The 72,089-nt window shown below is 37.2% G+C and overlaps 2 protein-coding genes across 2 annotated transcripts; one reads left to right on the top strand and one right to left on the bottom strand.

The window, feature by feature from the left end:
* Positions 1-21,468: 21,468 nt before the first annotated feature.
* On the top strand, positions 21,469-24,836 carry LOC110908804 (glucan endo-1,3-beta-glucosidase 14). Its single transcript, XM_022153794.2, has 4 exons — positions 21,469-21,613; positions 22,643-23,673; positions 23,771-23,877; positions 24,803-24,836. Exons 1-3 carry the CDS (start codon positions 21,568-21,570, stop codon positions 23,825-23,827), a joined length of 1,134 nt encoding a protein of 377 aa, XP_022009486.1. The 5' UTR covers positions 21,469-21,567; the 3' UTR covers positions 23,828-23,877; positions 24,803-24,836.
* A 41,802-nt stretch (positions 24,837-66,638) lies between these two features.
* LOC110908805 (IQ domain-containing protein IQM6) lies at positions 66,639-71,831 on the bottom strand. The gene is made up of 9 exons (XM_022153795.2): positions 71,513-71,831; positions 69,797-70,263; positions 69,588-69,702; positions 69,324-69,389; positions 69,137-69,225; positions 68,952-69,039; positions 67,947-68,186; positions 67,765-67,866; positions 66,639-67,664 (listed from the first exon to the last, which is right to left on the bottom strand). Exons 2-9 carry the CDS (start codon positions 70,228-70,230, stop codon positions 66,963-66,965), a joined length of 1,836 nt encoding a protein of 611 aa, XP_022009487.1. The 5' UTR covers positions 70,231-70,263; positions 71,513-71,831; the 3' UTR covers positions 66,639-66,962.
* Positions 71,832-72,089: the final 258 nt, after the last annotated feature.

The raw sequence follows: 72,089 nt of genomic DNA, 5'->3' as shown, positions 1-72,089 counted from the left end.
ACATTGAAGAACAAAAAGCCGCGTCGTATGACTGTAATAAAACGAAAGCTATCAACGCAGGGATGGGTATGGAAAAATGGTTGCTGATGTTTTTCGGTATTCGGATTTTGTTGGTTTGTTTCCAGCTAGGGTTTAGAATGGTTGAAGGAATGTCGGTTTTTCAGTATTCGGATTTTGTTGGTTCAATACCAACTCATCTTTAGTAGGAAGGGTACGTATGGTTACAGGCATGGTGTTATTCTTTATTTAATATTTACAGAATAAAAGGAAGGGTACGTAGTGTTTGTTTGAGAACCTGATTCAGACACACAACGGTTCTCCAATTCCAGATCAGTAAGCAAATACACAACGGTTTTCCAATTCCAGACCAGTAATGTAAGGAGAAGCGTTGAGATAACGGACATCCATCAAGCTCAAAAAGAAATCTTGTGTTTCCCATAGTCACAAACGATTTCGTTTCAAATCAAGGGTCCCGTCATTACAACCACTTGTTTTCAACGGGGATGTAATGCAATGATTCCTCTCAATTGAATAGATAGACATTTGCTTCATAGGACTCACTTGAATCGTCTCGGAAGTATTGAACAACCGAAATAACAACTTCAGTTTCATCAGCTACATCGTTTACCGTGAAATGCATCCTTACAGAAACCACTAAAGATGAGTTGGAAAATTGCATCAACTCTCCTATATCAACATACTCTTCTCCGGGCGGTTGATCAGCCTGTACCGAAGAAACCAAATTCACAACAATAAGTCTGAGTCCATTGTTATTCGTGAATGTTTCGAATCATCATAGAAGACGTGTCGGGTTCTTCTGCTAGTGGTCGGGCTTCCAATGCTCACACAGGGTGATAAACAACGCTGATATGAACACAAACCAACTGCTTTATCTTGAATCGTCGGGAAAACTTTTCCTCAGGAGGGGAGGGTGAGTAGTATGAGTCTAAGTCCATTGTGGTTCGTGAATGTTTCGAATCATCATAGAAGACGTGTTGGGTTCTTCTGCTAGTTATTCGGAATGTTTCGAATCATCATTAAAATTAATAATGCGGTCTTGCTTGAAGACGTAATTTCAAGACTGTTTGTCGGGTTACTCTGTTATATATATCAACAAATGATTGGTTCAATACCAATTCATCTTTATTGATCTTCATATTCTTGGTGCAATTTTCCAATTGGTTATAAAAACCACTAGCAGAAGAACCCGACACGTCTTCTACCAACTGTTCGAAATCCCTTTCGTTTCTTGGATTTCCCGTCGGTTGAGATCGAGAAGGATGATGTGAATGATAAAAGCTGTGCCAGCAGACTTTTGTCAGTTTATTCAATCCTTCCTACATTATTGAAAATTACCATATCACCCCCACCAGATACATCTTCTAACTTTCAAAATTCAAATCAAACTAACACGAAGTATCTCGAAGGTATCTTATTCATATATTACAAATTAATCATTGAAGGAAAAGGAGAACTAGAATATCGATATGGTTGGTGTAAAAGCTCACATTTTACTACATTGACTATGTGTTATACCTGCAAGAAGTAGATGCATTCGGGAATTAAACGTGGAATCTGTAATGATGTTTGGGAATTAAATGCATGTACGTGACAAAACAAGGATCGTTCTAATAGATTAAAGAATTAAATGCATGCACCTGTCAGTCTGCCATGTGTTTTGACAAATCATCTGCTTCCTGAATCTGAATCTGAAAGTTAACCAGATCCCTTAAGTTGTCATTCATAACAACTAAGCGTCTGGAGAAGAGTATATTGATATAGGAGAATTGATGCAATTTTCCAAGCATTCATAGCCACCGTTTCCATAGTCAAAGACTGTTGCGGTTTGCATATTCAATCTTCATTGCTTCATTAAAATTAACAAGGCGGTCTCGGTTGCATATTTTAGAGAGACCTTTAAGTACGGATCCTATAGCTGCATTTGGAACAAGAAGTCCAACAATCCGTTCATTATCTGTTGTTGTCTAAACAATATGAATGCATGTAACAAATTTGACAACTGGTCAAATCACACACTATAAAGTGTAAACTTATCGTGTGTTGTAGTTTGGAAAGATGACCGAATAGATGATCCGAATCAGGTTGTTAATTTTAATGAAGCAATGAAGATTGAATGTGCAAACCGCATCCGTTTTTTACTATGGAAACGTTGGCTATGGGAAATACAAACCCGACACGTCTTCTGTGATGATTCGAAACATTCCGAATAACTAGCAGAAGAACCCGACACGTCTTCTGCTAGTTACTCTTTTCTTCGATTTCAACGAATCTTTCAAGACCATTCACCTCTTTCAACCTACCAAAACACCGTAAACCCCTTATTTTCTTCCCAAAACCAACCAACAACGAATTTGACAACTGTTTAATATCTTTAATCTATTAGAACGATCCTTGTTTTGTCACGTACATGCATTTAATTCTCAAACATCAGCAACCATTTTTCTTTTTCCTTAAATTTCGAGAACATTCTCCCTAATATGAGAAACGAAAGAGATTTCGAGCAGTTGGTCGATGACATGATAGATAAAGATCTTGACACGATCATATCCATTTTCAAGTTTTAGACTAGATAGACGTGTCGGGTTCTTCTGCTAGTGGTTTCTGTAACCAATTGGGAACCACATATTTGCTTCAAGATTTACGTCTGATTTCGAAGTTTGATCACATTTGACTTCATCTACATGTGTTTTGAAATAGGCTTTGTTCTTGGTTTAATGAAGCTACACCTTCATCTTATAGGCCTATACGATGCAAAAAAAAAAAAAAAAAAAAGATGCCTTGTGCCCTTTATATCTTTTCATGGTGCTTTTTTAAAGGCTGACACACGTAACATCTAGTTATATCCCTACATCTATATCTTTTGTCATGACAAACTATGTGACATGTGTCTGGTCCAGTGGTCCCGGTACTACAGCTGCATTTTGAACAAGAACTCCAACAATCCGTTCATTATCTGTTGTTGTCTCAACAAATCTGACTACATGGATTGTTGAACTTCTTATTCCAATGCTCACACAGGGTGATAAACAACGCTGATACGAACACATACCAACTGATTCAGATTTAAACAATGCACGCCTCAACTGAGATAACGGACATCCATCAAGCTCAAAAAGAAAACTTGTGTTTCCCATAGTCACAAACGATTGCGGTTTGTATTTCGCATAACCACCGTTTTCGTAGTAAAAAACGGTTGCGGTTTGCACATTCAATCTTCAATAATTCATTAAAATACCACTAGTAGAAGAACCCGACACGTCTTCATGTTATGGAGAATGTTCTCGAAATTGAAGGAAAATGAAAAGATTTGTTGAAATCGAAGAAAAGAGTAAAAAAGATGAATTGAGGCGTGCATTTGGAACAAGAAGTCCAACAATCCTTTTATTATCTGTTGTTGTCTAAACAATATGAATGCATGCAACGAATTTGACAACTGTGACAGCTTATTAAAAGTAGAAATCGCTTCCAATCATTTCCTGGTCAAATCACACAATATAAAGTTTAAAGTTATCGTGTGTTGTAGTTTGGAAAGATGACCGAATAGAGATCTGAATAACAAACTGTGGAGAACTTGTTTGTGTCGGGTTCTTCTGCTAGTTATTCGGAATGTTTCGGATCATCATAGAAGACGTGTCGGGTTCTTCTGCTAGTGGTTTCTGTAACCAATCCATTATCACCCTTGGTGGTTTCTGTAGCAGAATCGATAAATAACAAACACGAAGATCTCTGGGATCGCTAAGGTTTCCATAAACGGACTGATCGGTAACGTTACTCAAATTGTGTTCCGATTTAAGCGGCGTGTTCCGATCAACGTTTATCGACATTGTTAAAGGTGATGAAGAGTTTAGAAACCGTAGAATGATTGTGTTTTTACTGGAAAAAACGTGATACTTGAAAAAACATCCTTATATACGGGCCGTATACAGTTATACGGCCCGTATACATATGGTAACATCAAAAAACTCACAAAATATATCCATTGAGCCGTACACATTTTACAAATCGTATACACATGTACACGGCTCGTATACATATATACGGGCCGTATATAGTAAAATAAAGAAACATTCTTTGCGCATTTTCATATTCAAAAACATTTTATACGAGCCGTATAATGTTATACGGTCTGTATACAATAGGGGGTGTGAAAATAAGATATAGGGTATGTGAGAATAAGGGGCATTTAGAAAACACAACCGTATGGTTCCTAGAACACGTGGGACATTGCTATTTATCACAGATCACATCAACTTAAATCTGAAACAAAAAACCTGTATGAAGTCACATGCATAATATTATTTGCATAAAATAAACATTAAATGGTTTTATTTGGAAGAGAACGACAACCATGTGTAGTTGGAAGTCCAAGAAGGGACACAGTGTACCGCCAAAATGGGTTATGTTATGTGCCGACATTTATGTACTCTTAATTTTCTAATAACGGGTCGCTGGACACACGTCGATTAACACATTTCTTACCAAGATACGCGTCAGCAGCTTTTTCTCTATTTCTTTTTCATTCTTTTTTTCTTCTAGAGTGAGCCCCCACTCGCCATATCAAATTGAATACCCCCCACCACCAAACATTGTTCATTTGACTAAATATTATTATCACGTGCTTAATTTAGCAATCTTTTACCCATGGCTTTATAACCTAGTAGCATATTAGGACTGAGATAAGATTTTAGGACCAACAGATCCTATGTTCGATTCCCACAAAAGATTTTTTCCCATATATGTTAGGTTTCTCCCTAAATTGATGTATAGGCATTATATCCTAGTGGAAATGGATATGATCAGATGGTTCTGCTGGTGACACGATAATACTTCGATGGTCAGTCAGTGATCCGAATTTACCGTTAAAAAAAAATAGCATTTTTTTATACCAGGAATAGTAGGGTGTGTCACATTTTTTTACCATTATTTAACTTTGAGTTAAAATGACTACATTTATGCAAAAGAATGATTTAGTTAAAGGCCTAGTACGTATGTGGTATTATGTGACATTTTAACAATGATAAATAGTTAAAACTACTATACATGTTCTTATCAATATTGAAATTAGTGTGTTAAATACGATATTAATTTATGCTTTTTTATTATTAGTAAAGAGATAATAAGATGATAGTATAAAAGTGAAATTACTACTGTTCTACTTGAAGATAATTGATAAAAGATAAAGTTTGAAGCTTTTGGTTTATACGCGCATCTATGAAAATGAGTGCACAACAACTACTGGTATCTTTTGTGCATTTGTATGTATATCTTAATATTGCTTTTTTAAAACATTTTCACATTGAAAAAGGAATAAAACAAAATTGCTGATAAAATCTTGTATATTGTTTTCTTTACAATAACATACATAAATTATGTGTAACAGTGTAAGCTTTAATCTGAATTTGAATTACAACTATATAGGGTGTTAGTTAATTTAAATAGTGGGGGGTTCGAAAACACATACCCAAAAATTTCTATAGAACCGGGGGGTCGAAAACGTATATACCCAAAAATTTCTATACGAAAGCTACATACATAACACTATTGAGCGAAAAGTTCGGGGGTCACCCCCCCTCCCGCGGCCCCTTCTAACCTTCGCCCCTGATTTCAAGCGTATAACATTGTTGAAGTACACGCTCGTCACGTTGTGTAGAAGATTAGGTTTGGACTATTATTAGTACAACGAGTTAAGATAATGTTTAATCGTGAAGAAAACCATATAAAGTCGACCAAGGAATGAAGCCAGGCCCCATGACCCACTTCCAATGGTTTGGTGAGCCCATTGAAAATCTAAGGAGATCATTTGTATATGTATGTTGAAAGAGATATTGAAGTAAAGAAAGAAGAGAGATACTATAATCGAATCCTTTTACATGCATGAGGGATGTGTCCCTTTTCATAAGGCACCCTGTACATAATTTGGTGAGCCCATTGAAAATCTAAGGAAATCCATCAAATATTCCATCTATTTTATCTTCATTTCAATGATCTTTGTAAAACAGTTAGGTGTTAACTGTTAAGGTGTTCATTATATTGCTAACTCTAGCTAGAATGGTACTTTGTTGTTCTAAGATGGATAATCTCACTCTTAAATGTAAGTCATTGGATAAAATGTATAATGCACAACATTAGATTTATATGTGATTTCACTACTAGAAAAAAATATCTTTAATGACGCGCAATACGTGTCATAAGAAAGTATATATGACACGCAAAAGCATGCCAAGGAAGCACCTGTCATAAAAAATCTTTAAACAAAACCTAACCATTAGAATACATATCACTGCTAAAATATACTTGGTTAGAAAATTAGAATCAAAGGTAAGGGTATCACTAATAAAGACAAATACAACTATTTACCATGCACCCATGTAACTTATTTAAAAATGCAGGTTGTTAGAAAATAATAAGTAATTGAAATATAAATTTTGAGTAAGTAACACATCAAGCAAATCTATTTTTAAATCTACACCAATAGCTACTATGAGACTTGAACTATCGCCCATTTGAACATAAACACCTTTATATACACCCTTCGACAAGCTAGACTACAACTCTTTTGGTAATGGTAATATCATGTCTGTAAAAAAGGGTAATAAATTTTACAAATTACAATTATAGTAAAGACAAACTAATTAAGTGATTTTTTGGAAGGCAACTAATTAAGTAATTAAAAGCATACTTTGATGCACTGAACCAAATCTTTTAGTGATTTGATATGTCATATGACTATTGTGGATAGATGAGAAAAGGTAAAGCAAGAAAAGGCACTTGTCCTTAAAGGATAAGCGTGTTACTTAATCAGTAGCCATTAATTCTACAAAGTACTGTATATAAAATGTTTATTAATTATCATTCGAAATCAAATCAACAAACACCTTCAGTAAAATTTAGAGGAAATTTTTATGGTTTTAGTGAATCTTGACACTTCATCTTAATCCCATAAGTAGATATTAAGTTAGGAACCCGCTTCTCATTCCCCATATTTCAGGACTCACTATTCATTTCTTATATCTATTTCTCAGATCACCTCCACTAAACCATTTTCATGTTTTTAATTATATGCCTATGTGGCATGTTTTCATGTTTTTTCCTATTGTGTGACTTGTTTTTATACCCATATTTTGGGTGGTGTTTTTCTCCGGGAATGTTAGGATCTGGGGCCGTCATGATAGTGTTTGTTTGCATAAAACGATTAATCAGAACATATGAAATGATATAAGTGCAGCGGAAATGAGTAGCAAACTTTGTAAACACAATCAAAGGAAAGTATAGATTGATAAACAATTGCTTTTCATTGAGTCGAAAGATTTACATAAAAGCAAAAGATTACAATGCAAGCTTACAATCTAAACTCCCCCTCAGCCTGATACACCAGAGTTGGTTGCACAAGATGAAAGGATAAATTGAGGAGAAGAACTTACTCAAAACGATCAAATATAGCAGTACAGAATACTGTCATATTTATAGGCAAACCAAACTACTGATGAACTTCAGCTGACGTCACCATGATAGTGATATCTAACGACCTAACAAACTATAAACACTGTTCTATACAAACTACTGACATGTAACACCTGATAAGTAATAAAATGTAAAGCTAAGGAAAACTACTGCTTCACGTTCCACTGTTGTAGCCTGAGCACAGATGTTGAATCTTCAGTGCATTCTTCAAAGGTGATCAGTCTTTGAGAGAGCAGTGCTTGAGTCTTCAGCAGTACTTAGGAAACAGCAGTAGATAGAGCATCAGTGTTTGTCTTCAGCAGTCGTTGGATAATCATCAGAGTTTGGTTTATCAGTTGTTGTAGTTGAGCAACACTTAAGATCCATCAGCTGTTAGATAACCACTGTCAAGGGGAGAGTTTAGAGTAAACTTCTGCTTATTGGAATCCATTGTTGTGATCAGGTTTTGGCTTTACATTATCTGTTCCTCTGATAGGGTTCAATCCCAACAATCTCCCCCTGGAACAGATAATGCCAAAACCTGTCTTTATTCAGGATCTTTATTCTTCATCAGAAGTTCCTTTGCTTTTCTTTTAAATTCTTCTTCAAATTCTTTGGAACTTGTATCATCCTCATCCCTGCACAGTGAGAGCTCAAGGAGATCTTGTAGATCTTCAACACTTAGGCCTAGTGCTTGATTCCTTGATATATGTCTCACTTCTCCATTGGTTCTGATCAGAATCAATACATGGGTCTTTTGATCAGAGAGCCACTTTAGTATTTTAAAACCAAATGGGTTTCTTGGGAGAGGTTTATTTACTGATGAACTTGAAATGGTTGGCCTGGAAAAGAAGTGCAGAGCAGTATCATGAGCTTCAGACACTCGTATGAATGCTTGTTCAATAATCTTATTGGCTGCAGTTATGTCTGCTTCAACTTCTTTGTCAATCAGCTCACTGTTTGTGACACCTGCTGATGACTTTTGGCTTACTACTTTGACCTTTTTGGCAAGGGCTTGTAGTTTTGCCAATCTTTCTTTATCCGAAGCTATTTTCTTCATAGCTCATTTTATCTGTTCAGCTTCTTTGTTCTTTTCTACTCCAGCAGATAGCATTTCTTTCTTTTCTTTTCTCAATTTTGTGACAAAATCTTCTGCTGTGCTGATCTGTGTTTCAAAAATTTTGACTTGCTCCTGCAGCTTTTTGTAGTCAGACTTTTTGGGAGGGTTAGAGGCTTTCAACCTCTGCTTCTCAAGCCTTTCATAAGCTTCATCAATTTGCTGCTTTGACCATTTTGCTATGGCCTCCGCAGTATCCACCTTTCCGTCCACCAACTCCTGCTTCTTCCTTTTATGCTCGGAAATAAGATCAGCTATGAATTTGTTGTATTTATTCCAATTTGGAGCTGTCTTTTTCTTCCATGGATCAAGTGTAATCTTTTCAATTCTGTCAGCTTCAAGCTTCAATGCAATGAATGGCCAGTCTTTGAACTTTGTTTCTTCAGCAGAATAGAACTTTTCTTTCATTTTGTATGCAAGATATTCCTTTCTTAATTCATTTCGTTGTTCTGCTTCAGGAAATAAGCTTGACACCTCTTTGTTCAATTCACTTGCATATTCTGCTATTTGTTTGACCTTGTTGAGCAGGAATTCCCTTCTTTCTAGAATGGCTTCATCGCCTTGATCCTTGCATTCAACTTTGGCTCTTATCCTTGCTTGTCTTGCTTTTGTTTCAAGATATTCATTCATGTTTTCTGGAATTATGAAACCTATGAGAGAAGGAAATTTCCTTTTTGTAGGATCATCTATGGTGTAAAACTGCTTCATCTCATTTTTCACAGCTTCTAATTCCAATGGATACTTAGCCGCAACAGGATCATACTTTTCATCAGTAGCCTGTGTTGTTTCTCTTTTTCTTTTGAGAAGCTTTGTAGGTTGTGGTGTTGGAGTGATGATATTAGTGGTGGATTTTTGACCAACAGTGGTTGAAACAACTGGTGTTTCATCCACTGTTGTCATTACAACTGCTGATATGTCAGCAGATGTCTTCTGCTTTTGAGCAGAGGATGATGGTGATGGTGGTGGTGAATCATCATCAGGAATGAGAACCCTTCTCCTTTTTAATGTAGGAGAGGCTGATGATGTTTTGGGTGGATCAGTGGTTTGAGATTTGATTGGCAGTGGTTTGTGATTGTGATTGACTAACAGTGGTTGAAACAACTGGTGTTTCAATCACTGTTGTCATTACAGCAGATGTTGTAACATCTGCTGTCTTCTGCTTTATGGCAGGAGGCAATGGTGGTATGATTTTAGATGATGATGGTTTGGTGGTTTTTGGTTTTGATGAAGGTTTTTGTGCTGTGGAAACTGGTGGTGGTGGTGGAACAGTAGTTGTGGTGGTGTGTGTTGGTGGTGTGTGTGTTGATGAGATGGCAGCTATTTGGCTACTGACAGCAGTTTTTGTAACTGCTGTTGTATCAGTTGTTTGAGTTGAAGGTTTTGAGGTTTTTGGTTTCTCTGGTTCAATGTACAACCCATCTTCTATACCTTTCTTTTTCAGCTTGATTTTCTCCCCCTTTTTGGCATTATCTGCCAGGGGTGTATCCATGAAGAAGATGGTAGATGGGCCTTTCTCACTTTGAGCATTCTGTTGTATGCTAGCCTTTATAGCTTTGATATCTGCTTGCGTGTCTTTGAACCGAGATTCTACCATGTTGGTCAGCATTTGTACTTGATTAGCATGCTTTTTAGCAGCCATTTGTTGCTGTTGTTCAAGCATGGGCTGGAAGATATTCCAAAGCTCATTTGCAGCAAATGCTTGTGGAGCAGGTGCTTGAGCAGGAGGGGCAGATGATTGGGCTTTTTGAGCTTCTAACAGCTGCTGCACCATATCTTTTATCTCTGTAACTGAAGATTCCAGATTTTCAACTCTGGCCGTCAATTCGTTGTATTTTGAATCATCATCTGAATTAACATGATCATCTGAATCCCCACCAGCAGTGGTTGTATCAATGTGTGACTTAGGAACTGTGGCCCAAAAGTTATTCATTAATGCCCCTTTTTCTTGGTACTGGGGACTTCTTTCTTCAGCACTCGATAATCCTTTGATGTTACCAGTAGTTAAAGATAACTCACTGGTGGTTACCGATGTTGCCATGGAAGAAATTGCCTTCAAGGGAGTCTTAGTAATGTAACAACTGTCCAACTGAAGATCTGTTGATCCATCAGTTGTAGTTGCTGCTCCACTTGAACTACCACCGAGAGTTACTTGTAACTCAGGGGGTGTAACCTCCTCAGCTGTTGCTGGGTTAGCAGAGGCATGAGCATCAGACCCAGTCACTTGTGGAGGTATACTCTCAGTAATAGGTGATAGAGAGGAACTGGTTTGTGTCTGTGCCATATCAACTGCATGCAACAGAGGTATTATTGATTGTGGAAATATGATTGGTGAGGGTATGGGTGTTGAAAGAGACATGTCCTTAGAATCAGGACTGTGGAAGATGGATCCGAGTGGATACAGAGCTTCATAATTTGGTGTCCCTGTGCTTACAACCTGATCCTTTTGTGAGGATGCAGGAGGAGTTTTAGGTTGGGGTTGAGATCTTTCTTCCAACTGCTATGAGGAAGTAGCAGCAGTGGTTTCTTGTGACTTTTGTGTTGTCACTGGCATTGACTCTGGGATCTCATCTTCCAGAGTTGCCTTTGGTATGGGTTTGGTGGGTTTTCTGGATGTTTTTCTTTTGGGCTTTTTGGTGGCAGGTGTTGGTTTCAAAGCAGTGGGTGTGCTACTTTGATCACCTGGAGCAGTGGGCTCAGCAGTGGTTGCTTGAGGATCAGTAGCAGTTTCTAAAACCTGCTCAGCCTCCTTTGTTTTTAATTTTATTGGTGCCATCATTCTTGAAAATGTTTCAATTGTTAAATAGTTTATTTTGAATGAGACACCTTGTTTGGGCAATTCTGCATCTTTCTCAACAAATTTTTGTTCAAAATAGTAGCTTAGAAATCTTGGAAAGAGCAGAAATGCTTTATTATCAACGTTCTTTACCAAATCATCAAATATTTCCTGGGAGTAGTTATAGTTTTTATCGTTTAAAATTGCATACCCCAGGCATTGGATTTTTGTTGGTATCTCATTAAAAGACGTTGTTTTATTAGAAACACACATGAGCAGTGTGTGGAATAAAAATCTGGGTGCAGAAGGGAAGTAACCCTTTTGTAGGGTATCCCTATTTGGTTGTTCTGCATAGCTCCTGTTCATGAAATCCTTTACCAACTCGTCTTTAGTAAATGAGGTTTTTCCTTTCAAATCATCGAGTTTAAAGGTTTCAAAGATGGATTTTGGTGATATTTGTACCTTCTTACCCTGTATCGAGGAGTTGATGGCGGCGATGATATCTCCTTGTTTTTCAAGGGTGGCATTTTTCCAGAACTCTCTCTGGGTATCAAGGTAAATAGGAGCGTCTGCTGTTATCAAAGTTTTGTACTTTGATGCAGAAAGGATGTCAAGGATGGAGTCGAAAGTGTGGTTATCGGTAGGTTTTGTGAGTATACCTACATAGTTGTGTGGAGCTTTGTAGCGAATCTCCGGTGTTTCAGCGGCCATTTGAGTGGCATCTGCTGTTGTGGAGGAAGATGATGGTTTTGATTTTGTTTTCGATTTTGGTTTCGTCATTTTTGATGAAGAAGATCGAAGAAGATTTTTGGAGTTATGAGAGGGAAACTGCTTTGTGAAGAGAATGTTTGGAATTTAATTCGACAGTGTAATCCTCTGTTTGGATATAATCAGGGTTTTATTTAGGGAAAAAGTGATTGCTGATGTGGCAGCGGTTATTTTGATCTGAAGGCTAAAAATTGACCACGTGTCAAACATCTGATGGAATGGTAAATAATGGAGGACAGTTGTTTTGACAACTACTGATGGATCCAGTATCAGTAGTTACAACGGTAATAAAAAGAAGCAGTGGACGTATCAGTGGATGAAACAATGATTTTAAACATCAGTGTTTTTGAAGAACAGAGGTTGACACTTAGCAGTGGACAGATTTTAGTGAGCAGATGTTAAGGCACAACAGCATTTTAAGAACAACAGAGGATAAGGACAATTTGTATAACAACTGGTTGTGCAGCAGTGTTTTGACTACTGACAGATAATTTTAGCATCTGTTTGTTCAGATGTAGGAATCTATCATCTGTTGAGTACCAGAAATGCTATTCTTAACAAAATACATTTTAGATGTAAAATATTAAGATTAAATTGTCATCAGTAAACTTCAGAAATTTTGTTCAAGGTTTTGCCAACTGTCTAGTTTTTCAGACAGTGGTTTAGCATCTCAGATGATGAAGACTTTTCTACTAAAACTACTCATTTTGTGTCTAATTACTTGAACTAGAACATGAGTGTCTAGTGGTTCAAAATCAATTTGCAATCAATTTTTGATCAATGATAACCAAACTTGAGCTTAACATGACCTTGATATGAGTGTCATTTCCTTTTGATCAGTTTTAAGGATAGTAATTTCACACAAAAAAATAGAAAATTACATCCTGACCAGAGATGAACTTTCACTATCAAAAATGAGTAAAAGTACAAAATATATTTTATAAAAAGTAAAACATATCTGGTTTTATTTAGAGAAAAACACCTTAAGAAAAATTAAAGGGATTTTAAAAAAAAAAATAAAAGGATCTGACAACTTTTCAATTAGGTTCATGATCATATCATTCTCAAGTTATTTTGACCATAGTTTGGGGTCATTTTCTTGACAATTGATTGTAAATCCTACTTTTAAGAGCTATCACTGGTGATGCCATTGTTACCTGAACAATTCCTGTATTGATGAATGCACACAGTTGCATGACTTCATTGTTTTACCCAACTGTAACCTCAAGAGTGTTTTATGCTTATACTCTTTTCCTTTTGGATACAAAAGTTTTGAGATACCCACACTTTGAGATTTGTTCATTTTCCTTTTTTTTTTATTCATATGTTCAGAAATACTCACTAGGAGATTATATTTTGAACATATTTTGTCCATAATCACTTGAAGCAATGTTTTGAGAGATCTGACCATATTCGATCATGTTTTATTACAGATCTCACATTACCTATGATTAGGACTGTTTTGACGCCTTATTTTCTCAATGTGTTTTGGACAAAGTTGATTTGGTCCTTTTAAAGGTACTCAACTTGCCTTTAAGCACATGAGAGATTTTGACTAAAGTTTTATTTCCCTCTTTTCTATGTCTGCAGTATACTAGTGTTTTAAATGAACACAAGTTCTGCTGAACTGAGGTACATACTTTAGTGTTTATTGAAAACATCACAAATATCAAAACAACAATTGAAATCAATTTTGAAAGCATCAAACGATCCCATAATTTATCAGATATTTTACAGATCTGAAAACTATGAATGACATATGCATGAAAACACTTGTTGTGTGAGATTTGTGTGTCATATGACATCTTGGTTGATTTACAGAGTTTTTGAATAACCATTTTGACCATGATTCACTCGTTACTCTGTTTTTCAACTGAATACAATCAATCCTTTAGTATCAATAACTTTTGAGCTGAACAGTTATGTCAAATTGATTGTTAGATCGAATTTGACTGTCCAGGCTCTGATACCAATTGTTAGGATCTGGGGCGGTCATGATAGTATTTGTTTGCATAAAACGATTAATCAGAACATATGAAATGATATAAGTGCAGCGGAAATGAGTAGCAAACTTTGTAAACACAATCAAAGGAAAGTATAGATTGATAAACAATTGTTTTTCATTGAGTCGAAAGATTTACATAAAAGCAAAAGATTACAATGCAAGCTTACAATCTAAACTCCCCCTCAGCCTGATACACCAGAGTTGGTTGCACAAGATGAAAGGATGAATTGAGGAGAAGAACTCACTCAAAACGATCAAATATAACAGTACAGAATACTGTCATATTTATAGGCAAACCAAACTACTGATGAACTTCAGCTGACGTCACCATGATAGTGACATCTAACGACCTAACAAACTATAAACACTATTCTATACAAACTATTGACATGTAACATTTGATAAGTAATAAAATGTAAAGCTAAGGAAAACTACTGCTTCACGTTCCACTGTTGTAGCCTGAGCACAGATGTTGAATCTTCAGTGCATTCTTCAAAGGTGATCAGTCTTTGAGAGAGCAGTGCTTGAGTCTTCAGCAGTACTTAGGAAACAGCAGTAGATAGAGCATCAGTGTTTGTCTTCAGCAGTCGTTGGATAATCATCAGAGTTTGGTTTATCAGTTGTTGTAGTTGAGCAGCACTTAAGATCCATCAGTTGTTAGATAACCACTGTCAAGGGGAGAGTTTAGAGTAAACTTCTGCTTATTGGAATCCATTGTTGTGATCAGGTTTTGGCTTTACATTATCTGTTCCTCTGATAGGGTTCAATCCCAACAGGGAAAAAGAAAAAAGATAAAAATGATGGGAGCCATCTATACTTAACATTTATATTTTCTATAAAAGGAGAAAACACGCTGACATAAGAAAAGTTAAGGTAGCAACCATAGAGGTTGTCCAACAATGTCTTTCTTATGTCATTATTGTATCATAAATCTTAATATAAAATCACTTTAAATTTCAAAGTTCTGCCAACATACAAAAGGGCAAAGCTCTGCCCATATACAAATTTCAAAGCTCTGCCCCACATTCAAAATTCAAAACCTCTATCACATTCAAAATTCGAAATTCTGGCTCCACATATATAAGATACATCGTTCAGTCTCCACATTCAAAATTCAAACCACACCTCTCCCTTAAATCCCCTCTTCTCAATACTCGACATTTGTATGAACGGATTCTTTCGATTGTGGTTGAATCACAACAATCACAACAATTCTCATCCATAGAGAAACCCTAGAGGCGGATGATCTTCAGACGATTCTCAAATCCAGAGCTCCCTCAAATCCCCTCTTCAGACGAATGATCTTCAGACGATTCATCGAATTTGCTAATTCATGTATCGATTCAGCTCACAGTTCAATGTTCTTCATTACAGGTTCGTTTAATATATGTTTCTACAGCTTAATTTCTCGAATTTAATCTGATTATCCATAACCTCTCTTCAATCAATTTCTCTCTCCCCCCCTCTCTCTTACACACACATACAATTCGAGATTTCAGGGTTTCAGTAAGCTCAAATTCTCTAAATTCAAGTGTGTAATATATGTTTCTACAGCTTAATTTCTCGAATTTGATTTGTTTATGTGTATATATATCTGTAATTTGTTCAATTTTCCGGTTTCTGAAACCCTTATTTCGGTTTGAAGGTTTTGTGGTTGGAGATGTGCTTCGGATTCGTAATAGAGGATTTGGTTGGAGGAAATGGAAGAGTGAAGAAGGATGAGGATTTAGTGTGTTTGTATCCATTTACTTCGGCTTCGAGTGTGACACAGAGGAGGATTAAGCAACAGTATAATCAGCTTGTGAAGTCTCATGAGTCCAAGGGATTAGCTCTGCTTCAGGTTTATGTTCTTTTATTGTGATGTTTATTTTGGAATATATAATTCATGAGTAATGATATGTTAGTGTGTGCAAACCGTTTTTTTTAGCTAACCGGATAGAGGTTGCTAGAATGCCTTATGTTAAGATGATGTCGGTTTTAATTGTTCGATATGATGGTGAAAGATAAATAAGAAATCAGAGATAATATATTAGTTAGGGACGTAGTTAAGAGATTTGGTTCGATTAGGTTTTCTTTTTTAATTTTGCTCATTGTATACCTAAATAATTGATCAATAATAAGAAACTGTGTGTTTAACCTAAATCCATGTGGATGATTGTTTGTGTGTATAAGAATGACCTATAATTTGGGCTAATTATGGGTATTGAAGTTTTTGTTGTGTGAATATCACTTTCAGCTGGACTTTTTCACAAGCAGCTATTGTGGCATTTTTCAGCACGCTTCGTGAGCTTGTCCCGATGTCTGCATTATTGGTAATTTGTACACTCTTTCACTTGTGTAATGAATTTAAGATAATAATAAACTGTGGATTTAGATGAACACAATTAGATGATGATTTTTATCACTAAGTTTATTCTCACAATCTCACTTAGATTTTATTGAGATCAAGATTTATTAGTTTTTTGAATTTGTTTGCATTTTGTAGTACTATTTGAAAGCTGAATTCCATTTTGACAAAGACTAGTTTGCTGACCTGATTATCATACATGGGATTGCTGGAATCATATCTCAAGTATGCCTTCTACACCCTTCTAGGTTTCTAATTATTATTTTATCAAATCTTCTTATAGTTATAATTTGTAAAACATACATTGTATTCAAAACATGCAGATGATTCTCATGCCTGTTTGACTCGGGTTATCAATGAAGAACACCTTCTTGCAGTCGGGCTTGCTTTCAACTGTATATACGTAAGCAATTATTGGCATATTGAATATGCATAAGCCTTCAAGAAGCTACACCCTTGGTATTCAGTTCTTACATGATATTTAAATGAAATGCAGATTTTTCTTTATTCTGTAGCTTGGAGCTCATGGGTCCACACTTACACTTATGCTAAAAGAGTAAGCAATAACACCTTTAATAATCATTGCCGATATATGTTCTATGTGCACATAAAATCCTCTCTAATATCCCCCGGTTTTGCTAATCAGTTTGTGTGAAAATAGGTTGTCTATCTTGAAATGCAGATTTTTATAAACTTACTATTCAGTTTCTTCAACATTGAAATATACACTTTTTGTGGTTCAGATTTGGTCAATAGTTCTTAACCTTCTTTGCCGTACATCAAATGACTTCTTCTCTATTTCGATTCATTGCTGCTGTTTAGGGCTGTCCAAAAAGCTCGCGGCTCGGAGCTCGCTCGAAGCTCGCTCAGATTTAGCTCGGAAAAAGTTCGCTCGATATGGCTCGGTTAGAAAGTGAGTCTAGCTCGGCTCGGCTCGTGACGAGCCAAATTGGCTCGGTTTGGCTCGCTTGGTAGCTCGACTCGGCTTAGCTCGAATTATTTTACTTATAATATATTTTATTAAGTTTTACATAAATGATTTCCCGCAGCCTTGTACATCCTTATTGGAGGTAAACAATGGCGTTTTCGGTACATGGCGTTTAACATATTCTATTATAACATTTAATTTGTTTTTTTATCCAGTTTTTGGTTTTTTTTTAATTTTTTTATACAATCATTCTCTGCATGGCGTTATAGAGATAGTGTTTTTTGGCGTTTTTCAGGTAATGTACCGTAAGTCTGATTGCACATGCAGTTGCTCATGCAGGCGTTTTGAGTAGTTTGGTTTGCTATGTAAACATATATTCTATGTTTTGAGAAGTTTGGACATTAGGGAATTTCCAAAACAATACATTTTGAATAGATGGCGTAAAGAGGCTTCCCCAAACTTCTCTTCCGAATACTCAATTAGTCGTGAATATGTGACCGAGCTTGATCCCGACGTGCAAAGTATGACGCGAGAGATTATTTTTTCAACGGAGTATACTTTAAACCGTTTATCTGGTAATAAAAGGGAGCTATCCTTATACAAGGATCATGTTCAATCTTATATGAAGAAGGTTCAAGATATGCAGATTGTTGCTCCTCCTGCAAGCACTAGGGATAGATTTGCGGAGATAACCGGTCAATATAAAAACGACAAGAATCCGATAAGAGTTCTTGTTGGGTATAAATCCAAAGGTTCTGGATCTCGGAAGCGCCTGAAATCTAAACAGGAGATAGCAATCGAGAAAAAGAAATCAAATTCGAAACCCGGGGCCAAAGAAAGACAGTGTCAGAACTGCAAAGGCTATGGACACTACGCATCGACATGGAAACATGCCGTAATTAAAAGAAGATCGACAAGGTCTTCGAGAACAAGTGAAGAGTAGTTTGGCGTTTTACATCTCTTATACATCCTTTTTTCCATCTTTTTTTCTACTTATTTGTTCATAACATGTTACTTCGAAGTTATATAACAAACAATATAAGATCTGCAAGCAAACCAAACGCCAAAAAAAAAAAAAACAACGCCACTAAATAAAAGTAATTTAAACCTCTAATTTTGGTCATGCTAAACCAATAATGTTTTGCTGAACGAGATGGACAACATTGTTAATCCTCAGTTAAGAAAAGATGTCTAACAATGTTGTCCACTTCCGTTCAGCTAAACTTTATTGAGAACAAAACTGAAGATGACAAAGCATAGAAAATGACATAAGTCTGACACCAGCCTCTTTTTCTTGAAGATTTGTCCATCTCATGCGGCAAAATGTTATTGAGTTACACCCCTCAACTAACAATCCATTCGGCGAAACTTCGTGTTGAACAATATTGAATATCCAAGGAACGATGTTTTGCCATTTTTTATTTTTTAACTTTTTGGCGTTTTACCGAGAAAAATTTGGTCATGCTAAACTCAATAATGTTTTGCTGTATGAGATGGACAACATTGTTAATCCTCAGTTAAGAAAGATGTCTAACAATGTTGTCCACCCCATTCAGCTAAACTTTGTTGAGAAAAAAACTGAATCTCCAAGAAATGACGTTTTTGCAATTTTGTGGTTTTTGTATCTTTTGGCGTTTATAAATTGGATGGAAGTTGAGGATAAAGTAAATAAGATTTTACTCAATGAGATGGACAATATCCTCACTTAAGGATTTTGTCCATCACATTGAGCGAAACCTTACCGACAACCAAACTGAATTTCAAAGAAACGTCTGTTTTAGGAATCTTTGATGTTTGGGTTTTTTGGCGTTTCTAAGATGAATGGTATATATTAAATATGGCGTTTTGGGTTTGGTGTGTTTAATGGAAGGTCTGAGATGTTGTATATATAGGATGTTTTTGGCAGTTGTTCAGTAATTAAGTCCCGTCGTTTCAGTTACTGTTTGTTCAGCTTTATCGTTTAAAAACAAAGTTTGGCGTTTTATATCTAATGGCATTTAGATTAGGAATGATGTTTGCTTTGTATTTTAAGGCGGGAGTTAATGGCGTTTTATTCATGATTTGGCGTTTTCGGTAGAGAAGTCAAATGACCCTTTTACCCTTAATGAAGCGCGTCCCACAAAATAAAATTGATGTTATCTACGAAAACGCCACCGCGCAATCTAGTCCATGGATTGTTTTGATCTAACGATCCATAACCGTTCTCACTGTTCTCACACTTTTCACCGTTTTCTCTAAATCCTGGCCCTATATATATATATATATATATATATATATATATATATATATATATATATATAGGGGAAGGTTCAAATGAAAACCACTAGTTAACGCGAAAACTCGAAAACTAATTAAAAAAAGCCAAAAAAACATGCAAAAAAATTTTTTTTTTTAAAATTTTTTTTTTCAATCAAATTTTCGCAGGTTTTTTTATTAAAAAAAAAAAAATTCAAAAAAAAAAAAAAAAAATTTTTTTTGTGTAGTGCACATGTGTAATACTGCACATGTGTCTGTGTACTACACATGTGTATTATTACACATGTGCACTACACAAATTTTTTTTTTTTTTTTTTTTTTGAAAAAAAGTTTTTTTTTATATATAAAAACTAGCGATTTTTATTAAAAAAATTGAAAAAAAAAAAAAAAAAATTTTTGTGTGTTTTTTAGGCTTTTTTTAGTTAGTTTTCGAGTTTTCGCGTTAAAAGTGGTTTTCATTTGAACCATCCCCTATATATATATATATATATATATATATATATATATATATATATATATATATATATATATATATATATATATATATTATTTGATTGGGGACGGTGTTGGATTGGTGACGTAAAACTCTAGCTTTAAAAAAATTATGCTAGAGTCAGCCCTAGATTTTGTTAAGAAAAGGTGTTTGTACTTTTAATTAAACATCAAGTAAACTTGATGTTATCCGTTGAAATTTTCTTTTCAACTTCACCTACGTGCCATATCACAAACTTTTTCTCATTTCACTTCATTTTATCCTAAGAAAATGGTTTAATTTCGTTAACTTCACTTAACCTTATTCTTATTTTTAGTGATTTTTGGTTTAAGTAAGAAAAAAAAATTAATGCAGTCTCTTAACATCCGGTTAACATATAACCTCTTTAATGACCCTTAACACAAGGACAGAGTGGTGTGCAACGCCGGTTAACATGATGTGTCACCCTTAACGCCTCAGGTGTCAGGCCATGGGGTGTGGTATCGGCGGGGAGCCGACATGGCCTCCTTCCCCGACAAGGAACACCGCCCCTCCCCCTACCCCACACCTCGAAAGCATTGTTGTGTGTTGTTAATGGAGTTGGAAGTATGTGATTGGTAGAAGGGGAAGGGGAGGTGGTGTGAGATGGAGGTGATGTGACGGAGGGGGTGGTTAGGGAGCCTAAAACAACACCCTACAACCTTAGGATACACCTCAAGACCTTAATTTTTTTTTCTAACGACAAGTGTTATTTTTCTCTACTTTACACCAATAATTTTCATTATACAACTCTTACGCTTACGCTCATTAATTATTATTATTCTTCTAACGACGGCTCATAAATGGACACTGACGGATCACTAGAGTATGATCGTGCCACCAGCGGAACCACCTGATTATATCCATCGCTACTAAGGATAATACATATACACCATTTCAGTAGGAAATCCAATAAATATGAAAAAAAGAAAAAAACCCATTATGAGAATTGAACCAATATCTATTATTCTCTATTAGTTATTAAGCGCGATAAATGGATACTATTATAAACTGATTCACCAACTCGTGTGTTTGGCGGCAGCCAGGTAAGACACGGTGTCGGGCGTGTAAGAATTCAACATTTCAACTTGAAGTCGGTCAAAAGTCAAAACCCAAAACCTTTGAGTTGGATATTTAATTTAAGTCGGTCTACAACTTGCTTTCTTGAAGAAGAAATGACGGAGCAAGCACGTGGTGTCCACTCATTTGCTGGCCCATAGGCATAGAGTGTTCGAGCGCGTTCGATACACGTGATCACAGTACACTACTGTATACTTTGTATATACTCTATAAATAAGGCCCCTCATTATCCACTTAAACCCACAACACTCTCCAAAACCCACAGCCGCCTATTTTTGAGCCCACAATTCAACACAAGAAGAAACTGTAATCTAACCGTCAATGGCCGTTATCGTTCCGACACTTATTTTGTTACTCACTTTGACCGGTATGTCATCTTCTTTGTCTCTAAGTATACTACGTAGTATATTTTTCCTAAATATTAAGAAATCTTCAAATTTTGACTCTGGGTTTGTAGTAAAATGCCGGATTTCTTGTTTAGGTTCTTTGCTTTTGATACTCTTTAGTTTCATCGGGTCAGGTTTTATAGGTGCTTGGAGTCGGATGTCTCTTAACTAGACGTTCAACTCCGGTTACATAAATGATGAATGATGATAACTTGTTGTTGTCACCGGTAAAACTAAGAACCAAAATAAAGTTTTTGAGATACAAATAACCATAAAAAGGGTCATTAAAAACAATAACCGAAGTACTGAATCGAATTCTATAATTGTTTTTCACTTGTTTTATAAAAGCAACACGCTATAATTAAGGAGCTATAAAAGAATAACAGAAATTTATTTTGCTTTATTTTTCAAATATAACACGCTTCATTTTTCTTCAAATATAACACGTACAGATTATTTTGTTAATTTAAAATTTGAAAAACTTAATAAAAATAGTAATATACGTTATGTAAAAAAAATTCATAAGGTAAGACTATATATATCGGGAGTTAATAATCCCACATGGTAAAATCTTATTCTCACATGGTGTATACTGTCCGTATAACCTTATACGGGTCATATAACCTTATACAGTCTCTGGATACACTATGTGAAATTAATTTTGGTCGTATACAATGTATGCGATATATTTATACGGGTCGTATAATGTTATATTGACCGTATACATCAGGTTCCACCAATATCTCTTGCCCATATATATTTGGTCGTATAACATTGTATTGTTCGTATACAATTATATACGGCTCGTATAAGGTTATACTGCCCGTATACATGTAAAACAAAAAAAAAAAGATTCCAGTGCATTTATTTCTGTGCAAAAGCATTCTACTCGTATACACTAGCGATGTGAAAATAAGATTACAGAGGAGAGGTGTGTGTATAGAATCACCCTATATATCTGGTCTGACCACGAGTGTCATCTGAGTTGCTTGAATTTGATGTTTCTGCAGGATTATTTATTGGCACAAATACCCTTGGAGTAGGGATAAATTACGGACAAATAGCCAACAATCTCCCACCACCATCACACGTATCAACCATGCTAAAATCTCTAAACATCATTCGTGTCAAACTCTACGACGCCGACCCCAAAGTCCTAGGTTCTTTCGCGAACTCCGACGTCGAATTCATCATAGGATTGGGCAACGAATACCTTCCAAGAATGCAAGACCCTCAAGAAGCCCAAATATGGATCCAACAAAAGGTACAACCTTATCTTTCACAAACAAAGATCACATGTATCACTGTCGGGAACGAAATATTAGGAGGGCAAGATAGTCAATTACCACAATATTTATATCCAGCCATGAAAACCATGTATCAAGCTTTAGTTAACCTCGGATTACACAAACAAGTTTATATAACCACAGCTCATTCCCTTCAAATATTAGCAACATCTTTCCCGCCATCTCAAGGGGCATTTCGGGAAGATTTGGTTCAGTATTTACAACCTATTCTTGCATTTCATGCTCAAACCGGTTCACCGTTTTTGATCAATGTGTATCCTTACTTTGCATACAAGAATGACCCGAATAATGTACCGTTGGAGTACGTGTTGTTTGAGCCAAATGCGGGGGCTATTGATCCCAACACGAATTTGAATTACGATAACATGTTGTATGCTCAAATTGATGCGGTTTATTCTGCGATAAGAGCGTTGAATTATGGTAGTATACAAGTGCAAATATCGGAGACAGGATGGCCTTCGAAGGGGGATGAGAATGAGTTTGGGGCTACGGTTGAAAACGCGGGGATTTATCATAAGAATTTGATTCAAAGAATGCAGAAGCGGGAAGGGACGCCTGCTAACCCGTCGCAGCCCATTGATATCTATGTTTTTGCACTTTTTAATGAGAATTTGAAGCCCGGCCCGACTTCTGAGAGGAACTATGGATTGTATTATCCGAATGGTACTCCGGTTTATAGTCTTGGTGTGCAAAGTGATCTTCCTCGTATGCAGTTTTCGGCTTCTGGGAAAAATGTAAGAAAAATGTGTTCTTCCCCTTGTGTTACTTCAGTTTCGATATAGATTATCGAGTTTTAAATGTGTGTTTTTTTCTTAACTTGTGTTTTTATAGGGATTCTCTGTGCTCAATCTTCTAGTGTTGCTTGTTGGATTCTTGATCATTGTTTAAAGATGGCAAATTTGAGAATTATTAAAGAATGCTCAGGATAGTCTTTAGAGGTAATAACTTGAACTCTACTTCCTTCAACTATCTGTTTCAAGGGTATATTTGTCATTTCCATGTTTATTAATCATCATAGCCTGTTCAATTACATAAACCTCAAAAATTCTCTAAAAACAACTTAAGCACAATGTGCATAGACAAAACCACAGGGTTCAGTGTTTGGGGTTTAGGGTTAAGAGTCTGTTGAGGATATCCAATGACGGATAAATAACACTTATTATGTATCATGTTGCTACTATTTTACAAGTAGAAAGTCAGTTTCATCAAATATCTGAATAAGCACCCTTTCATGATCTTTTTTCGACATCCACGTTTTGTATCGGCTTTTTGGCTCAGCATGGGGTGTAACGATGTTGATACCTCAGTGTCCCTTTCTCCTTTACTTGTAAAGATTATATATTACTTGTTCACAACTCTTCAGTCCAATTTGGGTTTCTTTCAATTTAAAATTTACAAGACTGTTTCCTTTTCTCAAACTTTTGAACATAAAAGCCTTTTGACTTCACTTGTAGGATAAGTGTTCCTGTCATGGTCCACTTGGAAAAACCAGACAGGGTTTGGTTTGGTAGTTTGGTTGTTCACATATTATTCACATATTATTTTATATTAATAATAAATAATAATTAATGGAAAGGGTTGGCTAAACGTATCTCTTATAAAAATCTTATCATATATTATGTTATATACTCGAAAGGGTTGGCTAAACGTAACCCTTTTATGCTAAACATACCCCGTATAGTATATTCGACAAAGAGGAATTAAAGGGCCCGATCTTATGGTGCCACGTCATTCACATATCGTATCTGGGGTCCACTAGTCTTGCCTATTGTTATTTAATACATGCTTTGTTTTACCAACTTTTTAAATATGGTGGTTAAGATCCCATGCATCTAATGATTTTTTTAACATATTAATTTGCAGGTAGATTAACATTTGGATAAGCTTTCTCTTTCACAATCACCCGCCTTTTGTGACCGATCTCGTTTGCAGACCGGAGATAGACCAGTCTTCTATACTGTAGCTGTCGTGATTAATTTATTAAACAAGTTGCATTTCTTGATATACGTAGGGAATTGAATTCTTCAAATGAGATTAGTCAACTTTGTTGTTTTAGGTTATAGATTTTGATTTCTTTTACGTTTTAGATTTGTATATATTGATTTTTAGTAATCCTTATTTGTATTACTCCGTATTTTGTTAGCAGCAATGTTAACAAAAAGTATTGTAATAAATTGAGTAAATGTTAAAAGTGTTTGATGATTATAGTTGTATTATGGGTTTTTTTTTTTTTTTTTTTTTTTTTTTTTTTTTGGTGAATACTTTAATGATTAGTCGTGTAATTTTCACAAGTAACTTTGATAGTTTTGTATGATGGTTTGCAAATATCTCTATGCATACTTCTAGATGTTTATACTTGTATGGATTTGTATTCTTCAAGAGTAGGCCAGAAAATTCTGGATCCTGAACATATGTAGCCATATCAATAATATATTTTAGCGTTAGAAAATCGATTAGTTTATATCGTATTAGAGTAAACAGATAAATGGGTACACCGAAATAAATTCGTTTATACCGTATTAAAGTAAACAGATAAGGTTTTGTATTTCCAAGTTATGAGGGTTCAAACCCTCTATGTGACAAGTAAATGTCTAACTTACAAGTTGATTAGAGAGTGTGTAAATTGCGATTCCATAAAAAAATCCTATTTTGAAATGGCAGAGAACATATTTTATTAACTATAATTTTTTAATGTGCTTGTTAGTAAATTATCTATTTCTTAAATTTATTTTTGTATTGATTATACATCCAAAGTATCGGCTAGAAGATAAACTAAACTTATAATTATGCTTATTATGTTGTTATTTGTAAATCGTACTTGTATATTAGGACTAGACATAATGGGCCGGGTAACCCCTCTATTCGAATGCTCTTGCAATTAAACGATACCGTTTGAAAAACGGTTGTGTAATGGCGCCAACAACCGTGTTGTAAGTTGGTTACCCGCCATTATCTTATATATTCGACTTATGTATAATGGTGTTCCTCACCAAGATTAATCAATACGTTCTCTGCGATTAATCCTTACACTTGTTCATGTTGGATTTCCGGTTCTAGGGTTTCGAAGAATGATGATATTCTTGTTCATAAAATGAATTGATAGAGTATAATGTCATGTTACAACCGTATATATATGTATACAGAAATCATGACCATAACTGCCATGAAATAAAAACTTAGGATAGTAAATTAACTTGACTAATAATAATAATAATAATAATAATAATAATAATAATAATAATAATAATAATAATAATAATAATAATAATAATAATAGAATAATCTAATTTATAATTAATCGTCTAACACCCTCCCGTAAATTAGATTATTCTTGGTTCATGCGCAGCAGCTGCTTCAAGCGTATGAAATCCTTTGGTTGAAGTGCCTTTGTCATAATATCTGCCATCTGATCTTTCGTTGTGCAATACACAACTTCTACTTCTCTTTTCTTGATTAAGTCCCTGATAAAATGATATTTGACTCGTATATGTTTACTTTTACCATGATACACTGGATCTCTGGCTAGACAGATAGTTGATTTATTATCACAGAATATTGAAACCGAGTATTCTTCTTTACCCTGTATATCATTTAGTATCCCTTTGATCCAAAGAGCCTGACACCCTGTCATAGATAATGCTATGTATTCAGCCTCAGTTGAGGACAGTGCTACTACCTTTTGTTTCTTTGATTGCCATGATACCGGACTAGAGCCTAAATGAAATATATATCCTGAAGTACTTTTACTATCATCAACATTTCCTGCATAATCACTATCACTAAACCCTACTAGATGTTTTCCTTTTCCTTTGGAATAAGTAACTCCTTGATCTTGAGTTCCTTTGATGTATTTCAAAATTCTTTTTGCTGCTTCCTAGTGACTTTTCTTTGGGCACTCCATAAACCTACTTATTTTGCTTACAGCAAACATAATATCTGGTCTAGTATTGGTGAGATACATTAAGCTTCCTACTAGACTGCGATACACTCCCTCATTTACAAAATCTTCTGGATCATCCTTGGATAGTTTTAATCCATATTCCATTGGAGTAGACACTGTATTACACAGTGTCATGTTGTACTTATCCAATAAATTTCTCATGTATTGCTTTTGAGAGAGAGTGATGTTCCCATTGTTATATGATACTTCCATTCCTAGGAAGTAGTGTAGACGACCCATGTCTGTCATCTCAAATTCCCTTTTCATCGACATTTTGAATTCTAAGATCAGTTCCATCGAGCTACTTGCTATGATCAAGTCGTCTACATAAAGACATATTATGATCTTTCCTTCACTAGTGTCCTTAACATAAAGTGTGTGTTCATATATGCACTTCTTAAATCTATTTTGAACAAGATATGTATCTATTCGACTATACCACGCCCTAGGGGCTTGTTTCAAACCATATAGGGCTCGCTTGAGAAAACATACCTTCTTTTCTTCTCCTTTTTTAATGTAACCTTGAGGTTGCTCTATGAACACTTGTTCCTCCAATTTTCCATTTAAAAATGCTGTTTTAACATCCATTTGATGAAGATGCCATTCGTAGTGAGCTGCAAGTGCTAATACTAGTCTGACTGTTTCAAATCTGATCACAGGGGCAAATACGTCTTGATAGTCAATCCCATACTTCTGTTTGTATCCCTTTACCACCAGTCTGGCTTTGTATTTATCAACATTGCCCTTTTCATCATACTTAGTTTTGTAAATCCATTTAACACCAATTGGTTTTTGATGTTTTGGAGGATCTACGAGTTCCCAAGTTTGATTTTTATGGATTGATTCCATCTCTTTATCCATTGCTTCCCTCCATCTCGAGTCTTTCTCAGCTTCTTCGTATGATGTAGGATCAGTGCTAGTATAAAGTACAAAGTTCACCACCTGCCTTTCGTTATATTTTTGTAAAGTTTCAGCATTTGTAAGCTCTCGTGTATTTTGATATATATTATTTAGACTTCTCGTTCGGATGGTTTCGTTCTCAGAATCTGAAGAAGTTAATTCATGTTCATGCTGTTGTAAGTTCTCGGCTGCAGAGACATTACTATACTGCTGTGCTTCTTGACTCAGTTCTTCTTCTTCTTGAGGTATTGCAGCACTATGTTCCGGTTGCTCGCTGGCTGTTGTTGATCCTTGTGTCTTGTCTGTTTCACCGCCCTCTCGTGTCTCGCTATCATCAGAGTCAGTTACAACCAAGGGAACATCATTCATTTCAGAATTAATATCCCATCTTCTGTTCTCATCGAAAGTAACATCACGACTGATGACAATCTTATTGGTTTGTGGATTGTAGAGTTTGTATCCTTTACTATGTTCACTATACCCAACAAACACCATCTTTTCAGTTTTCTCGTTTAACTTGTCTCTATGTTGCTTGGGTATGTGTACATAGGCTAAACAGCCGAATACCTTTAAATGTTCCACATTGGGTTTATTACCATTTCATGCTATCATACGGAGTTATGTTGGGTCTTGTCTTCGTGATTGTTCTATTTAGGATGTAAGTTGCACATGCCACTGCTTCAGCCCAGTAACAGTTTGGTAAGTGTTTGACATTCATCATGCTCCTACTTAACTCCATCAAAGTCCTGTTTTTTCTTTCGGCTACCCCATTCTGCTGTGGTGAATAACTATTTGTGAGTTGATGACGTATTCCATTTTGTTTCAGATAATCTTGAAACATCTTGCCACAATACTCTCCTCCTCGATCAGTTCTCAGTGTCTTAATTAAGTGATCTGATTGCTTTTCATTTAAGGCCTTGAATATTTTGAAGTAGTGTAGTGCTTCTGATTTATACTTAAGAAAGAACACCCACGTTTTCCTTGAAAAATCATCTATAAAGGTAATGAAATACCTGCATCCTCCTATCGATTCAGTCCTCATGGGTCCGCATATGTCTGAGTGTACTAATTGTAAGGGCTTGTCAGCTTGCCATGTGATCTTCTTTGAAAATGGCTTTCTTGACTGTTTTCCTGAAATGCACCCTTCGAAAATTCTCTCATTTTTCATAATCTTAGGTAACCCAACTACTAGTTCCTTGTTTCCCATACTTATTAGCGTGTCCATGTTAACATGACCATACCTTTTATGCCAAAGTGATGACATATCTTTCACTGCCATTGTCATTGCAAAATTTAAGTCACTATTCGGACGAAGAGGAAACATCTTATTGCTAGTCATTTTGATATCTCCGATGACCTCTTTACTTGTATCTTTGATAATACACTTATTGTCATGAAACAATACATTATATCCTTTCTTTATAAGTTGCCCCACGCTTAATAAGTTGTGTTTCAAACCTTCTACGTAAAATACATTCGGTATTTTACGAACCTGATATTTGATTTTTAGAGATACTTCACCGCAGCCATGTACTTCCAGCCTTTTATCGTCTCCTGTCCGTACTTCTTTCTTCACGGATTCATCCATTGATGAATAAACTTCTGTTTCCCGTCATATGATTACTGCAACCGCTGTCCAGATACCAACAGTCTTCATTTACTGACTCTTCCATATTGAAAATCATAAACATTGTGTCTTCTTGTTCGTTGATCTCTTCGTCTTGATGAATCAACGCGTTGTCTGTCCTCTCACTTTCATCTTTACGTTGGCAGAATCTGGCCGTGTGCCCTAACCGTTGACAGTTATAACAACGGATCATGTTCATGTTCCGGCCCCTGTATTTATTACGGCCCTTTCCTCCTCCTCCTTCGTTTCTTGAGGATTTAAATCGATCTTGACTCGAATTTTGTACTTGAAACGCATGCTCTGTTGGATTATCTTCATAACGTTTCAATCTCAATTCATGAGATTGAAGTATGCCCATCAATTCTTCGGTTGTAACATTTTCGAGATCCTTTGTTTCCTCCACTGTTATCACCACAGACTCGAAATATCGAGTCAAACTGCGTAATATCTTTTCTACGATCCGTTGTTCACTGATTTTCTCTTCATTCATTCGTAATTGATTAACAATAAGGATTACTCTATTGAAATATTCTTCAATCGATTCCCCTTCTTTCATTTTTAATGCATCGAATTCACAACGAAGAGTTTGAAGTTTAATAGTTTTTACCCGGTTTTCTCCTCGGTAGGATTTATGTAGAATATTCCAGGCTTCGTGTGATGATTTCGCTAATGCAATTCTTTCGAATATGGTATCATTTACCGACTGAAAGATGATATGTAGAGCCTTTTTGTCCTTCTTGCTTGCATCCTTATATGCCGTCGTTGCTTCTTCAGTGGGATTCGTTCCCAATTCCTGTACTCCTTCATTAACAATATTCCATAATTCTTGCGATTCGAACAAGACTTTAATCTGAATATGCCAGTGATAATAATTTTGTCCAGTAAGTTTAGGAATTTGAGTTTGAATTCCCTGAACTTGATTCATGTTTTGATCGTAACTTGTGATTTCGCGGATGTGAATTTGGATCGATGTGGCTCTGATACCACTATGTTGGATTTCCGGTTCTAGGGTTTCGAAGAATGATGATATTCTTGTTCATAAAATGAATTGATAGAGTATAATGTCATGTTACAACCGTATATATATGTATACAGAAATCATGACCATAACTGCCATGAAATAAAAACTTAGGATAGTAAATTAACTTGACTAATAATAATAATAATAATAATAATAATAATAGAATAATCTAACTTATAATTAATCGTCTAACAGTTCAATCAAAACTTCGATAATCTTTGTGTTTGTGTTATCAAGTTCTAGGCCAACAATCTTGTATCAGAGCGACGTTCTCGAACAATCGAAAGCATTACACTCGATTTCGACACAAACTTCATATCAACAGAAAAATGGCGGCAAACAAGGAATTCAAACACAAAACGCTATGGTGAACCAGGGCACAAGATACAATACAACAATGCAAAGTAAAGGAAAGGGATGATGCGACTTTATTCATATGACAAACAATTAGCATCGGAACAAGGGGAATATGGGAAGCTGATAATTACACGGAAGAATACATCGTGAGCGAAACCGAATTAGGATTTTGGAATGATATATGTTTCGTTAATACTAAATTCCAAAACCATTTCACTGGTATTCTTAGTCACTTTAAAAAAATCAATGTGGGGTTGTGATCTGGGAGAAAGAATCGAATATGAATCAAACGTAGTCAAGCCGTGAAATATCGGATGCACTTTAAATATAAGCCTTAAACTTCATCTTATTATCTTTTTTTACAGTCAATCAATCTTCTTATGCATTGATGGTTGGACCCTTCATGCTAAGCATAACCTTTATGGGAGTTGTTTATCCTATTTTAGAAGAAGAAAGTCAATTTCATGGATTTAAAGATCTACGGGTACCCTATCGTAGTCATTTTCCGATATCCACATTTGTAAAGGGGAATTGTATTTGTCAGCAATCGGTGTGCTTTTGGTCCGCCTTTCTGGCTCAGCATGTGGTGTAATGTAACGATCTTGATGCCTCAACTCTCTCTTTGCCCAATGGTCTCTTTCAATTTAAAATCTTACTCAAGTTTTTTTAACAGTATTTCTCTAGAACAAATACAACATCTACACAACACCTTACATGGGTTGAACTCTTAACCTTTTGGTTGTGAAGAACATCGGTTAACCATCAAAATGTACATTTGAAGACTTATTAACTTTCATTAAATGTTTCAATCCTATGTAATTTTTCATAAATGATAACCAAAATTCACATCACATGTGTTTCGTTTGTCTTACTTAATTTAATATTTTTAACATTTATACAAAAATTATATAAGTTTGAAACACATAATGAAAGTTGAGTGACTTTAAAGGAACAAAAAGTGAGTGCCCTTAATAAAACAATTGAGATACTTGATACTTTTTTGTAAAGCTATCCCTATTGTGCGACTTGGTAGTATGTGCAGGCTAGGGACAATTAGTCAACAAGCGACAACAGCAGACCCATTTTATGGTATAGCAAAGTGAGCATGATTTGGTTCATGCTAAAAATAATCTATAACCAAAGTACCAAATTTTAGAAAATGGTTTGAAAGAAATAAAAGTCGAAATTGGTTCAATTATCTCTATTATTTATTTTATCATTTATTTGGTTGTTCTGCTCACTCTGATATTTTAAAGTTATTGGTTTTTGAAATGTGGGATCCACTAATCTTGCCCATTGCCATGATGAAGTTAGATTTCGAACGTTGAAAATGTTGTTTACATGTGTAACATAATGGATTTTGCTACTTTTCAAATATGGCGTTTATTATATATCATAACGTTGAGATATTCAACGAATCTAACCATTATTTCACAAGTTAACTTAACAACCGGATAAGAGTTCTCTTTCACCGTCAGCCACCTTTTAAGTCCAACATCAATTTCATATTTTGAGCTTCATGCCTAAAGTTTGAGTTTGACTGGTTCCGATTCGTTTTTCATTTCATATTTCAAGATTTATGTCTAAGTCTAGGTTTGACTAGGTTCGACTCATTTATTAATTTATTAAGTATTTAAATGTATTTATGTGGTTAGTTTTATGTATAATCGTAGTTATACATGAGCATATATGGATAATAGGAATGTTTACGGTTTGCTTTAAAACTACGAAACCATCCAAACAGGTCATGAATTATTTATAGTATAATTAATTAATTAATTAGAGGCCGGTTATTGTACAATGTCCCTTAACGTACATTACGTACGCGATTTGTGTATAACATACGACTTTGTAATTTTGGGGAGTTCGAGTTTATCAGCCTTGCGAATTTATACATGTCCGGGTTTGTATAACATGCGATTATGGGGAGTCCGGGTTTATCAGCCATGTGAATTTATACATGTCCGGGTTTGTATAACATGCGATTATGACATGTCCGAGTTTGTGTATAACATGCGATTTCTAATCGCGTACATAATGTACGTTAAGGCCAATTGTACGATACACTTTTTGTAATTAATTATACCATAAATAAAATATCTTAAAAATCAAAATACGCACTAATGTAACGATTCGGTTGATTACAAAAACGTGTTGAAATTGTAAAACGAAAAGGTATTTTTTTTATGTTGCAATTTCTTATTTGCGACAACTTGTATAACCAAAAGGTATTTGTTTTATATAACTCATGTCTTATTTTAGACAACTTTTATAGAGGCCCAAGGAGTCTAAACCATTCGTTTTTCAATAGCTAAAAACTGTTACCAACATTTTAGAAGTTTCAAATAAAAATTCATCTCCCATGTAAAACCAATAAACCTAATCTCAGCCATAAAAATTCACCTCATTTTTCTATTTTAACAAGGGTAATTGAACTTTCTGTTGTATGTTTGGGGAATTCACTAATGATTAATTGGATTAGATGCGAAGCAATTTCAAGAACGAATTTGATAAGGGGAGGGGGGATGGTTCGCTAGTGATAGAATTTATCACTCACAAGCACCAATCAAGTTCCGCCATGTCATGAACCATTTTTCCATCACTCACAACTTTTTTTAGTGGGGGTGGTCATCACTCACCACCACACCCAACAATTTCCCCCAAACCAACAATTACCCTCACAATTAAACACCATCACGCCGTTGAAAATATCACGGAATCATCAAACCGTGATGATATAACGCGTTTTCGTTATGGCGGCGGTGGGATGTTATCAAACTCCACGCGTGATATTTGTCTATCACGTTGCCACCCCGGGTCATCTAATTGTTTGAAAATTGATGAAACCGTACCACTTTGTTCGTATGATCGTATCTTTTGACCAAGACCAAAGACAATCGTCGCACCCCTTTTGTTTTGTTGTTTTTCCCATTTTGTTATAATACAACAATCAGATGCGATATTCGGCCCAACAACCAGGTAGACTATTGATTATATATTTCCTTCAGCCCAAATATAAAGACTATCATGGCCCAAAACGTACATAAAGCCCAAATTGGGTGGTATTGACTATTGGTTATATTTCATTGAGCCCAAATATAAAGACTATTATGGCCCAAAACGTACATAAAGCCCAAATCAATTATGGTGACAATTTTAATTAGGGCCCGTCTCATATAAATATATCATATATATTTATGTTATGAATATATTTATTATTAATGTGGTTATCAACACCTAAAATAGATTAGGCTTATTTCACAAGTTTTCCTCAATTATATATAGTCTTTTGTATCTCTTGTAATATACATCTCAATCAATGAAATATCAGTCTCTTTCTCCCTACATCTATTTCTCTTATTGTTTGCTATTAGGCTAGTAGGTTGTTGTTTCACAACACGTTATCAGCACGAATTGTATTCTGAAGTTGGATCGTACGTTGTTGCTTCACGAGGACAGACAAGTGTTTTCGCCGGTTTCTTGTACGGTACATCCTTTCACATTCTTCGTGTTACTTAATTGATCATTCTATGTGTGCATCTAGATTTATCTTGTTATTATAAATCATATTCTTGTGATAACCTAAAAGTAAGATGTTAGATTACCTATAAGCATGGTTGTAAAACAAGGTTTTCAAGGCCGAGTACTCTCTGAGTAGTCGCTACAATGTAGGCTGCCGAGGCGAGTTTCTTCGACTCCGCCTAATTACTCGGAGTCTGTCAAACACGGTCAACCTCGGCCAGAATTGGATCTAGTAGGTCAACTTGGGCCTAGTTTGACTTAAATAATAATAAAACATAATTTATGTGCCCATCATATTAAAGAATGAATATCATTTACACGTACTTTTTTATAAATATTAGTAAATTTATGCTATTTGACATATATTTAACCTCCAAAAAGTAATTTCTTTATAATTTAACATGTCCGAGTACTCCCCGAGTACTCTCTGTCTAGACCGAGTACTCTCAACTCCCCGGTCGACCGACTAGGGAGTGCCTAGCGACTTTTGCAACCATGCCTATAAGTAAGAGGTTGGATGATTACAATCAATTACTATTATTGTTTTAAAATTGATTGATTTGTATTCTTAATTGACAAAGAACACATAACACTAATAGAGAAATAATTAGATTTTCAAGTTATATTAGATTTATTGGTCTAGCTTTTATATTTTAATTTGCGTTAATTTTTTCCCCAGGTTTCTAAAAATTTATGGTGGCTTAGAGAATTTACCATCATGTTTCTTTCTTTCAATTGGCATTTATATTCTTTAAAACAAGTCTAATTATATTCCATTGTTATCATTTACGTCATATTGATACTGGTATTTAGTAATTAATTTTAGTTCTATGATGACACTTCATCATATATAATTTCTTGATACACAATCTTGGATGTTTTATCATCAGTGTTGATTTTTTTTAATCCATAAGTGATTCATGCCAACATGATCTTTAATTAGTATGTCCAGTTGCATTGTTAGTTGTATTTCTGTATATCTTCTGTTTTACAAGCCATTTAAACAAAATCAAAATTTTAAGAGTTGACTCTTAGCAAAGTCAACGCTGACTTTGACCAAAAAAAAAGTTAAAGCTACGAAGGTTTGGGAGAAAATTAAGAGTCAATCTGCTTGCTTCATTAAATCTAGGGGTGTTCACGATCCGGTTTTGACGGTTTCTTAGTCAAACTGTGAGCCAAACCGGTGGTAATGGTTTAATTTGTTATCGAAATCCAAAATCGAACCATTGAAGTTTAAAACGAACCAAATCGAACCGTGACCGACGGTGTGGTTCCGGTTTAGTTTCTTGGTTTCGGTTTTATTAGGGTCTTATATGAAATACACAATACACAAATAAAACATAAATAAACATGTCCAGAAAATGATAAAAACAAGTTATCACATTCTACTTCTATGTGGGCCGCTTATAAGCCCAAGAGATTTGCGGAATGGTTGGGCTGTTTGTGGACTAAAAGAGATATCAAGGAATTATCGGCTTTTAAAAATGTCCAACTTAGTAGACACTTTCGGGCTTTAAAAGCCCAATTGTTAGGCCTGAATTTTTAGATGATCCTTGGCCGGTGTCTAAAGCATTGTCTGCGTTATTGTTTTTATTAATAAAGTTTGTCAAGGTTCCATCCATGAAATTTTGCTATCAGGCTTCTTTATATGAAATTTTCTTGGTCTCTTATTATATGAAATTTTATTTTAACATGCATTACATAATTTGATTTTATGATTTTATTTATTTGTATATGATGTGTTGAAACAGATTCTAAAATATCAATTTGTATTATCACTCTCATTAAAGGATATCAATACGTTTAAATATGACTTCATACTTCCTATATCTCATTATCAAAGGTCGTAAAATATTAGACCGATAATATTATATGACTGAGACATATAATTACTTTTCAACTGATGTCATGTGATGAGAAATTAATTTTTGTTTATCAAACGTGATACATACGCCCAAAGTAGTAATATCATTAAAAAGGTATTAAAGGTTTGAAGAGCTTTCATACCCGTGTGACTAGGCAAAGAATGAAAATCCATGAACTTTTTAAGATTCCATCTCATTCCCTGAAGTGAATGTGATTACATATTGATCATTGTAAAGGTAGTTATCATGGACATAATTGAGAAGTTTGTAACGACGGTCATAATAATAATGAGATTGGTCATCAAAAATGCTATGATAGCCAAGTTGATAATGAGATTGACCATATTAGACTGTAGATCGACTATCAAATTAAGATTAACCACTTGAGGTGGTAAATTATGGGAGTAATTATATGAAGATAATATTCGGAGAGAATGAAAATTGACGTGACAGTTTGAAATGATAGTTAATTGTTCTATCGTATCTTACATTTTGTATTACATATGTGCAAGTGATACATATATGATCATAAACCACAAGTTCATGGATCATAATTATTTACTTTATTGGCATGACTGGTTAGACCACACCGAATCAATGATGATGTGAAACATAATGAAGAACTTGAAGATTCTTCTAGCTGATAGCATGTATTGTTTGCTTATAAGAGAAATTATGTATTTGCCAATTAAGGGTGTGTATCCCAAAATATTCTGGAAGTGATTAAGGGATATGCATATCTCAACATGATACCATTTAGTGTTTTAAATCGATGCATCGTCTAAATGGTTATCAAATTCACAACTTGATGTTTGTGTAATTTATGGCTTAGCTAATAAGATAGCTAATACAATATTCCAGATTGCATGTATTTATTAGTAGTGACGATAAGTTTATTTCCCTAGCAATTAATGATCGGCGGAATAAGTGTTGAACTTCCTGTAGATTATGTTCATACACGAATTGCTTTTGTTAAGATGATCATTGAACGTCTACGATTGATAGCAAAGCCAATAATCATGAGAGCAAGTTCATGTTTATATATGAATGCATGTAATTTTACATGCAATATCATTAATAGTTGGTTTTTGGTCAGGAATCAAATATGTCCCTTCTAAGATTTTGTTTGTACGGTATATATTGAAACTGATCCACCACTACGCACGAATACGGGACCTTAAAAGGTGTTTGGGAATATATGGTAATGAATAAAGCCATTCACGAGATATTTATTTATGGCTCAATTAGTCGATATCCATTTCAGTGGATTAACATTCCCAATATTAGGGGGAGATAAAAAGCAGTTGGAAAAGAAATGAGTTTGTATGAATTATCATTGATCCTCAAAACTAAAAGTGTGAACCATAAGTTCAAAGGATAACTCAATTACAAAGATTAGCGAATATATTACCAGACGCATTCATTGACCTTAAAAAGGTGACTATGTCATATATACCAACTGCTAATGCTCCAATTAAGATGAGTGTCCTAGAAGGACAACCACATGTTTGTAATGAGTCTATTGCACGCCTGAAACGTGGTAGACTAGTTGATTCCAATAATAAAATTCCTCGAAAATTAGAGCAAGTAATTAAGATGGTCAAGTCGAGGTTATAGTAATAAGTTCTCCTGAAGAGATAGTAGATATGATGGTTCAAGAAGAACCTCAGGTACCTGAAATTAAAGAGATCTCGTTAATTTATATCATGTCTATATATATATATATATATGGAATCAAATTGAAATCGACGTTGTTATACTTTTGTATATAAAATAGTGCTTGAAATGATAAAATGATGAGGATCAAAATTTAAGATCTGTCTATGAGAAATAATTGGCCAAAAGCGAAAAGACGGAATAAGGCAGAGTTGAATTCTCTAATAAAATGGAAAGTTTTCGGACCAACAGTCCATACAACTGAATTTGTAAAGTATGTTGGATATTAATGGGGCTTTTATGCGAATCATGTGAAAATCAAATTAAATGAGATAAGGCAAATATGGTGCACAAGGATTTTCGCAAAAACCCATGATTGATTATAGTGAGACACATTCTCTAGTGGTGGATGTAATGACTTTCCAATATTTTATTAGTCTGGTAACATAAAGAGAGAATTGATATCCGTCTTATGAATGTTATGTATCACTTGATACTAAAAGTTTACATGAAAGTCCCTCAAGGATTTGAATTATCAAAAATCATGTAAAATGAGTTCTCGAGAACGATATGATCGTTGTATACAAATTCATATTTGAATACATTGAATATAATTGAAACTCCTGATGAGTATCGTAAAGCATTTAAGTGCTTATAAGATTAGTTGAAACATCTTAAGGATGTAATTCTTGTGCACCAATAACTATATATAGAAAACTTGTGCCTGGTTATTATGGCATCTTAATGTACAATGTAAAAGCATGGTATAATTTGGATTAAATATTCAAGACATCCTTGCATATGATATAGAAATCAATGAGGAGGTATATGTAATAGAACTCCTAAAGAGTGAATGCACATACATTTTTTTTTTCAAAGTTGAAAGAAGTATGTATATGATTGCAAATGGCTGAAGCATTGATTTCAAGTCCTCAAGAATGTATCTTTATAAAGTTAAAGATAGTATGAACTAAAATAGTCAAGTTGAGTGTTGTACAACTCATGATATATTCCGATAAAGAGCAATATAAGTTTGAAAATATTATCCATCTTTATCAAATGTTCTTTCTTAAAAGTTCACAATAATCACAATTTACAATGATGATGTCTGAGCATCATCAAGAGAAACTGGTGAGCTTTTAGAAGGGGAATTTTTTAATGACTGCATCACAGTATAATTATTACTCGACTTGCAGTTCGAGTATATTTGTAATCATACTTTTATTCATCTATCAAACTACATCTAGAAGACGTTGGTGGGACATTTTAGTATGTAGAGAGATCAACCTTATAGTATGTTAAAGGTTGTTCAGACACTTTTTATAAGAAATGATTATTATCATCTCCTACCAAAGTAGAGATTCTCATTTCAAAAGTACCATGGCTAAAGTGCAATTGTGCATTACTTAACTTTCTAGCTATGCAAGATAATGTATAATTTTTATTTGAATTTATCAGCATGATATAGCACATGTCCAATGAGAAGACATTTGAATGGTAAAGAAGATATGTCGATATCCTAAAGGTAAAAATGATATGTGTCTATATTTTACTAACCCATGAAAGCTAGTTCTGTTAGTCTTGTAGATATAAAGAATGTAACACAAATAGTCTTGGATCTTATGGTATTTGTTCGCAAGAGGAAGCACTAGAAGTCTCACAAGAAGATTTTACAACATTACTCAATATAAAGGATTGCACTTCAAGGCATCAAACAACAAATCATTCTACAAAAATTTTGAGCAACTTTCGAGGATGATAGACACACTTTACTTAAAGGATACATATTATAATGAGGGGAGATTTATTAAGTTGCACTCTTTTTTCCTTAACTAAGTTTTATCCCAATGGGTTTTCTTAGTAAGGTTTTTAATGAGGTAACATACCTGATCCAGAAGTATCAAGGGGAGATAATGCGCATTACACGCTGCACTCTTTTTCCCTTAGCTATGGTTTTGTCCCACCGGGTTTTCCTAGCAAGGTTTTTAACGAGGCAGCATCAAGCGTATTATGTTGATAACCAAGGGGGAGTGTTATGAATATATTTATTATTAATGTGTTTATCAACACCTAAAATAGATTAGGCTTGTTCCACAAGTTTTCCTCAATTATATATAGTCTTTTGTATCTCTTGTAATATACATCTCAATCAATGAAATATCAGTCTCTTTCTCCCTACATATATTTCTCTTATTGTTTGCTATTAGGTCGTTTCACAACAATTTATAAAATAAAACCAATAAATGCACAAAATCTTATTATATTAAAACGAACCTACACTCTCGCATCTCCTAACTTGTTTAACAAATAACAAGATTAACTTGGTTAACAAGTTAATCCAATACCATCAAAATCCATTAAAAACACTAAAATTACCAATGCTTCCCTCTGTTTTTACTAACTTCTTCAAACAACCCCACCCCATCCTTTTTATGAACATGTTGAATAAATAAAAACAATATAAAAAGAATTTACTTTACATGAGCCCCATCAACAATCATCCATCAGAGCCAGGGGCGGTATAGAGTGTAACAAGGGGTATCCCCCGTTGTCCTTTGACACACTCCGACGGTAGTGTAAATTTTGAAAAAAATGACGTTTTTTCGGTTTCATTACCCCTTTAGAAATATTTTTTTGTTGAAACATTGCACCTATAATGATTTTGTAAATTTGCCACTAATCAGAGGCACCCCAATGGAGCCTCTCGTAAGTGCGCAACCAACTCAGGCAGATGCCCCCTACAATCGATGCATTGGCCATGATCTTAGATTGTAAAGTTAGTTACGGGTTGTACTTGATTTATACAATTTTAAGTGTTTCTGTTTTGAGACTAGGATGTTTATTTAAAAACGTAGAATTAATTCGGTTAGTAGTGAAGATGTGTTTAAGGCGCTTGAAGAGATTGAGTTTCCAGAGTTTGTTGCTTCACTAAGAGCCTCTCTTCATTGCTACGACTATTTTATTTATTTATTGTGTCGGCTGTGTTAGGTTGGCGGGTTAAATTGTTGAGCGCCAACACAAACTATTCATTTATTTGTGTCAAAGTCTCAAAAGACAACCACCCCCGCTCGGACACACTTAAAATCATGTAATACGAGGTAATCAGGTTGACGTGTTGGCTTATAAATAATTCTTTTATTCTAATTTTAATGGGTTAACAGGGTCGGCCGATGTTAAACATGTCACGGCCTACTTAATTAAAAGGGTTAAATGGTGATGATGAAGATGGGAACCAAGTTGCGGATGAAGAGTGATTGTTTATGCTCTGAAGTTGCTAACCACGTGGTGTCTTTTGGTCACAAACAATGGACCAAACTTCACATTGTGATCGTTACGATTCTCATACACAAGAACACACCTCCTCAACCTGAAAACGCCATATTTCTACTATATAACATTCATCTTACAACGCCAAAAAATGCAAAACATCAATCACACCTACTCAAAAAACGTCATATTTTACTATATATCAATCATCTTAGAAAACGCCAAATCTCTCAAATATCAAAAATTTCCAAAAAATGGACTTTTCTTTCAGATACACTATTTCCTCAGAAAACGCCAAAAACGCAAAAAAATAGTTTCTTGTATATTAAATATTGTTCTACGCGAATTTTCGGAAAATGCATTCTTTCCTGAGGTGCTGCGACTCAAATAACATTTTGCTGAATGAGATGGACAAAACTTCAAGAAAAAGATATTGGGGCCAGACTTATGTCAGTTTTTGTGTTTTGTTATTGATGAATATTATAATGGCATGAATTAGACGAATGATACTGATGAGTGGTTTGAAGATACATATTCAAACAAAAAACTCATGTCATGTTGTCTTTCCAAACTGCCAAAAAAACAAAAGCATGACAAAGCCAAACCGCCAGTGAACATGTTTCAAAGAAGAAAAAGACTGACGACAGTGAAGATTTGAAAGATGAATTGTTTCTATTTTTATTTTTTTAATTTTCTTTTTCTGTTGTTTGTTATGTATTTTTCAACTTATAATAAAAAAAATATTATATTAGTAAAACGCCAAAAGTCATAGTTATTGTTAAACGCCATAATGAAGTAAAATGCCAAAAACTCCCAACCTATAATAAAAGTAAATTTGAGAAGAATTATTAAAAGCTAAAAATGGAAACAAACGCCAAAAACTACTTAAAGCCATTAAAAAACGCCAAAACTTGGAAGATGAAATGTCTAAGACCATAAAAACTCATAAAAAACCTGAACAAAAAATCAGTAAAAAATACACAGAGTAACTGAAAAGACGACTACTTTATTAATATCATTTATTATAAATAAAAAATTACGCCTAAACTACGCGCCAAAAACATCCTATAAGAGAGACGACTCTGCACAATCAACTGATCACACCACCAAAAAAATAAACGCCATCTTTCCAACAAACCATTCACTTTAAAACGCCAAAAAAGATACTTAAAAAAGCCACAGATGCGAAACGTCATTTCTTCTTTATTGAGTATTGTTCAGAATGAAGTTTCACTGAATGGATTCTACTCTGAGGTGGGTATACCTATAAGCTTTTGCTGAATGAGATGGACAAATTATCATGAAAAAACGAAGAAAAAAAGACTTTTACCCCTTAATGAAGACGGGCGTTATGTAGGAAAAAAAGGATCTACATAAGTTATTCAAAACAGGTTCAAAACGCCAAAACAGGTTAAAGTAGAAGAGGCTGATGACAGTGAAGATTTGGAAGAGAAATTAGATTATAATTTTTTTTCAGTTTCTATTGTTTGTTATCTAATTCTATGATTTTATTATCTAATTCTTAACTAAAAAAAGTTAATATAAAACGCCAAAAACACCAAAAACACCAAAACGACTGATAGTGTGAAAACTGAGAGAACGAAAGCTAGCAAAGCACGATGTTGCTATAAAACGCCAAAAACGCCAAACAAAGTATTACTGAAAAATCAACACTAATTCACCGATGAAAAAATGAACGAAACAGTAATTGCTATACAGTAAAATGAAGAGACGGTAACATTATTGCCAAACATTTATTATATTAAAAGCCACTACATGGAAAACTGAATTTATTGATCTTTTCAAATGCAATAATTGTCTGTCAAATTATAGACCTGTATCCTACTTGATATAATAAACATCAAGAAAAATACTGATGTTTTTTACATCATAGACATGAATCCTGATTTAAAAAAACAATAAAAAACGCCAAAACATAATTAAAACGCCAAAAATATTAACTATGATCCTGATCCACAAACAATAAAACGCGGCGAGTTTATTAAACACCAAAAAAATGGAAACGAGATGTGACACGAGTTTAAAAAAAGAAAATATGAAAGGACAAAAAAAGCCCCTCCGCCCTTCTATATGCCGCGTGACACGTGTTAGGCCAGGAAGCGTTCTCACCGTTCTCACACTTTTGAGCGTTTTCTCCTGATCTCGTTTCTATATATATATATATATATATATATATATATATATATATAGTGGGGATCCTACGGAAAGTGTGTTTTTCCTAGAAAGTCTAGGAAGCGATCTGGTCATCCAATGGGTGTGTTTAATGGTTGAGATCATCTTGGTGGCATTTTGGTAATATGTGTTTCTTAAAAATAGGATTATTTAATTAATCAGGGGTAGATATGTCATTTAGCTTGTTTTAAATATGGAAATAATTGTCATTGCATAACCACCCCACATTTCTTGCGATTTTTTTCTCTCTCTCCCTTTCTCTCTCTCTCTCTCTCTCTCTCTCTCTCTCTTCCTTCTATCCTTCATGAAGAAACACATCAAGAAAACACATCGTATTAATCTGCTTGCTCTTAAAACACAGCGTCAAGAAATCCTCCAGCATTACCAGCATGGATGGTAAAACACAGCGTATGAATCTGCTTGCTGTTAAAACACAACTGTATGAATCTGAATGCTAAAACACAACTGTATGTATCTGCTTGCTGTTAAAACATAACTGTATGAATCTGAATGCTAAAACACAACTGTATGAATCTGTTTGCTGTTAAAACACAACTATATGAATCTGCTTGCTGTTATAACACAACTGTATGAATCTGCTTGCTGTTAAAACACAATTGTATGAATCTGAATGCTAAAACACAACTGTATGAATCTGCTTGCTGTTAAAACACAACTGTATGAATCTGAATGCTAAAACACAACTGTATGAATCTGCTTGCTGTTAAAACACAACTGTATGAATCTGAATGCCAAAACACAACTGTATGAATCTGCTTGCTGTTAAAACACAACTGTATGAATCTGAATGCTAAAACACAACTGTATGAATCTGCTTGCTATTAAAACACAACGTCAAGAACATTCTGGTGGTTTCCAGACATATTAAAAATCGATACAGACCAGATAATAGTAAACAGAAAAAGAAGTGTATTTTCCATATCCGCAATCAAGAATTGTGTTTGAAGCCATAACTATCTCTCACGTAAAAAATGATTTACGAATAAATTTGATCAAGATTGTGAAAGGAACGAATGAGAATTTGATTGATATTTACATCTGGTAGTAATTCGCAAATCATGGAGAATCAGTTACCATAAAATCGTGCATAGTTAGTTAATGAGATATAAATTCCAAAATTAAAATAAAATGTCAAATTACACAATTGCCCTTTTAGTTAAAATCCTTCAATGCCACATGTCACGTTCTGATTGCTTCCTAGACTTTCTCGGAAAATAAGGCTTTCTACCAAACTCCTACTATATATATATATATAGATAGATAGATATAGTGTGAGGATCATTGGGGAACACTAAAAAAGTGGGGAACAGTAGGGAACCGACTCAAACAAACTCCGATTGGACTCATTCCAGCGGCGTTGGAACCGGCTCGTCGAACCCTAACTAGTATCTCTAAACCCTAAACCCTAAATCATAACCCCTAAACCCTAAATAGATTAGGGTTTGGCTTTTAGGGTTTAGCTTTAGGGTTTAGGGTTTAGCTTTATGGTTTAGGGTTTAGCTTTAGGTTTAGCCTTTAGGGTTTAGCTTTTAGGGTTTATAGTTTAGATTTTACGGTTTAGCTCAGGTTTTAGCCTTATTTTTAGCTTTAGGGTTTAGAGTTTAGGATTTAGGATTTAGGGTTAAGAGATCCTAGTTAGGGTTCGACGAGCCGGTTCCAACGCCGCTGGAATGAGTCCAATCGGAGTTCGTTTGAGTCGGTTCCCCGCTGTTCCCCACTTTTTTAGTGTTACCCAATGAACCTTCCCCTATATATATATATATATATATATATATATATGGTGGTTTCGGTTAATGTCGGTTATCTTTTTCGGTTAACGGTTCGGTTTTCAGTTACGGTTCGGTTTTTGCTCATCCATACATTGTTTTTTTTATATTCACTTTTAACGGGAAGTTATTTTAAATGGCAGTACTATTCTTTGAGTTGTAATGAGTTGTAGAAATAATATATGTAACGTGAAAAATTAATAGGGACATTTATGGTACTATTTGAGTAGTGATGAGTAACGTGGGAAATTAATAGGGATATTTATGGTATTATTTGAGTAGTGATGAGTTGTAGAAATAATATTTGTAACGTGAGAAAATTAACAGGGACATTTATGGTACTAAATGTCACACCCCAACCGATTGCAGAATCATCAGGATGTGACATGATGCGAATAGGTTGCTCGAGAGAATCCATAACGATTATTTGTGACAATATTTAATAAGGTTCAATTTCCCATACAATCAAACAAATATTCCCACAAAAATGAAACAAAATTCAGTAGTTTCTCAAGCAACAAAACATGACATAACAAAACTTGCAGTTTAATTTAGGCGGGTTTCTAGAAATCCTAAACCATTTCCAGTAGTAATCCATCAACCTGTCACATACATTAAAATAAAAGTCAATACAATAATGTAAAGGTGAGTACACAAGTTTAGCATAAGTATAGTAATAAAGCGTTTACGCATAACCAGCATGTAACACGTAAAGGGGCGAATCAAGTAAGCTATCGATAATGATACAAGCTAACCAACATGACTGCGAGGTAGAGTATGCGCGATACGTGTTCACCGCAGTGAGCACACACGTAAGAAAACCTTAACAACTCCTGAGTAGACAGGTGCTGAGTCCAAACTATAGTACTATCGTTGCTAAGGGTGGTAGGGCAAGTCATCACTGTGTAAACATAGCAAACAACCATTCAACTATTCGCGTATAACATGTGAGAGTGGTTAGCGTTTTAAAAGAGTTTAAGTGTTGTGTGCGTTGTGTTTTGATAGAAAATGTATGTAACACCCAAATAGTGCGTTAAGCGAAAAAGGGTCGTGTATACTCATAGTGCGTGCTTAACAGTTAAACACGGTCTGGAAAGGAGTGGAGGGAGCGCCAGATTAGCCTCCGTACGTGTCACACCCCAACCGATGGCGGAATCATCGGGGCGCGGCACTGAGCGAAACAGATTGTCCAGAAGTTTCCATAACAACTATATTTACCAAATATTTAAAGCAACACGTCCCATACCATGTCATATAAAATAATACAATTATTACAGAAAAGATCCAGTCAAATTGTTATGTTCCGACAACTCAGATTTTTATTACAGACAATTGTTTATTGTTGACCTAGGTCTTTCCTAGCCTCGATTTCACAGCAAAGAAAGCAAATAATCATCCTAAGCACCTGTCACATACGTTAAAGTAAAAGTCAATACACATAGTGTAAAGGTGAGCATACAAGTTTAATAGATATAGTAGAGTTCGAAATAGATTACGCATAACCAGCACGTACACATAGTGAAATGAGGCATGTTAGTTATCGACATGAAATTATCGATACCAATGACTGCGGGTTGACTGCCCAAGGCAGTTCGCGATACACACTCACCACTGTGAGCCATGTAACTAATTGTCCTTAACAACCCCTGAGTGAACAGGTGTTGAGTCCAAACTATAGTACTATCGTTGCTAAGGCAGGTAGACAGCATCCATGTGTAAACATAACAAACAAGCATTCATTAAGCCACGTATAACATGCGGTAACGGTTAGTGTTAAAAGTATTGTGTGGTGTGTTCGATGTGATTTAGAACAAGTAACGTATGTAACACCCAAAAGTGCATAAAGCAAAAAGGGATCGAGTATACTCACAGCGGTTGATGGATTGAAGGGAGCGCTAGAGAGTAGGGTTAGCCTGAACAAATTGATAGCATAACGATTAACGATGCGCAGAACGGAACAAGTGAAGGTGGGTTCGATCAGCAGTTCGATCGGACGGCCGGTCGTTCGGTTGACAGTCAGCTCGGATGGTCATCTGGTCGGGTGACCTTTCGAGTGGATTGTTTCTTCCTTTGTGAAGGATGTGTTTGTGTATGATGGTTTGACCTTTGAAGTTTTTGTTGTAGCATTTTAAAAATATTGAAGTATCTCTACCTTTCAGGTCAATCGATCGAACGACCGTTCGATCGGGCGACAGTCCGATAGGTTGGACACTCTTTAGCGGGAACAAGTTCACAGCAGGTTGGCACTCGATCAGACGGTTGTTCGATCGGGTGGCATCCTTGGTGCATTGAACATGTTGAAAATTGTTTAAGTGTTTGAAGTTTCGGAACACCACATAGTCGGATGGTCGATTGATCGAGTGGTAACTCGATCGGACAACAATCCGTTCGGTGTCCCCAAAACTCTTTAGGATTGATTTGAAATTTAAGGTGGGACCAAGGTGCAAGTCGTTCAGATTGGCCAGTCATTCGGATTGGTTGTTCGATCGGACAGCAGTCCGATCGGACGGCACCCCGTCCTGTTCGTCCAGTTCATCTTACACTTGGTTGTTTTGAATTTTTGTCATTTTATCGAGACGTTTTGATAACGTATTAAGCAACAAAACTTTGTCACTACTTGGTACCCCTGATCAGACAGGAATCACCCAAATCTGGTCAGTTAACTGTTCGAGACGGTGTTCCATGTTTAACCCGAAATCGGTAGTCTCGTGGATAGAATCCAGATCTTGAACCAACACAACCACCAGAATGAGTAGTAAGTCGGCACAAGCTCCGATTCTATCGGTTTTGAATGCATTGAGTGTAAAAGAGTTGAAAGAAAGTTGGACAACCATCTTTCAATCCTTTTCACTGTGAATATGTTTAGATCTTATGAAAGATCTTTGTTTGTTTATGTGGAAATCGGTTAGATCTAAGTTGTTCTTGGTGGATTGAGGCCAAAACATGAAGTTCTTCAAGAACACATGATGACGTCATCCTAGAACACCTTGAATCTTGATGATTTCACGGTTAAAAGTTAAGATTCAAAAGATAGAAAGGTGTAGGAGTGCGTGTAGATTAAGGAAGTACAAGATTTAGGACGAGATCTTATCGGAATTGAGAGAAATCGGAGAAAAAACAAGGTTAGAGCGCTGATCGGACGTCAGTTGCCAAAAGTGGAAAGTATGATGGTGACATGGGGTATTTATAGGGTTACCCAAAGTGGAAAGGAGTGGAGAGTGGCTGGTCGATCGGTTAGGCAGTCCGATCGAACAGCTGTCCGATCGAGCGGCTGCTCGATCGATCGGCTGCTCGATCGACTGGTCGCCTGGTCGATCAGTCACCTTGTTTGAGTGTTCGGTGCGACGAGTTTTGCCGTTTTGATTTCGATTGCGAGCGTTTCGATGCGATAGAGTTTCGTAGTCAAATTACTTTTAATCCCAACTACTATAACAACATACAATCATCCATATCTCATATTCGTTTAGCGTTTGCGATTCGATTGATCACCACACATAACATAAATTAAACATGCACAAGTAACACATAAGGCACACACACACGTATAACAGTAACCAAAATGTGTAATTCGAGTTGCGAGCGCGATTGCGATAAGCGATCAAATATGCGATAAATAGTGATAAATATCAAATAAACCTCGATTATCAATAGACACTCCACATAATACAACTAACGTTAAGCATTAACTAGACTAACTACGAGTCAAAGAAGTCAAAGCAAGAATTGAGCAAGGTGTGACAGATCGCAATTAGCAATCTTTTCTTCCTTTAACTTCAATCTTGACTTTGACTTTCGAAACACGGGGTGTTACAGTCTCCCCTAGTTTAGGGAATTTCGTCCCGAAATTAGACCGAAGCCGTGACAAACAATTGCGGGTACTTCGCCTTCATGTCGCTTTCGAGTTCCAAGTGAACTATGCGCCTCGTTTGCCTTCCCATCGGACTTTCACAATAGGAATGCGCGAGCGTCTGAGCTGCTTGGTTTGGCGATCCATGATTTCGACAGGCTTCTCCACGAAGTGTAGTGTTTCGTTTATTTGGAGGTCATCGAGAGGTACAATTAAATCATGCTCAGCCAAGCACTTTCGGAGGTTCAAAACGTGGAAAGTCGGGTGGACGTTACTCATTTCCTCCGGTAGTTCGAGTCTGTAGGCAACTTTTCCGATCCTTTCCAGAATCTTAAAAGGTCCAACATATCGAGGCACTAGTTTCCCATTCTTGCCGAATCTGACCACACCCTTCCAAGGTGATACCTTTAGGAGTACGTAGTCGCCAACGTCAAATTCAAGGGGTTTGCATCGTCTATCGGCGTAACTTTTCTGTCGACTTCGAGCTTTCAACAAGTTGTCTCGGATCTGGAGGACTTTGTCAGTCGTTTCTTGCAATAGCTCAGGACCGGTTAATTGCGAGTGACCGATCTCTTGCCATACAATAGGCGATCGACATCTTCCTCCATATAAAGCCTCAATCGGTGCCATTTGAATGCTGGAATGATAACTATATTATACGAGAATTCGACTAATGGCAGGTAAGTGTCCCAATTACCACCGAAATCTATAACACACAATCGGAGCATGTCTTCAAGGGTACGAATCGTTCTTTCCGTCTGACCGTCGGTTTGAGGATGGAATGCGGTACTCAGATTAAGCGTAGTACCGAGAGCCGCTTGAAACGTTTCCCATAGTCGTGAGGTAAACCGAGCATCACGTTCAGAGATGATGTCACGAGGCGTCCCATGATTACAAATGATCTCATCGGTGTAGATTGGGGCTAATTGTTCTACCTTGTAGTTTTCCCGTATTGGCAGAAAGTGAGCAGATTTGGTCAAACGGTCAACGACAACCCAGATGCTGTCGTGACCCGTTGACGTGCGTGGGAGCTTGGTTATGAAGTCCATAGCTATGCTTTCCCACTTCCACATAGGGATCGGGGGTTGTTCGAGCAAGCCAGAGGGTCTCTGGTGTTCTGGTACATTTTGTCGGCACCGAGATGAATAGAATATCGAGATTTATGGGCTTCGTCCATCAGAATCTGTCGCAAATCATTCCGCTTAGGGATCCAAATTCTATCCAGATAGTGGAATATCCCTTCGACTTATTAACAAGCTGGGCTCCATCGTGGTGTATCCTTTCTTTCTTCAAGGTGCGTTCGGTAAAACACGCATGCTGGGCGTCGCGAATGAGGGTTTCGAGGTGATGCTGGGCTGGAACATTGGGAATACTATGCAGATAACTACACCTGCTGAGAGCGTCGGCAACAACATTTGCTTTGCCTGGGTGGTAACGAATCTCACAGTCGTAATCGTTGAGAAGTTCTACCCGTCGGCGTTGACGCATATTAAGTTCCTTTTAGTCAAAGATATGTTGTAGGCTCCTATGATTAGTGAAGATCGTACACTTGGTACCATATAGGTAGTGTCGCAAAATCTTTAACGCAAAAACAACTACGCCTAGCTCGAGGTCATGGGTTGTATAGTTCTTTTCGTGGATCTTGAGCTGACGAGATGCGTAAGCGATAACCTTGTCTCGTTGCATAAGAACACAACCAAGACCAAGGTTCGAGGCATCACAATAGACAATAAAGTCATCGTTTCCGTCGGGTAAAACGAGGACAGGAGCATTGCAAAGTATATACTTGAGGGTTTGGAAAGAAGATTCCTGTTCGGTTCCCCAAACAAAGGATCTGTCTTTATGGGTGAGAGCGGTAAGCAGCATAGCGATTTTAGAGAATCCTTCAATAAATCGACGATAATAGCCCGCTAATCCAAGAAAAGAACGGACTTCAGACGGGTTCTTTGGCGTAACCCAACTCTTAACTGCTTCAATCTTCGCGGGATCGACATGAATACCTTGACTATTGATAATGTGACCGAGGAATTGAACCTCCTCTAGCCAAAATTCACACTTGGAGAACTTGGCACAGAGTCGATTCCCCCTTAGTAATTCGAGAACCAAACGTAGATGTTGCGCGTGTTCGGCTTTCGACTTGGAATAGATCAGGATATCATCGATGAACACGATGACGAAGCGGTCAAGAAATGGTTTACACACCCGATTCATCAGATCCATGAAAACCGCGGGTGCGTTGGTTAAACCAAAAGGCATAACAACGAACTCATAGTGGCCATAACGGGTGCGAAACGCGGTTTTGGGTATATCCACCTCTTGAATGCGTAGCTGATGATAGCCTGAGCGTAGATCGATCTTCGAGAAATACATAGCACCTTGTAGCTGATCAAACAAATCGTCAATGCGAGGCAGGGATAGCGGTTCTTGATTGTCAACTTATTCAACTCCCGATAGTCGATGCACATCCTGAACGACCCATCCTTCTTTTTAACGAAAAGGACTGGTGCGCCCCATGGAGAGGTGCTCGGGCGAATAAAGCCTTTATCAAGTAATTCTTGGAGTTGACTCAAGAGTTCACGCATTTCGGATGGAGCTAGTCGATAAGGAGCTTTGGCAACAGGGTTGGCTCCAGGAATGAGGTCAATACGAAAGTCGATATCACGACTTGGCGGCAGTCCAGGAAGATCATCAGGGAACACCTGAGGAAATTCACGGACCACAGAGACATCTTTCACTTTGGTCTTCCTTTTCTTTTCCTTCTTTGCTACAACAATGTTAGCCAAGAAAGCTCTGTATTCCTTGTGGAGATACTTGCTAGCTTGGACACACGACATGAGCTTGAGACCTTTCGAAGGAGTTTCACCGAAAACACATAAAATATCACCGTTAGCGACCGTGAATCGAATCATCTTATCAAAGCACACAACTTCAGCATGGTTTTCACGAAGAAAGTCCATGCCTACTATGATGTCAAAACTTCCGAGCTGCATCGGAATAAGATCGATCGAAAAGATGTGATTGTTGAGTTCCAGAGTACAATCATGAAGAATGGAATTAACAGCGATGGTTCTTCCAGTGGAGACTTCGACATCGAACGTCGAGGAGAGATGGGAGCGCATACGATTGAGGAGCTTTTCGAACTCAAATGATACAAAAAAGTTATCGGCTCCAGTATCAAACAAACACGATGCATAAATACCATTCACAAGGAACGTACCATTGACCACGTTGTTGTCAGCTTGGGCTTGGCATGCATTGATGTTGAACGTTCTGGCGCGGGCGGCTTGTTGCTGTTGAGGCTGTTGCTGTTGCTGGGGCTCTTGTTTCACAACCCTGTTCGGGCACATGTTCGCAAAGTGGTTGGGATCACAACATGCGAAGCAGACTCGGGCGTTGACCGCGGGTTCCTGAGCCGCGTGTTGGCCTTGAGGGGCTGGGAGCAGAGCTTGATGAGCAGTGGCTTGAGCTGGGGCTTGACGGGGACCAGTACGGCAGTTTGCAGTAAAGTGGTCGTACATGTTGCAGTGAGCGCAAAAACGACAAGCTAGACCCACTGGGTGATGGTAGGAGCATGTCGGGAAGGCAGGGCGAGGGCATGTGTATGCACGCTTTGCAGGCTCTGCATAGGTGATTGGAGCTGGAGCTGATCGGTGTTGTTGTTGCTGAGCTGGTACCGCTTGAAGTGGAGCAGCGGTAGTGACAACACAGTTCTTGTTGCTGGAGTTGATGTTGTTGTTCTTCCTCTTGCGACGAGAGGACTTTGATGACTGCGATGCGGTGGGGGGGTGTCAGTGGTCGGTGCGGCGGTGGCTTGGTGCAGGTTTTTCAAAGCTTTGTCCTAAAAACCAGCTTTCACTCGCTTGTCGTTGATTTCAGCGGCAAGCAAGTAAGTTTCTTCGATCGTTGCTGGCTTGGAAGCTTGCACAAAGTCGGCAACACAATCCAGCAGAGCGCGGATATACTTCTTGATTGTCATGTCGGTCGTCTTCACCTGATCGGGACAGATAATGCTGAGCTGCTTAAAGCGAGTAGTTAGGGCATCATTGTCACCTTCCTTCTGCTGAATGTGCCAGAACTCGTCCTCCAGCTTTTGGCGCTCATGGGGAGGGCAGAACTCTTCAAGCATCACGTTCTTCAACTTGTCCCATGACAGACCATAGGCTGCATCATTTCCGCGCTTGTTCCTTTCGGTCGTCCACCAGTCTAGAGCGTGGGACTGGAAGACGTCGGTCGCGTTTAGTGTGCGGAGATTATCAGGACATCCGCTCTGTTGCAGGGTGACTTCGATCAAGTCAAACCATTGAAATAAAGATGTAGGGCCTTCTTCTCCGGTGAACTCTTTCGGTCCGCATGCCTTGAATTGCTTGAAGCTGAAAGCAGCTTTGGGAGTAACCTTGGGAGCTTCGGTTCTGGATTCCTTGGATGATTTGCTCATGTTTTCGTACAGTTGCTTAGCGATCATGGCGGTGAGGCGTTTTTCTCTCTGTTCTTGACGAGAAAGTCGTGGGTGACGGGGTCGACGACATTGTCTGCAGCAGACATCGTCATAGGTCTTAGGCACAACATAGTCGAATCTCACCTCACAATCCTAATACTGCTAAGCTTAGGAACACATAAAACACATAGACACATAGACACGTATTCACATAGGCACATAAGCACATAAGCACGTAGGGCATAGAAGCACATAACACATATGCACATAATCACCAGAGGCAGTCAGAATACAGAAACCTATCATTCCAAGTTCGCGAGCATTCGAGGGTAGTGGTCACGTATAGTATAGAGAATAGCATAGTATAAGCGTATAACCTAGCATAAGGTTGTCCATAATTAGCGATTTGGTAGCGTTTTGAGATAAAGATTCAGTGCGAGTTGTGTGTGTCGATCAAAACGAAAGGCGAAAAGCGAATGAATCTCCAAAAATCGTGACATATGAACGGGTAAAATTACATAAAACACATAAATTCATGTAAAATAGCAAATATCAGAGTCGGCAGTAGCGATCTCAGAATTGAAACACATAAAAATCGAGAAATAGATTGTCTGCGGCTAGATAGACATTGACTAACCAGAGTGATTCGACTATTCACAAGGACCTTTTGTACACACTTTAACTTCCGGGACTGCGCTCTTGCCTCGAATTTGGGCAAATGGCACTTATCCTTCCAGTTATAGTGGAACCTCAAGTCGTTGGAGTCCGTCGAGACTTCAGTGAGAGTTTTGTAAGACAAAATTTAGGGCGTAATAAGTCATCAAGGTTCGGGTTCCACCCCTAACTTAACAACTTTGCTCCTGTTTTGATAAAATAGAGGCGAAAACCTGCGTTAAAGTATGGATTTCACTCCTGATCCAACGCAAATTCTCATGTTTTATAGTTAAATACAGATCAAATAAGCAATTTAATCGAGAGTTTGTGGTTTTCACACCTAATCTCGACCAAATTACTCGTTTATTTTTGAATAATCGTGCAGTGATAGTGTAGTGTGATCGAAAACAGCGGGAAGTAGCAAGTAAGCTCGTATAATACCCATACTAGATACGCATAAGTCGGTCTGTTGGTACCTAACTATAGACTAGGTCGTTTCTAAGACATCGACCTGGACTAGGTCGAGTCTTGCCTAATTCCCTATAGTTATGGCTCTGATACCAATCTGTCACACCCCAACCGATGGTGGAATCATCGGGGCGCGGCACTGAGCGAAACAGATTGTCCAGAAGTTTCCATAACAACTATATTTACCAAATATTTAAAGCAACATGTCCCATACCATGTCATATAAGATAATACAATTTTTACAGAAAAGATCCAGTCAAATTGTTCTGTTCCGACAACTCAGATTTTTATTACAGACAATTGTTTATTGTTGACCTAGGTCTTTCCTAGCCTCGATTTCACAGCAAAGAAAGCAAAAAAGCATCTTAAGCACCTGTCACATACGTTAAAGTAAAAGTCAATACACATAGTGTAAAGGTGAGCATATAAGTTTAATAGATATAGTAGAGTTCGAAATAGATTACGCATAACCAGCACGTACACATAGTGAAATGAGGCATGTTAGTTATCGACATGAAACTATCGATACCAATGACTGTGGGTTGACTGCCCAAGGAAGTTCGCGATACACACTCACCATTGTGAGCCATGTAACTAATTGTCCTTAACAACCCCTGAGTGAACAGGTGCTGAGTCCAAACTATAGTACTATCGTTGCTAAGGCAGGTAGACAGCATCCATGTGTAAACATAACAAACAAGCATTCATTAAGCCACATATAACATGCGGTAACGGTTAGTGTCAAAAGTATTGCATAGTGTGTTCGATGTGATTTAGAATAAGTAACGTATGTAACAACCAAAAGTGCATAAAGCAAAAAGGGATCGAGTATACTCACAGCGGTTGATGGATTGAAGGGAGCGCTAGAGAGTAGGGTTAGCCTGAACAGATTGATAGCATAACGATAAGCGACGTGCAAAACAGAACAAGTGAAGGTGGGGTCGATCAGCAGTTCGATCGGACGGCCGGTCGTTCGGTTGACAGTCTGCTCGGATGGTCATCCGGTCGGGTGACCTTTCGAGTGGATTGTTTCTTCCTTTGTTAAGGATGTATTTGTGTATGATGGTTTGACCTTTGAAGTTTTCGTTGTAGCATTTTGAAAACATTGAAGTATCTCTACCTTTCAGGTCGATCGATCGAACGACCGTTCGATCGGGCGACAATCCGATAGGTTGGACACTCTTTAGCGGGAACAAGTTCACAGCAGGTTGGCACTCGATCGGACGGTTGTTCGATCGGGTGGCATCCTTGGTGCATTGAACATGTTGAAAATTATTTAAGTGTTTGAAGTTTCGGAACACCACATAGTCGGATGGTCGGTCGATCGAGTGGTAACTCGATCGGACAGCAATCCGTTCGATGTCCCCAAAACTCTTGAGGATTGATTTGAAATTTAAGGTGGGACCAAGGTGCAAGTCGTTCGGATTGGCCAGTCATTCGGATTGGCTGTTCGATCGGACAGCAGTCCGATCGGATGGCACCCCGTCCTGGTCGTCTGATTCGTCTTACACTTGGTTGTTTTGATTGTTTATCGTTTTATCGAGACGTTTTGATAACGTATTAAGCAACAAAACTTTGTCACTGCTTGGTACCCCTGATCGGACAGGAATCACCCAAATCCAGTCAGTTAACTGTTCGAGACGGTGTTCCATGTTTAACCCGAAATCGGTAGTCTCGTGGATAGAATCCACATCTTGAACCAACACAACCACCAGAATGAGTAGTAAGTCGGCACAAGCTCCGACTCTATCGGTTTTGAATGCATTGAGTGTAAAAGAGTTGAAAGAAAGTTGGAAAACCATCTTTCAATCCTTCTCATTATGAATATGTTTAGATCTTATGAAAGATCTTTGATTGTTTATGTGGAAATCGGTTAGATCTAAGTTGTTCTTGGTATTGAGGCCAAAACATGAAGTTCTTCAAGAACACATGATGACGTCATCCTAGAACACCTTGAATCTTGATGATTTCACGGTTAAAATTTAAGATTCAAAAGATAGAAAGGTGTAGGAGTGCGTGTAGATTAAGGAAGTACAAGATTTAAGACGAGATCTTACCGGAATTGAGAGAAATCGGAGAAAAAGCAAGGTTGGGGCGCTGGTCGGACGTCAGTTGCCAAAAGTGGAAAGTATGATGGTGACATGGGGTATTTATAGGGTTACCCAAAGTGGAAAGGAGTGGAGAGGGGCTGGTCGATCAGTTAGGCAGTCTGATCGAACAGCTGTCCGATAGAGCGGCTGGTCGATCGACTGGTCGCCTGGTTGATCAGTCACCTTGTTTGAGTGTTCGGTGCGACGAGTTTTGCCGTTTTGATTTCGATTGCGAGCATTTCGATGCGATAGAGTTTCCTAGTCAAATTACTTTTAATCCCAACTACTACAACAACATACAATCATCTGTATCTCATATTCATTTAGCGTTTGCGATTCGATTGCGATTGAGCTCGATTGCGTTTCGATTGATCACCACACATAACATAAATTAAACTTGCACAAGTAACACATAAGGCACACACACACGTATAACAGTAACCAAAATGCGTAATTCGAGTTGTGAGCGCGATTGCGATAATCGATAAGCGATCAAATATGCGATAAATATCGAATAAACCTCGATTATTAATAGACACTCCACATAATACAACTAACGTTAAGCATTAACTAGACTAACTACGAGTCAAAGAAGTCAAAACAGGAATTGAGCAAGGAGTGACAGATCGCAATTAGCAATCTTTTCTTCCTTTGACTTCAATCTTGACTTTGACTTTGACTTTCGAAACACGGGCTGTTACAGCCTCCCCTAGTTGAGGGAATTTTGAGTGTTCATCCCTCCAGCCTTAAGCTACTGATTAAACTTAGAGCCGGAGAGGTCTTTTGAGTGATTTAGTCACATGCGGGAAACATGGGCGGGTTTGTACGAAGGGTGCCTTCGTACGAGGCCAGTGCCTTCGTACGAGGCTAGTGCCTTCGTACGAGCCAGTCCAGCTTCGCACAGGTGGCTGTTTGGCGTCTTCATGCGTTCTGATCAGTGTTTTCGCCTGAATCAGATGTGTTTTCGAGTCCTTTTCATGACGGGTTCGACACCGCTTCGTTCCACTACTCAGTGAACGAAACATATGTTAGTTTTGGTCCGTTTTAGTGTAAAAATCGAGTTTAAAATAGTTTTTCCTTGGATTAAACACTTGCTGAGTGCAAGATATTCAGATCTCTATCTTGGGAAGCCAAAGCTAAGCCCAATACACTCGTTTAAGTGTAAATCCATAGCAAAATCAGAAGTTTTAATAAAAAAGATGAAGGTTTTTGTAAAATAGAGAAGTTTTAGATGAAATTGGAGATAAAATCGTGAGAAATCGTTGTGGAAATCATTGTGATACTTATAAAAATAATGATTCTTACTTGAAATGCAGAGAGAAAACAAGTAAGGAGTATTCTTGAGAGAGTGGCAGCAAGTTGTGAGAGTGAGAGTGAGCTAGGCATTTAAAGAGGAGTGAGTTGGTGCGCGCTGGGTTCTGTATGAAGGGTGCCTTCGTACGAAGCCTCTGTGCCTTCGTACAAAGCCTGTGCCTTCATACGAAGCCGCGTGTTTCGTACGAGTGGCTTCCGTTTCGTGTGTCGTATGTTCGTTTGGTGCGTTTGGTTGCGCTAGTTAGTTCGAGTACTTTAAGTGTTTTAGCGAGATAATTAAGTTTTGCGTTGCGTTTTAGCGTCTCGATTTATCATTCCGGAGCGTTTTAAGCGAGTATCAAACACATATAACATATTTAACATCTAAACACACAAATAATACAAATAAATCTACGTTTTGAGTTCTCGTTGAGTTTGTGTTGCGATGAGCGTTTAAGTAATAAGCGTTTAAATGCGATAAATAAGCAATATAAATAATCGACTGTTGTTTCATTCATAAGCGCTTGTACTCCGAGATTCGATGATATCAAAGGGTTAACTACATTTTTAAATGCATTTTATATCACTTGTTTATCGCATTTAAACGCTTATTACTTAAACGCTCATCGCAACGCAAACTCAACGAGAGCTCAAAACGCGGATTTATTTATATTATTTGTGTGTTTAAATGTTAAATATGTTATATGTGTTGTTACTCGCTTAAAACGCTCAAACGCTCACTTGCGCAAATCGATTTATCACACTAAACCGCAACGCAACACGACACTTAAAATCTCGCTAAAATATTTAAGGTACTCGATCTACCTAACGCAACCAAATGCACCAAACGAACATCCGACACATGAAACGGGAGCCACTCGTATGAAAGCAGACCCTTCGTACGAAGGCACAGGCTTCGTACGAAGGCACCTGGCTTCGTACGAAGGCACTGTCTTCGTACAGAACTCAGCTCTCCTCTCTATATATACCAAGCTCACTCCCTCATTTGCAACTTGTTGCCGTTCTCTCAAGAACACTCCCTGCCTTCTTTCTCTCTGCATTCCAAGTAAGATCCATTATTTTTACAAGTATCACAATGATTTCTACAACGATTTTTCACGAGTTTATCTCCGAGTTCATCTAAAACTTCTCTATTTTTACAAAAACCTTCATCTTTTTCATCAAAACTTCTGATTTTGCTATGGATTTACACCTAAACGAGTGTATTGGGCTTATCTTTGGCTTCCCAAGATAGAGATCTGAATATCTCGCACCCACCAAGTGTTTAATCCAGGGAAAATCTCTTTTAAACTCGATTTTTACACTAAAACGGACCAAAACCGACACATGTTTCGTTCACTGAGTAGTGGGACAAAGCGGTGTCGAAACCGTCATGAAAAGGACTCGAAAACACATCCGACTCAGGAGAAAACGTTGTTCCGAACGCATGAAGACGCTGAAACAGTCACCTGTGCAAAGCTGGACTGTCTTGTACAAAGTCCTAGCCTCGTACGAAGGCACCCTTCGTACAAACCAGCCCAGTTTCCCACATGTAACTTAATCGCTCAAAAGACCTCTCCGGCTCTAAGTTTAATTAGTAGCTTAAGGCTGGAGGGACGAACACTCAATTTCCCGAAGAAAGGACACGAAGAACACTTGATTTTGGACACGGAAACAAGCAACCGGTACGAAGACACTGGCTTCGTATGAAGGCACTGCCTTCGTACAAAGGCACCCCTTCGTATAAAGAGTTTGTTTCCCACTCGACACTTCAACTCGACCGTTTCAGCACTTTGGAAGACTTATACACTTTTGTTCCCGTACGTAGGCTGATCCAGCGCTCCCTCAACTCCATCTAGACCGTTTTTAACTGTTAAGCACGCACTGTGAGTATACTCGAACCCTTTTTCACTTAACGCACTTTTGGGTGTTACATACGTTCTATATCAAAACACAACGCACACAACGCTTAAACTCTTTTAAAACACTAACCATTCTCGCATGTTATATGTGAATAGTTGAATGGTTGGATGCTATGTTTACATAGTGATGACTTGCCCTACCACCCTTAGCAACGATAGTACTATAGTTTGGACTCAGCACCTGTTTACTCAGGGGTTGTTAAGTTTTTTCTTACGTGCATACTCACTTCGGTGAAAACGTATCACGCATACTCTACCTCGCAGTCATGTTGGTTAGCTTGTATCATTGTCGATAGCTTACTTGATTCATCCCTTTACGTGTTATATGTTGGTTATGCGTAAACGCTTTATTACTATACTTATGCTAAACATGTGTACTCACCTTTACTTTATTGTATTGACTTTTATTTTAACGTATGTGACGGGTTGATGGATTACCGCTGGAAATGGTTTAGGATTTCTAGAAACCCGCCTAAATTAAACTGCAAGTTTTGTTATATCATGTTTTGTTGCTTGAGAAACTACTGAATTTCGTTTCGTTTTTGTGGGAATATTTGTTTGATTGTATGGGAAATTGATCCTTATTAAATATTGTCACAATTAGTCGTTATGGATTCTCTCGAGCAACCTACTCGCATCATGCCACATCCCGATGATTCTGCCATCGATTGAGGTGTGACATTTAGTACCATAAATGTCCCTGTTAACAACCATTCAACTATTCATGTATAACATGCGAGAGTGGTTAGCGTTTTAAAAGAGTTTAAGTGTTGTGTTTTGATAGAGAACATATATAACACCCAAAAAGTGCATTAAGCGAAAAAGGGTCGAGTATACTCACAGTGCGTGCTTAACAGTTAAACACGGTCTGGAAAGGAGTGGAAGGATGTCACACCCCGACCGATGGCGGAAACATCGGGGCATGGCACTGAGCGAAACAGATTATCCATGAGTATCCATAACAACTATTCATTACCAGATAATTAAACGTCATGTCCCATACCACAACATATCCAAATAAAAACAGTTATTACAAATAATTGTCTCAAAAACAAATACTGTTCTGACGACTCAGATTTAAGCATGACATAACTAGACCCCTAGCTTGATTCATCAAAGCACACCAATCCCTAGCATCTCATACACCTGTCACATACGTTAAAATAAAGGTCAATACACATAGTGTAAAGGTGAGCATACAAGTTTAATAATATAATAGAGTTCGAAATCGTTTACGCATAACCAACATGTAACATGTGCAAAGTGGAGGCAAGTAGGTTATCGACAGAGAAATATGCACAGACGTGACTGCGAGTTGTAGAATGCACAACACATATCCCCACTGGGACACGTAAAGTAAAGCCCTAAACAACCCCTTTCCTCGACAGGTGCTGAGTCCAAACTATAGTACTATCGTTGCTAAGGTGTCAGGCAACAATCACTGTGTTAACATAACGTACAAGCATTCATCGAATAACACGTAGCATGCAATAAGGGTTATAAATAGTGTTAGCGTTGTGTGTCGATTGTGATTTAAAATAAGTAACGTATGTAACACCCAAAAGTGCGTAAAGCAAAAAGGGTTTGAGTATACTCACAGATAGCGTTTAACTTAATAAACACTGCCTTGGATTGAAGGGAGTGCTGAGATATCAGCCTGAACAGTTAACAATAGCATAAACGATGAGCGGCGCATTAAACGATGAAAGTGATTAGGTGTCGGATGGTAATCCGATCGGATGGCAATCCGATCGGTTGACCATTCGGTCGGATGTGAATCCGTTCGGATGGTCACCCGATCAGATGGCCATTCGATTGGATGACATTCGTTTGGTAAGGATGTGTTTGTGTATGATGGCTTTGAAGTTTTCGTAGTAGCATTTTGAAAACAGAGAAGTATCTCTACCTTTCAGGTCGTTCGATCGAACGACAGTTCGATCGAATGGCGATCCGTTCGGCGAGGTATTTCTCAGAGAACAAGTTCACAGCAGGATTGTCATTCGATCGGATGGTCTACCGATCGGATGTCAATCCGTTAGATCTGGCTATACATTGAACATGTTGAAAATTGTTAAGTGTTGAGACCAAGTGTAATCCGACCGGATTGCGGTTTGATCGGATGGAAATCAGATCGGACGGCAATCCGTCCCGCGACCTGATCGTGTTGCTAACTTAAATATTTCTTAAGTTTTGCGGTTTGCTCGAGACGATATGACAACGTGCTAAACAACAGAAACCCCATCAAGACCCAAGTGATCCGATCGAATAGGAATCACCCTAGTCCGATCAGTTAACTGTTCGAGACTGTGGTTCATGCTTAACCCGAAGTCAGTTGTCTCTTGGATAGAATTCAGATCTTGGACCAACACAACACTAAGAAGGAGTAGAAGATCAGAACGAGCTCTGATTCTATCGGTTTTGAGTGCATTGAGTGTAAAAGAGTTGAAAGAAAGTTGGAAAACTATCTTTCAATCCTTTTAACCATGAATATGTATAGATCTATGCGAAAATATTATTTAATCATGTGGAAATCCTTCAGACCTAAGTTGTTCTTGGCGGAATGAGGCCAAAACTTGAAGTTCATAAGAACTTCATGATGACATCATCCTAGAACACCTCAAATCCGTTGATTTCACGGTTAAAAGTTAAGATTCAAAGGTGAAAAAGATGAAGAAGTGCGTGTAGATCATAGAAGTACAAGATTTAGGTTGAAAACTTACAAGAATCACGAGAAATCGAGAGAAAGAAGGCTTGAGTGCGGCTGGTCGAGTAGAGGAGCTGTCACATCACAAGTGATGTAAGAGGAAGGTATTTATAGGGTTTCCAAAAAAGGAAAGTACACGAGGGTCGGATTGGCCACTGATCGGATGGCAATCCGATCGGATGGCCACTCGATCGGTTGGCCATTCGATCCAAGTGTCCGGCGTGTTGAGTTTTGTTGTTTCGATTCGCGTGTAGAGCGTTGCGATGCGTTTAAGCGGCGTAGATTGAGCGATGCGATAGATTGATAATAAACACACGTACACTATATCTAACATACAATCGTCACAAGTAACTTGCGTTTAGCGTTTGCGATTTAATTGCGTTGCGATAGAGTTGCGATTGCGTTTTCGATTAACCACCACAAAACATAAATAAACATGCACAAGTAACACATAAAAGGCACACACACGTAAAACAATATCCAGAACGCATAATTCGATTTGCGAATACGATTGCGATGCGATAAGCGATAAAGCAATAAAACATCGATAAAACCTTGATTATTCCCAGATACTCCACATAATACAACTAAAGCAAATAAAATAAAGATTCGATTCCAAGTCAAAGAAGTCAAACCAGTAATTAAGCAAGGAGTGACAGATCGCAATTAGCAATCTTTTCTTCCTTTGACTTTAATCTTGACTTTGACTTTGACCTTCGTAACACGGGGTGTTACAAGGGAGCGTCGGATCAGCCTGCGTACGGGAACAGAAGTGCATAAGTCTTCCAAAGTGCTGAAACGGTCAAGTCGGAGTATCGAGTGGGAAAACAGATTCCTTGTACGAAGACAGTGCCATCGTACGAAGGTGTGCCTTCATACGAAGGGATGCTTCGTACAAGTTGTTCGTTTCCGTGTCCAAAATCAATTGTTCTTCACGTCTTTCTTCGGGAAATCGGGTGTTCATCCCTCCAGCCTTAAGCTACTGATTAAACTTAGAGCCGGAGAGGTCTTTTGAGCGATTTAGTCACATGCGGGAAACATGGGCTGGATTGTACTAGGATTGCCTTCGTACGAGGCCAGTGCCTTCGTACGAGGCTAGTGCCTTCCTACAAGGCCAGTGCCTTCGTACGAGGCCAGTGCCTTCCTACAAGCCAGTCCGGCTTCGCACAGGTGGCTGTTTGGCGTCTTCATGCGTTCGGATCTGTGTTTTCGCCTGAATCGGATGTGTTTTCGAGTCCTTTTCATGAAGGTTTCAACACCACTTCGTTCCACTACTCAGTGAACGAAACATATGTCGGTTTTGGTCTGTTTTAGTGTAAAAACCGAGTTTAAAATAGTTTTTCCTTGGATTAAACACTTGGTGAGTGCGAGATATTCAGATCTCTATCTTGGGAAGCCAAAGCTAAGCCCAATACACTCGTTTAAGTGTAAATCAATAGCAAAATCAGAAGTTTTGATGAAAAAGATGAAGGTTTTTGTAAAATAAAGAAGTTTTAGATGAAATAGGAGATAAACTCGTGAGAAATCGTTGTGATACTTATAAAAATAATGATTCTTACTTGGAATGCAGAGAGAAAGCAAGTAGGGAGTGTTCTTGAGAGAGTGGCAGCAAGTTGTGAAAGTGAGAGTGAGCTAGCTATTTTTAGAGGAGTGAGTTGGTGCGCGCTGGGTTCTGTACGAAGGGTGCCTTCGTACGAAGCCAAGTGCCTTCGTACGAATCCTCTGTGCCTTCGTACGAAGCCTGTGCCTTCGTACGAAGTCGCCTGTTTCGTACGAGTGGCTCCCGCTTCGCGTGTCGTATGTTCGTTTGGTGCGTTTGGTTGCGCTAGTTAGTTCGAGTACTTTAAGTGTTTTAGCGAGGTATTTAAGTGTTGCGTTTGCATTGCGTTTTAGCGTCTCGATTTATCGCGCCGGAGCGTTTTAAGCGAGTATCAAACACATATAACATATTTAACATCTAAACACACAAATAATACAAATAAATCCGCGTTTTGAGTTCTCGTTGAGTTTGCGTTGCGATGAGTGTTTAAGTAATAAGCGTTTAAATGCGATAAATAAGCGATACAAAATGCGTTTAAAAATGTAGTTAATCCTTGGTAATCGTCGAATCTCGGAGTACAAGCGTTTACGAATGAATCATCGATAAAATAGAAACAACCGAAAGTCGAGTTGTTACACTAAATTGCTTAAGAATTATTTGCAAATGTTTTGCACGTTTATGTACTTTGTTGTTTTCAAAAGATGAAAATTCATATACAAAAATTATAGGATATTTAATGTTGATCATTTCTTATAACTTTATACTTTTTATTTGTATCAAGTATTAACTTAACTAGTTTTTTACTATCGCCGCGTTGCGGCGAACGTCTTTTATTGTTTAATCTGTGTTTACATGTGTTTTGAAATCACTACAAGCGCGTTGCACACGAAACCATTCATAAGAATAAAAAGAAAAAATAGGAAAAAACACTAAAAGATAACCAAAAGAAAATCAACCAAAAAAGTTGTATGGTAATAATGTTGTTCGTATGAAACCTGTGGTCAGAGATGAGCAAATGATATTGGGTACCGGTACCGAATTTCTTGAACCGAAAGATCTTAAGTACCAATTCGGTACGACTTTTGGCGTTCATGCTACCGGTTTGCTACCGTTTTTTGCCTTCATATACCGGTACCGTAACTGGTATTTTTGATACCTGTACCGATTTAGTATTGGTTGGCACCGAGCTCATCCCTACCTCTGAAACTAAAAAAAATCATTAAAAGTTGAAAAAAATCAACAAAAAAGTTGCACGATACCGTTGTTGTTCGTACGACACCCGTGATCAGGGATGAGCAAATGGTACCGGGTAGCAGTACCGAATTTTCCGAACTAAAAGATTTTCAAAATCAATTCGATACCGACTTTTGGTGTTTTCTGTACCAGGCTGGTATCGGTTTTTACCTTCATGTACCGATAACTGTATTGGTATTTACGATACCAGTACCACTTAACATAAATTTATCTACCTTAAAAAGTAAAGAAGATAATAAAAATAATTAAAAAAACTATATTTATTATTATAACGTTTTCTAGTTACGGTTCAAAACATTGTCTTTTTCTACTTAGACTATGGGGTATGGGGCGGAGGTTGGAGCGTGGGTTGGAGAGAAACGCCCAAGTCACCACCCCGGGTGGGCTTGGGTTTGAGCGTGACCCCTTGGGCGGGAGTTTAAGGCCGGCCCTGGGGCATGCTAGCGATCCTATGTGGCCGGCTCTTATTGGCTTGTTGGCTAGGGCATAGCGGGCCATTTTTTATTTTAATACACCTGGCCAAGCCACGCCCCACCATACCCCACGGACATGTCATTCACCAGTGGGGGGGGCTCGAACTCCACGTGTCAACCCATGCCGTAAACCCCCGCCCCACCTGGCTAGCCACGCCCCATCATACCCCACGGACACGTCACTCTGGGTGGGTGGGGGGGGGGCGCTAACTCCACGTGTCAACCCATGTCGTAAACCCCTGCCCCACCATACCCCACTATCTTACTATTCAAAACATTTTTTAATATACCTTATATTATATTATTATTAGTTACTGTTCAAATCATTCCCTTTTAATATATAGAAGAATTTTGATGACCCAACCTGAACCCAAGGTTTTAAAAACCGGCTGGTTGAACCAGTTAAACCGGACAACGGAAGCTTGGCCGGCACGAATCATACCGGTAAACTGTGGTAAAGACAAAGAAGTTGTACCGCTGGTAAATTGGGTTATACCGGTTTAAACCGGCATACAGGTACCGGGTAAGGGTTAAGATTTAGACTTTTAATCTTTTATGCGAAAAAAAAAAGATGAAGATTTACTTTTTTAGTAAAACTTAGTGCCCGGAAAAGGTACCAATAGTGAATTTTTGGATTATATTTTAATTATAGATTAACTTTTGGAATATTTTTATTATAGAATGAGGTAGCTTTGGATTAGTTTTTGAGTTGAAATTGTATCTTATGAATTTATAGGGTTAATTAGTCAACCGGTTAAACCACCCGATATAACCCAGTTCAACCATGTAAACCAGTTATGAGCCTAACCCGGTACGATTTAAAAATCGGTTTTTAAAACATTTCCTGAACCTCAAGAAAATTTGTGAATCAAGTTGATATGACATTCAAAAACCAAAACAGAATAGTGACACTATAACCATTCAAAGGGCTTCTTTTGGGCAAGAAGAATGTACATGAACATGTATTTTATAACAGACCAAACAGAATATATAACAAAAAAAATCCTGCAATCTTGCCCCTACTCTAACAAAACAAGTGGAGTTCCAAATTTACTTGAAAACTCCATCAAAATTTTAGATCAACTGTTATTCACTATGTAGACATAACAAACAGAATATTACAAAAGAATTCCATCAATCTTTACCCCCTTTTGCTGAAAAATAAGTGCAGGTTCAAGCTTTGCTAAAAACCCACACTTTTTTGAACACTAATTTCCAGAAAAAAGTGGGCTTTTTTCGAGTTTTTTCTTCGCCGGGCTACTTGTTTCTTGAAGCATACCGAATCTTTTAGGAGACGTAGAAGGGCTCCTTGGTGACAAACACATTTCCTCCATAGCACGGGCTTGTAGCTCCAATGGGTAATCGCGAACACACCCGATACGGGGCCCGGCTCCCGTGGTCCACCGACAACTAAGTTGCTTAGCCAACTGAAATGATGCATTTCCTTTATGCGAGTTTATCCTCTTCATAATCTTCTCCTGTGGGACCTCTTCATCATACGCTTCATCCGCTTCACCGTAATCGAATAGATTCCTTTTGGAAACCATAAGTTCGATATCAGATAAAAACTCCTCTGCTGTATCGTAATCAGTGGTGCTATCGCTATCATATTCAGGTTCGTGTTCGTGTGCATGTTCATGTTCGGGTTTCGGCTCAGATTCTAGAGCTTTATGCTGGAAAGCCAAAATGATTTTTTCATTTTTCGGGATTTCAAGCGTAGTTATCTTTGACGTTAATTCTGTTGTCAAATGCAGGCTTTTGACTTTTCGATCCTTTTTAGAGTTCTTTCGCTGAAAGCTTTTGGTGTCTGTTTCCAATGTGCCTCCAAATATAACAGGTTCCGATACACTATTTCGCATCCCGAATCCCGCCACTTCAAAAGGAAGTTCTTCCCCATCAACTGGACTTTTCTGCAAGATAAAAAAAGCTTTTCTTAATACAAGTTGCAGTTTTGACTACATCCTGAAACGTTGACCATGAATCTCGAGAACAGAATATTCGTTATTTTACCTTGACAGTATTGAGATCGACATTGTGTTGCTCAAGAAACAACATGAAAGCATCGAAGTTTTCTTCCGTCGGGAGGTAATGTCCACTATGAGGCCAAACAGCCTGTCGATTTTTAGAAATAACGTTACTCTCTACAAGATTATATTCTATGGTAAAACTTATAAATGATTATAGACACATACCTCCAAAATACCATCTCTAATCACCACTCGACCGGCAGATATTGTAGCTCCACCGGCTAGAAAACTTGAATGTTGAAATTTGCCTTTTTGTTTCGTCCCGATATATAAAACCATCGATGTGCTAAGCACGAATATCCACTTGGTGTCTTCAGGTCCACCAGTTGTATCAATGACAGTCTTACTCAGTTTGTACATGAATTTCCCGTCTTCCACTGTAACTTCATATGCCTCTCTTTCTGTCTGTAAAGAGAAAAAAATATACGTTTTCAGTATCGTATGATTCGTAACTGACCTGTTATTGGTTGATTTGGGTTATTTTTAGTCTCCAGCGGATCGGAATTTGTCCGTAAAATATGTACTAGATAAAACCTCATAAATTATGTTGTGCAAAGACTCAAATTATGATTGAAAGAATATAAATTTTAATATATTATTAGACGAGTAAAATGCCATTTTCGTCCCTGAGGTTTGGTCAGTTTTGCGACTTTCGTCTAAAGTTTTGTTTTTTCGCATCTGGATCCAAAATCTTGAAATCTTGCCATTTTCATCCAGCTCGTTAACTCCATCCATTTTTCTCCGTTAAGTCAGAGGTGTTTCCGTCTTTTTTGTTAACTTTCGGTCTTTTCAACTTTATGTACAAGCATTTAGCATAATGTACATAAAGTGAAAAAAAAAAACTATTTGCGTATGAAGTTAACAAAAAAGACGAAATACCCCTGACCAAATGGAGAAAAACGGATGGAGTTAACGAGCCGTATGACATATGGCAACATTTTAACCCTTTTGGATCCAGATGCGGAAAAACAAACATTTGGACGAAAGTCGCAAAACTGACCAAACCTCAGGGACAAAAAATGTCATTTTACTCATTATTTGACACTGCAAGTACTTTTGGAAATGTTAAAATATTTGGATAATAAGTCTTTCAGGCAGCCCGAACTGATGTAAACAAATTCAACCATTGACCCATTCCCGTTACGCCCATTTTGCACCTCTAATACTTACGGGTCCAAGATACTTAATGCATTGCTGAAGAAGCTTTGTTCTTGGGCATCTTTCGAGATTCACCTCTTTCCCTTCCCCTATGTCGAGCCTGAGATAATATCATCAATACGCATTTAGATATTTTGATACGTACAGACTATAGACCATTTTTTAAAAATCTTTTCTTGGGGTGTTTTGAATCTTACCAATAGAAAAAGGGTTGTCTACTCTCGCAATGAAGCCATTTGGCATAATAAAATTGAAGATTATGACCGTAGCGATGTCGAGGATCGATCTGTTTCAATTAGAAAAAGGAATAAGTCGGTGAATAGTTCATTAAATGAGTGATTTTGATAGATAAGTTTATGGTAATAAAGTAGTGTGAAGACTTACCGCCTCGAGCCAATGTTGTAAAGCAAGTTTACGAGCCTTTTCGTTTTTCGACAAACCTTTCCCCACCTGCGCTTTTGAGAAATAAACATGAGTTTTCTAGAAGATCGGAAACCAGACTCGTTTGCAAATAAAAGGTGGAAATTTTCACTTAAAGATTAAAAAGGAACAGTAACTTTTTTTTTTTAGAAAAGTGACCCTTTGCCCGACCCGTCCATTCAGCCCGTCTACTTAGGTCGTGGATCTACTTATAAAAGAAAAGTGTACCTTAGCTGCTCGGGTTCTTGCTCTTGACCAACGTGAAACAACAGTTTCTGGTTTCTCAACTTCAAAAAACGATACCGAGCTGCATTTCAGCTGTGCAAAATCTAACAGCTTCCACCTACACAAATGTAAACGTACAAAAAAAATCTTGTTTTAGCGATGTATTAATCTCTACGCAAACAATTAAACTAAGTAAAACAACGAGTGCTAACCATCTTTGCTCAACCAAAACCGCACAATCAGCTAGCTGTCTTCTGGTTCTAAAACTTTTATACGTTTTCTGCAGCTTAACCGCAGCCAGATCACGGTTCATGAGTGGCTTAGCCGACGGTGACTCAGGTCCTTGTGTTTTCGGCTCAGACACCAGAGATCCAACCCTCTTTATTTTAGGTTCCGGCAACGGCTTAGCCAATGGTGGCTCGGGTTCACGTCTCCCGTTAAAGCTTAAAGACCCGCGAATCATCATACTGGATTTAAAAGATCTCACTTTTGCAAGCTTAGAAGAATGATGATCGTCAAAGCTTAAAGACCTTAACAATGTCCTCACATTGTTTTCTTTGAAACTTAATGATTTTGACATTATGGATTCGATGTGATCGTCTAGATCATTCATATCTGCTAATGGCCATGAAAAAGACAATCCCATTTGTATTAACAGATAAGCAACCTTTTCTTCAACCTGGTAAATTAAAGAACGTTAGAGAAATAAACCCCGAATACGATAGTTTTTAACTACAATGATACAACAACCACATAGTATTTTTAAACAATTTTAAACAGGAATCAGATTTATTCTTTATTTCTTTTCCCTGAATAAGATGGTACATGTTCCAAAAGAGAAGAAAAAGATACTAACTATAAAGTTCTTACACTTGTACTAAATTCCTCTATTCACACACAAAAACCTTAAAGAGCATCTTTTGTATGGAATTAAAGCAGAGTTACATGTAACTTACTTTACCAGTAATTTTTATCCATTGTATGTAACATATGTTCAATCTTTTACTATTTTTATTTTTTACCACTGTACAATTATATTTTCATAGCAGGTAATATGGTGACATGGCACCGATTCGATAGTGGCGCAACGGTGATGCGCCACGACATAGTTGATTAGAAATAGAAAGTTACTTGTAACAGAATGGAAGTATCTAGCTATAGTGAAATATAACTTCTTTTTCTTGCATACAGTTAAAAACTGGAGAGATTCAGTTTTGATGTAATGAACCCTCTAAAATATAATTCAACCCTATACATAAAGAAAATTTTATGCATAAAGCCAAAATTATAAAACCCAATCTCTAGTTCTTGGCTACAAATCATTCCAAAGCAGCCACACACATACTTAATCAAGAAACAAACAGCATCAACCAAAACAAAACCAAAATTGTGACCATTTGTTACAAAAAGTCAAAGGAAGACAAAATACATATGCATAAATCCAAATATCCCTAGCTCATTTTAACCTTGTAACCAGAAATCACTGTTAACCAAAAATGACATACATAGATACACACACACACACACACTTGATCAAGCAACACAACACTGCAAGAAAGCATCAAACTTGGGGGCACCAATCAACAAAAGATTTCAAAAGACACAAAACCCATAAGCAGAAACATAAAACTTAGAAAACCCATTTCAAGATTTTAGCCAGAAATCACTGTAAACAAAGAATGACATACATAGATACACATACACACACTTGATCAAGAAACACACAACAAGAAAGCATCAAACTTGAGGGGACCAATCAACAAAAGATTTCAAAAGACACAAAACCCATAAGCAGAAACACAAAACTCAAAAAACCCATTTCAAGATTTTAGCCAAAAATCAACCTAAACAGATAATGAGATACCCATACACACAAAAACATGTAACAAAAAATGAACAAAAACACAGCATAAATGAAAGATTGATACCTTTGATCAAGTAAACTGTTAACTAGTAGTACAAGATTAAAACCGGTTGATACTTGACAGTGAGGAAGATTCAAAATATACCAAAATGGAATGGAATGGAATGAGAATCTCAAGGGTACATCTATAGACAAGAGAGGGGTTTCTCTCTCACACAGAAAAAATGTGTTTTTGTGTATGTGAAATGCGGATTTGGAGCAATGTGTAGGAGGGGTAATATAGAGATGTGGAAAGATTCAGAGTGAGTGGACTGACAATGGTGACGGGTGAGGAAGGTTCGTCAAAGACCAGAATGAGGACGACCAAAATGTACCCGGAACACCGTCGGTCTCGTACTTTATATAAACTATAAACTATATAATATCGGTTTTTAACGTCATTATTTTTTTTGAATGGGTAAATTTGCACACGGATTGAACCTTGACCTCCTAGTATCCTAAATCCTATCTAACTCATTAACACCATTGAGCTATTTCCAAATGAATTTTTAACGTGATAATTGATCCTAAAAATAAGCACTTATTATATTTGACATAAATCATTTTCGAAAAAATTATGTCATGTAGCCAAATTGAATTTA

The sequence above is a fragment of the Helianthus annuus genome, chromosome 14 (assembly GCF_002127325.2).
Source record: "Helianthus annuus cultivar XRQ/B chromosome 14, HanXRQr2.0-SUNRISE, whole genome shotgun sequence".
NCBI lineage: Eukaryota > Viridiplantae > Streptophyta > Magnoliopsida > Asterales > Asteraceae > Helianthus > Helianthus annuus.
Note: the sequence above shows the minus strand (reverse complement) of the source record. Positions and strands in the feature narration are given on the sequence as shown.

Bases quoted from the DNA above. Each gene is read 5' to 3' on its own strand.
- LOC110908804 (XM_022153794.2), top strand. From the start codon at position 21,568: ATGGCCGTTATCGTTCCGACACTTATTTTGTTACTCACTTTGACCG. The intron at 21,614-22,642 runs GTATGTCATCTT...ATGTTTCTGCAG, and splicing joins TTTGTTACTCACTTTGACCG to GATTATTTATTGGCACAAAT. The intron at 23,674-23,770 runs GTAAGAAAAATG...GTGTTTTTATAG, and splicing joins TTTCGGCTTCTGGGAAAAAT to GGATTCTCTGTGCTCAATCT.
- LOC110908805 (XM_022153795.2), bottom strand. From the start codon at position 70,230: ATGGGATTGTCTTTTTCATGGCCATTAGCAGATATGAATGATCTAGAC. The intron at 69,703-69,796 runs GTTAGCACTCGT...ACATTTGTGTAG, and splicing joins GTTTTGGTTGAGCAAAGATG to GTGGAAGCTGTTAGATTTTG. The intron at 69,040-69,136 runs GTAAGATTCAAA...ATATTATCTCAG, and splicing joins AGACAACCCTTTTTCTATTG to GCTCGACATAGGGGAAGGGA.